This window comes from Heterodontus francisci, chromosome 27 (genome assembly GCF_036365525.1).
Source record: "Heterodontus francisci isolate sHetFra1 chromosome 27, sHetFra1.hap1, whole genome shotgun sequence".
Lineage (NCBI taxonomy): Eukaryota > Metazoa > Chordata > Chondrichthyes > Heterodontiformes > Heterodontidae > Heterodontus > Heterodontus francisci.
In genome coordinates this window covers 16,340,769-16,407,992 of record NC_090397.1, presented here as the reverse complement: position 1 = coordinate 16,407,992, position 67,224 = coordinate 16,340,769, and the positions used below count along the sequence as shown (strand labels likewise).

Below are 67,224 nucleotides of genomic sequence, written 5' to 3'. Positions count from 1 at the left end.
CCCTCTATATCTATTTCTGCATGTGCTTCTCTCGTATGCATGCAAGCATGATCGCGTCGCGTATTTTAGTCATTTTAACTGAGTTAGGGTGATAAAGCTTATAAACTTACATCTTTCTTGTTTAAACCTAAGAAAACCTGTCTGTTTGGTTCATTTGCAATTACAATTAGAGTGCAGTGAGCAAAGGACACACTGAGGTGGTTCACTAAAAATCACTGTGTTTTAAAAGATAAACCCTGTTGCTGCCAAACCAGGAAAGGGGCAAGATACCCCTTACCTGGTTGTAACATTTATCTCAAATCTCTTGTATCTAATCATGTATCTACATCCTCTCGTTGTAGATCCCTCAACCACGGGATAGAGTCCCTATTTCTATATACTCGGTTCCATCTCTTCATAACTTTAAATGCCTCTATCAAAACACTTGTTAAGCTCCTCAGTTCTAATGAAAAAAGGCGCCAAATGCTTTTTCTGTACAGTCACCAATGCATATAGCAGAAGCGTAACGTGGTGGTGCTATTACAGTACTGTAGAACAAGAATGTTATTGATCAGGAATAAACTATTAACTGCATGTAATGCTTTATTTAAACTGCAGTCAGTGCTGTAAGCCCACATCACTTATAGGGATTGAAAGGGCTGATGTACACAAAAGGTAATTGAATATTAGTACAAAAGCAAAATGCTGTGAATGCTGGAAATCTGAAATTCCAGCAGAAATGCTAGACATACTCAGCAGGTCTAGCAGCATCTGTGGAGAGAGAAGCAGTTTTGATGATAGGTTAGAGACCTGATATGTTAACTCTTTTCTCACACCAAAGATGCTGCTAGACCTCCTGAATATTTCCAGCATGTTGTGTTTTTAATTCAATATTAACACGGTGTAATTTACTTATTTTTTTTTTTGCATTCAGTTCACCTTAACAAGCTGGACTTTATACAGTCTATCTGCAACATTGAGTTTAAATTTTAATCGCCACTCCGATGTTGTGTTGGATATTCTGGAATCATTTACACCTCTTCTGGACCCATATTTTGTTTCCAAGTTTGTCTATTATCGCTTTCTTGCACCATCATTTCTTTTGTCATTTATTCACTCCTGCCCTCCAACCTATCATTGGCCTTTCCTATTTATTCTTTCCCTGCCCCACTCCTCCAATCCCACCTTTTCCCGGGGCTTTGTATTTCCTCAAAATATGGTCATCTCTAAAATTATCCCATTCTGATGAAATAACATCAGCCTGAAACGTTAAGTCTGTTTCTCTCTCTCTCCCCACAGATGCTGCCTGACTTGTCGAGTGTTTCCAGCATTTTGTGTTTTTATTTCCAATTTCTCGCATCTGCAGTATTTTGCTTTTGCTATTTGCATTTTGTTTCTCTGTCTTCAATGCACCATAAGAACTGGTAAGTAAGCACAACTGTTTATGCCCAAAATGGATGGACAATTTAATACACTATAACTGGCAGCTTTGAAATTGATGTTTGTTCAAATGGCGAGTGGTTAACAGTTTAACGTTGATCTAACTGGCTGCCCATTTCTGATGAGGATATTCTGAATGGCAGGAACTGTACTTGTATTCCTTCACACCAGGCAGCATCCTAGTATATCTATACCATACCCTCTATTACCTCCACATCTTTCTGATTGTGTCAAGGCTAAAAACAGTCTGTTCCATCCAATAATGGCTGCAGCCTACATGCATCATCAACCCATTCCCCCAGTCACACAATCTCATAGGAGAGGCAAGAAACAGATAAAGCTTTAGGTCAACCGAGGAAAAGATCTCTAGGAAATTCTTCTCTGATCATCAGAAACAATCTACGAAATTGCAGTAGCTGCTAAGATGAATTACAGCTAATTTTCACCTACTTTTATAACTAATGATGTCTTCAAATTCCAGGAACTCATCCTATTCCCTTTCGAAAAACTGTCTGCTGTTTTAGTGTAGGTGTTAATCCATTTATTTTAAATGGGTGTAAGTAGTAGATGGAAGAGTGCTTGCCCATTAATAGCAGACATTTCTAGGTCGTTCGGGTGTGTGTGTGGATGTGTGGATGTGTGCATTTCCACGCATGTACATGCACATGTTTGGGGTGTGTGTCCAGTTAAAACATTAAATTGAAACAGTGTATTTAAAAGGTTGTGAAATATAATACCAATTTGTTTAATTCTATTAAAACTGGTGTGTTGCAGTGTGGATTTTGAGGATGCTCTGTTCCTTCTATTTTAATAGGTAAGAATTGGCATTGAATGCTGTTTTTTGGTTAAGCTCAAAGTTTTATTTCCACAATCACATGTACATGAAAGTTTATATATATAGTCTGATTCATGGGTAGATTTCAATGGTTCTGATTGCTGGGATGAATGTACAAATGATTAATGCAGTTCACTGTTCACTAAAAGTATTCACTATTGTTGTAATTTATCATTTCCATTAAAAAAGTAGCATTTTTAACAGCCCTTTTAAAAATAAAAGGACTATATTCAGACAGTGAAGGGGCTCATTACTTAATGTAACTGAATAGGAATTGGGAGGTGGTTTGGAAGAATTGAATTCCCAGATGAATGAAGCCTTATGCAAATGAAAATTTAAAGTAGAATTGTACACAAAGGTTTGACTTTCAGCCTGTTGCATACAGCACATTGTTCATGTTCAGTGAAGGTTGTTGATGTCATGTTGCTCAATCACGTAGGTGGCCGTTGTGGGTTCAAAGCAGAGAAGAGCACAGAGCAGGTTAATGCAATGGGATGTTACGCACAGTAAGGGTTCTCAGAGTTAGTAACAGCTAACTGCCTCTCCTTCCTTTGATCAAGAATTATTTGTTTGACTCTAAACTAAGATGCAGAGCTTCAGAAGATCGATAGGGGCCAATTTTCCTCTGCGGTGGACCCAGGGAACACTTATTTCCTGTGTATAGAACAGGGTGAAAGGCATCTGTTTCACTGGGCAGTGCAACCAGGCTGATTTTTTTTCCCCTTCCTAACTGGTACTGAGGTCAGTTGCAGTCCCAACTCCCACCCAGCTGGGATCGGCTGAGTCGGCACAGGCTGGAGACATTACTGATCCAGATGGCTCAGTACTATATTGAACCATCCACAACACGTGTAGCATTATGTGGCAGTGACCAGCCCATTATTCCCAGATCAGGTCAGACTAAATGGAACCATTCACCAGCTGTTAGTAAAGGAATATTATGAGAGGGGGTAAAAGGGGATCTGTACAAGAGAGTGGGCGGGGGGGGGGATCTATATGAGAGGGTGGGGGGTCTCTCAAAGAGGTTAGGGGGGTATCTGTAGGTGAGGTTGGGGGTATCTGTCCGAGAAGTTGGGGGCATCTGCAGGAGAGGGTGGTGGGTATCTGTATGAGAGATTGGGGGATATCTGTTTGAGAGGTTGGGGGTTATATGTCCGAGAGGTTGGGGACATCTGTAGGAGAGGGTGTGGATATCTCCACAAGCGGGAAGGAGGTATCTGTATGAGAGATAAGGGGTATCTGTACGAGAGGGCAGGGGGGTTATCTGTATGAGAGGGCGGGGAGGTGTACCTGTATGAGAGGGCAGGGTATATCTCTAACTCTATTTGTACAATAGGGTACAGGGATATCTGTAGGAGAGGGTGTGGTATCTGTAGTAGAGAGTGGGGCTATCTGCATGAGAGGATAGGGGTTATCTGTACAAGAGGGCAGGTGGTATCTGTACGAGCGAACAGGGTGTATCTGTTCGAGAAGACAGAGTGTAGGGGGGTATATATACAAGAGGTTTTGGGGTATCCATAGGAGAGGATGGGGGTATCTGTACGAGAGGATGGGGGCTATTTTTATGAGGGGCTGGGGGTATCTGTATGATAGAGTGGGTTGCATCTGTATGAGAGGATAGGGGTATCTGTATGCAAGGGTGGGAGCAACTGTACCAGAGGGTGGGGGTATCTTATAGTAGAGGATGGGTATCTATATGCAATGATAGGAGTATCAGTACAGAGGATATGTTGGTATCTGTATGAGAGGGTAGGGAGAGGATAGGGAGGTATCTACATGAGGATGGGGCTATCTGTACGAGAGGTTGGGGGTTATCTTCATGGGGGGGGGGTGGTGGGGGGTGCCTGTATAAGATGTCAGGGGTATCTGTACAAGGGTAGAGAGTGTCTGTATGAGAGGGTGGGGTTGTATCTGTATGAGAGAGTAGGAGGTTATTTGTACAACAGGGTAGGGGTGTATCTGTACATGAAGGAGGGGGATATTTGTGCAAAAGGGTACAGGGTAATCTGTAGGAAAGAGTGTGGTACCTATATGAGAGGGTGGGCAGTGTCTGTAGGAGAAGGTAGAGGGTTATCTCCACAAGAGGGTTATAGACCTTGGACTGTATGGTCCATTTCAGGTACGGTACAATGCAAGTTGCTATTGCTTTGGTCTAGAGAATGCATCAGAATGAATGGTTTCTTGGGAGAAATGATAAAAGGTAGAAACTCAGCAACAATTTTATGCCATTGCTACATATTGAAAAATCCCAGGTACAAAGGGTGGAGCAGTAGTTAGCAACGCGGCCTCACAGCTCCAACAACCCAGGTTCAGTTCTGGATACTAAAATAAAAGCAAAATACTGCGGATGCTGGAAATCTGAAACAAAAACAAAAAATGCTGGATTCACTCAGCAGGTCTGGCAGCATCTGTGGAAAGAGAAGCAGAGTTAACGTTTCGGGTCAGTGACCCTTCTTCGGAACCTTCCGAAGAAGGGTCACTGACCCGAAACGTTAACTCTGCTTCTCTTTCCACAGATGCTGCCAGACCTGCTGAGTGAATCCAGCATTTCTTGTTTTTGTTTCAGTTCTGGATACTGCCTGTGTGGAATTTGCAAGTTCTCCCTATGACTGCATGGGTTTCTGCTGGGTGCTCCAGTTTCCTCCCAAAGCCAAAGACTTGCAGGTTGATAGGTAAATTGCCCGTAGTATAGGTAGGTGGTAGGAGAATGGTGGGGATGTAGTCGGGAATATGGGATTAATGTAGGATTAGTATAAATGGGTGGTTGTTAGTCAGCACAGGCTCGGTGGGCCGAAGGGTGTGTTTCAGTACTGTATCTCTAAATAAAAATTAAATAAGTAAAATGGCTGCATAAACAAATTGAAGTACTTTCACACAACAAAGAAGCTATTGTAAAATGTCTCATGACAGTTCTGTTACATCAGCTACAGTATTATTTTCATATTCCACCATAACCTTAAAATTCCAGTACATTTGTTCATTTGATATACAGTCCCTACTTTTCATAAGCTTAAAATTACTTTGAAATTGCAGTCTTTATTCTCATTGTTATCGGTTTTAGTCTCCTTCGTTTATGATAGATGCCAGTGTTCTTCCTTACACCAGCGGCTGAAAATTCAAGGACCTTCTTCAACCCAAACAGGATAATACAGGCTATTTTTCAACTTTATGATAATTGTGTCCCGATTTACACAATGGTATTGTTCAGAATGATTATTCCTGCTTAAATGATATGTCATTATCCCACAAGATCAGATTTTCCAATTCACCAGCACAGAGCGTCTTTCAGTTCTGCTGTTTCACTGTGAGCACTATTGTTTTCCTGGTGCGGCTGTTTCACTGTGAGCTCTATTGTTTTCCGGTGCTGCTGTTTCACTGTGAGCTCTATTGTTTTCCAGTGCTGCTGTTTCACTGTGAGCTCTATCGTTTTCCGGTGCTGCTGTTTCACTGTGAGCTCTATTGTTTTCCAGGGCTGCTGTTTCACTGTGAGCTCTATTGTTTTCCAGTGCTGCTGTTTCACTGTGAGCTCTATCATTTTCCTGGTGCGGCTGGTTCACTGTGAGCTCTATTGTTTTCCAGTGCTGCTGTTTCACTGTGAGCTATATTGTTTTCCAGTGCTGCTGTTTCACTGTGAGCTGTATTGTTTCCTGGTGCTGCTGTTTCACTGTGAGCTGTATTGTTTCCTGGTGCTGCTGTTTCACTGTGAGCTCTATTGTTTCCTGGTGCTGCTTTTTCACTGTGAGCTCTATTGTTTTCCGGTGCTGCTGTTTCACTGTGAGCTCTATTGTTTTCCAGTGCTGCTGTTTCACTGTGAGCTCTATCGTTTTCCGGTGCTGCTGTTTCACTGTGAGCTCTATTGTTTTCCAGGGCTGCTGTTTCACTGTGAGCTCTATTGTTTTCCAGTGCTCCTGTTTCACTGTAAGCTCTATCATTTTCCTGGTGCGGCTGGTTCACTGTGAGCTCTATTGTTTTCCAGTGCTGCTGTTTCACTGTGAGCTATATTGTTTTCCAGTGCTGCTGTTTCACTGTGAGCTGTATTGTTTCCTGGTGCTGCTGTTTCACTGTGAGCTGTATTGTTTCCTGGTGCTGCTGTTTCACTGTGAGCTCTATTGTTTCCTGGTGCTGCTTTTTCACTGTGAGCTCTATTGTTTTCCGGTGCTGCTGTTTCACGGTGAGCTCTAATGTTTCCCAGTGCTGCTGTTTCACTGTAAGCTCTATCATTTTACTGGTGCGGCTGTTTCACCGTGAGCTATATTGTTTTCCAGTGCTGCTGTTTCACTGTGAGCTCTATTGTTTCCTCGTGTTGCTGTTTCACGGTGATCTCTATTGTTAACTGGTGCTGCTGTTTCACTGTGAGCTCTATTGTTTTCCAGGGCTGCTGTTTTACTGTGAGCTCTAATGTTTCCCAGTGCTGCTGTTTCACTGTGAGCTCTATTGTTTCCTGGTGCTGCTGTTTCACTGTGAGCTCTATTGTTTCCTGGTGCTGCTTTTTCACTGTGAGCTATATAGTTTTCCAGTGCTGCTGTTTTACTGTGAGCTCTAATGTTTCCCAGTGCTGCTGTTTCATTGTGAGCTCTATTGCTTCCTGGTGCTGCTGTTTCACTGTGAGTTCTATTGTTTTCTGGTGCTGCTGTTTCACTGTGAGCTCTATTGTTTTCTGGTGCTGCTGCTTCACTGTGAGCTCTATTGTTTCCTTTTGCTGCTGTTTCACTGTGAGCTCTATTGTTTCCCAGTGCTGCTGTTTCACTGTGAGCTCTATTGATTTCCAGTGCTGCGGTTTCACTGTGAACTCTATTGTTTCCTGGTGCAGCTGTTTCACTTTGAGCTCTATTGTTTTCCAGTGCTGCTGTTTCACTGTGAGCTCTGTTGTATTCCGGTGCTGCTGTTTCACTGTGAGCTCTATTGTTTTCTGGTGCTGCTATTTCACTGTGAGCTCTATTGTTTCCTGGTGCTGCTGTTTCACTGTAAGCTCTATTGTTTTCCAGTGCTGCTGTTTCACTGTGAGCTCTATTGTTTTCCAGTGCTGCTGTTTCACTGTGAGCTCTATTGATATCCAGTGCTGCTGTTTCACTGTGAGCTCTATTGTTTTCCAGTGCTGCTGTTTCACTGTGAGCTCGATTATTTCCTCGTGCTGCTTTTACATTGTGAGCTCGATTGTTTCCCGGTGCTGCTGTTTCACTGTGAGCTCTATTGTTTCCTGGTGCTGCTGTTTCACTGAGAGCTCGACTGTTATCCGCTGCTGCTGTTTCACTGTGAGCTCTATTGTTTCCTGGTGCTGCTGTTTCACTGCGAGCTCTATTGTTTTCCGGTGCTGCTGCTTCACTGTGAGCTCCACTGTTTTCCAGTGCTGCTGTTTCACTGTGAGCTGTATTGTTTCCTGTTGCTGCTGTTTCACTGCGAGCTCTATTGTTTTCCGGTGCCGCTGTTTCACTGAGAGCTCTAGTGTTGTCCAGTGCTGCTGATTCACTGAGCTGTATTGTTTTCTGGTGCTGCTGTTTCACTGAGAGGTCTATTGTTTTCCACTGCTGGTGTTGCACTGTGATCTCTATTGTTTTCCGCTGCTGCTGTTTCACTGTGAGCTCTATTGTTTTCCAGTGCTGCTGTTTCACTGTGAGCTTGATTGTTTCCTAATGCTGCTGTTTCACTTTGAGCTCTATTGTTTTCCAGTGCTGCTGTTTCACTGTGAGCTGTATTGTTTCCCGGTGCTGCTGTTTCACTGTGAGCTCGACTGTTTTCCACTGCTGCTGTTTCACTGTGTGCTCTATTCTTTTTCAGTGCTGCTGTTTCACTGTGAGCTCTATTGTTTCCTGGTGTTGCTGTTTCACTGTGAGCTCCATTGTTTTCCAGTGCTGCTGTTTCACTGTAAGCTGTATTGTTCCCTCGTGCTGCTGTTTCACTGTGAGCTCTATTGTATTCCGCTGCTGCTGTTTCACTGTGAGCTCTATTGTTTTCTGGTGCTGCTGTTTCACTGTGAGCTGTATTGTTTCCTGCTGCTGCTGTTTCACTGAGAGGTCTCTTGTTTTCCACTGCTGCTGTTTCACTGTGATCTCTATAGTTTTCCACTGCTGCTGTTTCACTGTGAGCTCAATTGTTTCCTGTTGCTGCTGTTTCACTGTGAGCTCGATTGCTTTCCAGTGCTGCTGTTTCACTGTGAGCTCTGTTGTCTTCCAGTGCTGGTCTTCACTGTGAGCTCTGTTGTTTCCTGGTGTTGCTGTTTCCCGGTGAGCTCTACAGTTTCCTGGTGCTGCTGTTTCACGGTGAGCTCTATTGTCTTCCAGTGCTGCTTTTTCACTGTGAGCTCTATTATCCTCCAGTGATGCTGTTTCACTGTGAGTTCTATTATTTCCTGGTGCTGCTGTTTCACGGTGAGCTCTATTGTATTCCAGTGCTGCTGTTTCACTGTGAGCTCTATTGTTTTCCAGTGCTGCTGTTTCACTATGAGCTCTATTGTCTTCCATTGCTGCTGTTTCACTGTGAGCTCTATTGATTCCTGGTTCTGCTGTTTCACTGTGAGCTCTATTGTCTTCCAGTGCTGCTGTTTCACTGTGAGCTCTATTGATTCCTGGTTCTGCTGTTTCACTGTGAGCTCGATTGTTTCCTGGTGCTGCTGTTTCACTGTGAGCTCTATTGTTTTCCCGTGCTGCTGTTTCACTGTGAGCTCGATGTTTTCCAGTGCTGCTGTTTCACAGTGAGCTCTACTGTTTTCCACTGCTGCTGTTTCACTGTGAGCTTGACTGTTTTAAATGTGCTGCTGTTTCACTGTGAGCTCTATTGTTTTTCGGTGCTGCTGTTTCACTTTGAGCTCTATTGTTTTCCACTGCTGCTGTTTCACTGTGAGCTCGATTGTTTCCTGTTGCTGCTCTTTCACTGTGATCTCTGTTGTTTCCTTGTGCTGCTGTTTCACTGTCAGCTCTATTGTTTTCCAGTGCTGCTGTTTCACTGTGTACTCTATTGTTTTCCAGTGCTGCTGTTAAACTGTGAGCTCTATTGTTTCTTGGTGCAGCTGTTTCACTTTGAGCTCGATTGTTTTCCAGTGCTGCTGTTTCACTGTGAGCTGCATTGTTTCCTTGTGCTGCTGTTTCACTGTGAGCTCTATTGTTTCCTGGTGCAACTGTTTCACTTTGAGCTGTATTAGTTTCCAGTGCTGCTGTTTCAATATGAGCTGTATTGTTTCCTGGTGCTGCTGTTTCACTGTGAGCTCCACTGTTTTCCAGTGCTGCTGTTTCACTGTGAGCTCTATTGATTTCCAGTGCTGCTGTTTCACTGTGAGCTCTATTGTTTTCCAGTGCTGCTGTTTCACTGTGAGCTCGATTATTTCCTTGTGCTGCTTTTACATTGTGAGCTCGATTGTTTCCCGGTGCTGCTGTTTCACTGTGAGCTCTATTGGTTCCTGGTGCTGCTGTTTCACTGAGAGCTCGACTGTTATCCGCTGCTGCTGTTTCACTGTGAGCTCTATTGTTTCCTGGTGCTGCTGTTTCACTGCGAGCTCTATTGTTTTCCGGTGCTGCTGCTTCACTGTGAGCTCCACTGTTTTCCAGTGCTGCTGTTTCACTGTGAGCTGTATTGTTTCCTGTTGCTGCTGTTTCACTGCGAGCTCTATTGTTTTCCGGTGCCGCTGTTTCACTGAGAGCTCTAGTGTTGTCCAGTGCTGCTGATTCACTGTGAGCTGTATTGTTTTCTGGTGCTGCTGTTTCACTGAGAGGTCTATTGTTTTCCACTGCTGGTGTTGCACTGTGATCTCTATTGTTTTCCGCTGCTGCTGTTTCACTGTGAGCTCTATTGTTTTCCAGTGCTGCTGTTTCACTGTGAGCTTGATTGTTTCCTAATGCTGCTGTTTCACTTTGAGCTCTATTGTTTTCCAGTGCTGCTGTTTCACTGTGAGCTGTATTGTTTCCCGGTGCTGCTGTTTCACTGTGAGCTCTATTGTTTCCTGGTGCTGCTTTTTCACTGTGAGCTCTATTGTTTTCCGGTGCTGCTGTTTCACGGTGAGCTCTAATGTTTCCCAGTGCTGCTGTTTCACTGTAAGCTCTATCATTTTACTGGTGCGGCTGTTTCACCGTGAGCTATATTGTTTTCCAGTGCTGCTGTTTCACTGTGAGCTCTATTGTTTCCTCGTGTTGCTGTTTCACGGGGATCTCTATTGTTAACTGGTGCTGCTGTTTCACTGTGAGCTCTATTGTTTTCCAGGGCTGCTGTTTTACTGTGAGCTCTAATGTTTCCCAGTGCTGCTGTTTCACTGTGAGCTCTATTGTTTCCTGGTGCTGCTGTTTCACTGTGAGCTCTATTGTTTCCTGGTGCTGCTTTTTCACTGTGAGCTATATAGTTTTCCAGTGCTGCTGTTTTACTGTGAGCTCTAATGTTTCCCAGTGCTGCTGTTTCATTGTGAGCTCTATTGCTTCCTGGTGCTGCTGTTTCACTGTGAGTTCTATTGTTTTCTGGTGCTGCTGTTTCACTGTGAGCTCTATTGTTTTCTGGTGCTGCTGCTTCACTGTGAGCTCTATTGTTTCCTGGTGCTGCTGTTTCACTGTGAGCTCTATTGTTTCCCAGTGCTGCTGTTTCACTGTGAGCTCTATTGATTTCCAGTGCTGCGGTTTCACTGTGAACTCTATTGTTTCCTGGTGCAGCTGTTTCACTTTGAGCTCTATTGTTTTCCAGTGCTGCTGTTTCACTGTGAGCTCTGTTGTATTCCGGTGCTGCTGTTTCACTGTGAGCTCTATTGCTTTCCAGTGCTGCGGTTTCACTGTGAACTCTATTGTTTCCTGGTGCTGCTGTTTCACTTTGAGCTCTATTGTTTTCCAGTGCTGCTGTTTCACTGTGAGCTCTATTGTATTCCGGTGCTGCTGTTTCACTGTGAGCTCTATTGTTTTCTGGTGCTGCTATTTCACTGTGAGCTCTATTGTTTCCTGGTGCTGCTGTTTCACTGTAAGCTCTATTGTTTTCCAGTGCTGCTGTTTCACTGTGAGCTCTATTGTTTTCCAGTGCTGCTGTTTCACTGTGAGCTCTATTGATATCCAGTGCTGCTGTTTCACTGTGAGCTCTATTGTTTTCCAGTGCTGCTGTTTCACTGTGAGCTCGATTATTTCCTCGTGCTGCTTTTACATTGTGAGCTCGATTGTTTCCCGGTGCTGCTGTTTCACTGTGAGCTCTATTGTTTCCTGGTGCTGCTGTTTCACTGAGAGCTCGACTGTTATCCGCTGCTGCTGTTTCACTGTGAGCTCTATTGTTTCCTGGTGCTGCTGTTTCACTGCGAGCTCTATTGTTTTCCGGTGCTGCTGCTTCACTGTGAGCTGCACTGTTTTCCAGTGCTGCTGTTTCACTGTGAGCTGTATTGTTTCCTGTTGCTGCTGTTTCACTGCGAGCTCTATTGTTTTCCGGTGCCGCTGTTTCACTGAGAGCTCTAGTGTTGTCCAGTGCTGCTGATTCACTGAGCTGTATTGTTTTCTGGTGCTGCTGTTTCACTGAGAGGTCTATTGTTTTCCACTGCTGGTGTTGCACTGTGATCTCTATTGTTTTCCGCTGCTGCTGTTTCACTGTGAGCTCTATTGTTTTCCAGTGCTGCTGTTTCACTGTGAGCTTGATTGTTTCCTAATGCTGCTGTTTCACTTTGAGCTCTATTGTTTTCCAGTGCTGCTGTTTCACTGTGAGCTGTATTGTTTCCCGGTGCTGCTGTTTCACTGTGAGCTCGACTGTTTTCCACTGCTGCTGTTTCACTGTGTGCTCTATTCTTTTTCAGTGCTGCTGTTTCCCTGTGAGCTCTATTGTTTCCTGGTGTTGCTGTTTCACTGTGAGCTCCATTGTTTTCCAGTGCTGCTGTTTCACTGTAAGCTGTATTGTTCCCTCGTGCTGCTGTTTCACTGTGAGCTCTATTGTATTCCGCTGCTGCTGTTTCACTGTGAGCTCTATTGTTTTCTGGTGCTGCTGTTTCACTGTGAGCTGTATTGTTTCCTGCTGCTGCTGTTTCACTGAGAGGTCTCTTGTTTTCCACTGCTGCTGTTTCACTGTGATCTCTATAGTTTTCCACTGCTGCTGTTTCACTGTGAGCTCAATTGTTTCCTGTTGCTGCTGTTTCACTGTGAGCTCGATTGCTTTCCAGTGCTGCTGTTTCACTGTGAGCTCTGTTGTCTTCCAGTGCTGGTCTTCACTGTGAGCTCTGTTGTTTCCTGGTGTTGCTGTTTCCCGGTGAGCTCTACAGTTTCCTGGTGCTGCTGTTTCACGGTGAGCTCTATTGTCTTCCAGTGCTGCTTTTTCACTGTGAGCTCTATTATCCTCCAGTGATGCTGTTTCACTGTGAGTTCTATTATTTCCTGGTGCTGCTGTTTCACGGTGAGCTCTATTGTATTCCAGTGCTGCTGTTTCACTGTGAGCTCTATTGTTTTCCAGTGCTGCTGTTTCACTATGAGCTCTATTGTCTTCCATTGCTGCTGTTTCACTGTGAGCTCTATTGATTCCTGGTTCTGCTGTTTCACTGTGAGCTCTATTGTCTTCCAGTGCTGCTGTTTCACTGTGAGCTCTATTGATTCCTGGTTCTGCTGTTTCACTGTGAGCTCGATTGTTTCCTGGTGCTGCTGTTTCACTGTGAGCTCTATTGTTTTCCCGTGCTGCTGTTTCACTGTGAGCTCGATGTTTTCCAGTGCTGCTGTTTCACAGTGAGCTCTACTGTTTTCCACTGCTGCTGTTTCACTGTGAGCTTGACTGTTTTAAATGCGCTGCTGTTTCACTGTGAGCTCTATTGTTTTTCGGTGCTGCTGTTTCACTTTGAGCTCTATTGTTTTCCACTGCTGCTGTTTCACTGTGAGCTCGATTGTTTCCTGTTGCTGCTCTTTCACTGTGATCTCTGTTGTTTCCTTGTGCTGCTGTTTCACTGTCAGCTCTATTGTTTTCCAGTGCTGCTGTTTCACTGTGTACTCTATTGTTTTCCAGTGCTGCTGTTAAACTGTGAGCTCTATTGTTTCTTGGTGCAGCTGTTTCACTTTGAGCTCGATTGTTTTCCAGTGCTGCTGTTTCACTGTGAGCTGCATTGTTTCCTTGTGCTGCTGTTTCACTGTGAGATCTATTGTTTCCTGGTGCAACTGTTTCACTTTGAGCTGTATTAGTTTCCAGTGCTGCTGTTTCAATATGAGCTGTATTGTTTCCTGGTGCTGCTGTTTCACTGTGAGCTCCACTGTTTTCCAGTGCTGCTGTTTCACGGTGAGCTCTATTGTTTCCTGGTGCTGCTGTTTCACTGTGAGCTCGATTGTTTTCCAGTGCTGCTGTTTCACTGTGAGCTCGATTGTTTTCCAGTGCTGCTGTTTCACAGTGAGCTTGATTGTTTTCCAGTGCTGCTGTTTCACTGTCAGCTCTGTTGTTTCCTGGTGCAGCTGTTTCACTGTGAGCTCTATTGTTTTCCAGTGCTGCTGTTTCACAGTGAGCTTGATTGTTTTCCACTGCTGCTGTTTCACTGTGAGCTCGATTATTTCCTCGTGCTGCTTTTACATTGTGAGCTCGATTGTTTCCCGGTGCTGCTGTTTCACTGTGAGCTCTATTGTTTCCTGGTGCTGCTGTTTCACTGAGAGCTCGACTGTTATCCGCTGCTGCTGTTTCACGCTGAGCTCTATTGTTTCCTGGTGCTGCTGTTTCACTGCGAGCTCTATTGTTTTCCGGTGCTGCTGCTTCACTGTGAGCTCCACTGTTTTCCAGTGCTGCTGTTTCACTGTGAGCTGTATTGTTTCCTGTTGCTGCTGTTTCACTGCGAGCTCTATTGTTTTCCGGTGCCGCTGTTTCACTGAGAGCTCTAGTGTTGTCCAGTGCTGCTGATTCACTGTGAGCTGTATTGTTTTCTGGTGCTGCTGTTTCACTGAGAGGTCTATTGTTTTCCACTGCTGGTGTTGCACTGTGATCTCTATTGTTTTCCGCTGCTGCTGTTTCACTGTGAGCTCTATTGTTTTCCAGTGCTGCTGTTTCACTGTGAGCTTGATTGTTTCCTAATGCTGCTGTTTCACTTTGAGCTCTATTGTTTTCCAGTGCTGCGGTTTCACTGTGAGCTGTATTGTTTCCCGGTGCTGCTGTTTCACTGTGAGCTCGACTGTTTTCCACTGCTGCTGTTTCACTGTGTGCTCTATTCTTTTTCAGTGCTGCTGTTTCACTGTGAGCTCTATTGTTTCCTGGTGTTGCTGTTTCACTGTGAGCTGTATTGTTTCCTGCTGCTGCTGTTTCACTGAGAGGTCTCTTGTTTTCCAGTGCTGCTGTTTCACTGTAAGCTGTATTGTTCCCTCGTGCTGCTGTTTCACTGTGAGCTCTATTGTATTCCGCTGCTGCTGTTTCACTGTGAGATCTATTGTTTTCTGGTGCTGCTGTTTCACTGTGAGCTGTATTGTTTCCTGCTGCTGCTGTTTCACTGAGAGGTCTCTTGTTTTCCACTGCTGCTGTTTCACTGTGATCTCTATAGTTTTCCACTGCTGCTGTTTCACTGTGAGCTCAATTGTTTCCTGTTGCTGCTGTTTCACTGTGAGCTCGATTGCTTTCCAGTGCTGCTGTTTCACTGTGAGCTCTGTTGTCTTCCAGTGCTGGTCTTCACTGTGAGCTCTGTTGTTTCCTGGTGTTGCTGTTTCCCGGTGAGCTCTACAGTTTCCTGGTGCTGCTGTTTCACGGTGAGCTCTATTGTCTTCCAGTGCTGCTTTTTCACTGTGAGCTCTATTATCCTCCAGTGATGCTGTTTCACTGTGAGTTCTATTATTTCCTGGTGCTGCTGTTTCACGGTGAGCTCTATTGTATTCCAGTGCTGCTGTTTCACTGTGAGCTCTATTGTTTTCCAGTGCTGCTGTTTCACTATGAGCTCTATTGTCTTCCAGTGCTGCTGTTTCACTGTGAGCTCTATTGATTCCTGGTTCTGCTGTTTCACTGTGAGCTCTATTGTCTTCCAGTGCTGCTGTTTCACTGTGAGCTCTATTGATTCCTGGTTCTGCTGTTTCACTGTGAGCTCTGTTGTCTTCAAGTGCTGCTGTTTCACTGTGAGCTCGATTGTTTCCTGGTGCTGCTGTTTCACTGTGAGCTCTATTGTTTTCCCGTGCTGCTGTTTCACTGTGAGCTCGATGTTTTCCAGTGCTGCTGTTTCACAGTGAGCTCTACTGTTTTCCACTGCTGCTGTTTCACTGTGAGCTTGACTGTTTTAAATGTGCTGCTGTTTCACTGTGAGCTCTATTGTTTTTCGGTGCTGCTGTTTCACTTTGAGCTCTATTGTTTTCCACTGCTGCTGTTTCACTGTGAGCTCGATTGTTTCCTGTTGCTGCTCTTTCACTGTGATCTCTGTTGTTTCCTTGTGCTGCTGTTTCACTGTCAGCTCTATTGTTTTCCAGTGCTGCTGTTTCACTGTGTACTCTATTGTTTTCCAGTGCTGCTGTTAAACTGTGAGCTCTTTTGTTTCTTGGTGCAGCTGTTTCACTTTGAGCTCGATTGTTTTCCAGTGCTGCTGTTTCACTGTGAGCTGCATTGTTTCCTTGTGCTGCTGTTTCACTGTGAGCTCTATTGTTTCCTGGTGCAACTGTTTCACTTTGAGCTGTATTAGTTTCCAGAGCTGCTGTTTCAATATGAGCTGTATTGTTTCCTGGTGCTGCTGTTTCACTGTGAGCTCCACTGTTTTCCAGTGCTGCTGTTTCACTGTGAGCTCTATTGTTTTCTGGTGCCGCTGTTTCACTGAGAGCTCTATTGTTGTCCAGTGCTGCTGTTTCACTGTGAGCTGTATTGTTTTCTGGTGCTGCTGTTTCACTGAGAGGTCTATTGTGTTCCACTGCTGGTGTTGCACTGTGATCTCTATTGTTTTCCGCTGCTGCTGTTTCACTGTGAACTCTATTGTATTCCGCTGCTGCTGTTTCACTGTGAGCTCTATTGTTTCCTGCTGCTGCTGTTTCACTGAGAGGTCTCTTGTTTTCCACTGCTGCTGTTTCACTGTGATCTCTATAGTTTTCCACTGCTGCTGTTTCACTGTGAGCTCAATTGTTTCCTGTTGCTGCTGTTTCACTGTGAGCTCGATTGCTTTCCAGTGCTGCTGTTTCACTGTGAGCTGTATTGTTTCCCGGTGCTGCTGTTTCACTGTGAGCTCGACTGTTTGCCGCTGCTGCTGTTTCACTGTGTGCTCTATTCTTTTTCAGTGCTGCTGTTTCACTGTGAGCTCTATTGTTTTCAGGTGCTGCTGTTTCACTGTGAGCCGTATTGTTTCCTGCTGCTGCTGTTTCACTGTGAGCTCCATTGTTTCCTGCTGCTGCTGTTTCACTGTGAGCTCCATTGTTTCCTGCTGCTGCTGTTTCACTGTGAGCTCCATTGTTTCCTGCTGCTGCTGTTTCACTGAGAGGTCTCTTGCTTTCCACTGCTGCTGTTTCACTGTGATCTCTATTGTTTTCCAGTGCCGCTGTTTCACTGTGAGCTCCATTGTTTCCTGCTGCTGCTGTTTCACTGTGAGCTCCATTGTTTCCTGCTGCTGCTGTTTCACTGTGAGCTCTATAGTTTTCCACTGCTGCTGTTTCACTGTGATCTCTATTGTTTTCTGCTGCCGCTGTTTCACTGTGAGCTCGATTGCTTTCCAGTTCTGCTGTTTCACTCTGAGCTCTGTTGTCTTCCAGTGCTGCTCTTCACTGTGAGCTCTGTTGTTTCCTGGTGGTGCTGTTTCACGGTGAGCTCTATTGTCTTCCAGTGCTGCTTTTTCACTGTGAGCTCTATTATCCTCCAGTGATGCTGTTTCACTGTGAGTTCTATTATTTCCTGGTGCTGCTGTTTCACGGTGAGCTCTATTGTATTCCAGTGCTGCTGTTTCACGGTGAGCTCTATTGTATTCCAGTGCTGCTGTTTCACTGTGAGCTGCATTGTTTCCTTGTGCTGCTGTTTCACTTTGAGCTCTATTGTCTTCCAGTGCTGCTGTTTCACTGTGAGCTCTATTGATTCCTGGTTCTGCTGTTTCACTGTGAGCTCTATTGTCTTCCAGTGCTGCTGTTTCACTGTGAGCTCTATTGATTCCTGGTTCTGCTGTTTCACTGTGAGCTCTGTTGTCTTCAAGTGCTGCTGTTTCACTGTGAGCTCGATTGTTTTCCAGTGCTGCTGTTTCACTGTGAGCTCGATTGTTTTCCAGTGCTGCTGTTTCACAGTGAGCTTGATTGTTTTCCAGTGCTGCTGTTTCACTGTCAGCTCTGTTGTTTCCTGGTGCAGCTGTTTCACTGTGAGCTCTATTGTTTTCCAGTGCTGCTGTTTCACTGTGAGCTCTATTGTTTTCCACTGCTGCTGTTTCACTGTGAGCTCGATGTTTTCCAGTGCTGCTGTTTCACAGTGAGCTTGATTGTTTTCCAGTGCTGCTGTTTCACTGTCAGCTCTGTTGTTTCCTGGTGCAGCTGTTTCACTGTGAGCTCTATTGTTTTCCAGTGCTGCTGTTTCACTGTGAGCTCTACTGTTTTCCACTGCTGCTGTTTCACTGTGAGCTCGATGTTTTCCAGTGCTGCTGTTTCACTGTGAGCTTGATTGTTTTCCAGTGCTGCTGTTTCACTGTGAGCTCTGTTGTTTCCTGTTGCTGCTCTTTCACTGTGAGCTCTGTTGTTTCCTTGTGCTGCTGTTTCACTGTCAGCTCTATTGTTTTCCAGTGCTGCTGTTTCACTGTGAGCTCTACTGTTTTCCAGTGCTGCTGTTTCACTGTGAGCTCTACTGTTTTCCACTGCTGCTGTTTCACTTTGAGCTCGATTGTTTCCTGTTGCTGCTCTTTCACTGTGAGCTCTGTTGTTTCCTTGTGCTGCTGTTTCATTGTGAGCTCTATTGTTTTCCAGTGCTGCTGTTTCACTGTGAGCTCTACTGTTTTCCACTGCTGCTGTTTCACTTTGTGCTCGATTGTTTCCTGTTGCTGCTCTTTCACTGTGAGCTCTGTTGTTTCCTTGTGCTGCTGTTTCCCTGTCAGCTCTATTGTTTCCTTGTGCTGCTGTTTCACTGTGAGCTCTCTTGTTTCCCGCTGCTGCTGTTTCACTGTGAGCTCTATTGTTTTCCGCTGCTGCTATTTCACTGAGATCTCTATTGTTTCCTGGTGCTGCTGTTTCACGGTGAGCTCTATTGTTTTCCAGTGCTGCTGTTTCACTGTGCACGCTATTGTTTTCCAGTGCTGCTGTTAAACTGTGAGCTCTATTGTTTCCTGGTGCAGCTGTTTCACTTTGAGCTCGATTGTTTTCCAGTGCTGCTGTTTCACTTTGAGCTCTATTGTTTTCCAGTGCTGCTGTTTCACTTTGAGCTCTATTGTTTCCTGGTGCTGCTGTTTCACTGTGAGCTCTATTGTTTCCTGGTGCAGCTGTTTCACTTTGAGCTCGATTGTTTTCCAGTGCTGCTGTTTCACTGTGAGCTGCATTGTTTCCTTGTGCTGCTGTTGCACTGTGAACTCTATTGTTTTTCAGTGCTGCCGTTTCACTGTGAGCTCTGTTATTTCCTGGTGCTGCTGTTTCACTGTGAGCTCCATTGTTTTCCAGTGCTGCTATTTCACAGTGAGCTCTATTGTTTCCTGGTGCTGCTGTTTCACTGTGAGCTCTCTTGTTTCCCGCTGCTGCTGTTTCACTGTGAGCTCTATTGTTTTCCGCTGCTGCTATTTCACTGAGATCTCTATTGTTTCCTGGTGCTGCTGTTTCACTGTGAGCTCTATTGTTTTCTGGTGCTGCTGTTTCACGGTGAGCTCTATTGTTTTCCAGTGCTGCTGTTTCACTGTGAGCTCTATTGTTTTCCTGTGCTGCTGTTTCACGGTGAGCTCTATTGTTTCCTGGTGCTGCTGTTTCACTGTGAGCTCAATTGTTTTCCAGTGCTGCTGTTTCACTGTGAGCTCTATTGTTTCCTGGTGCTGCTGTTTCACTGTGAGCTCTATTGTTTCCTGGTGCTGCTGTTTCACTGTGAGTTCCATTGTTTTCTGGTGCTGCTGTTTCACTGTGAGCTCTATTGTTTTCTGGTGCTGCTGTTTCACTGAGAGCTCGACTGTTATCCGCTGCTGCTGTTTCACTGTGAGCTCTATTGTTTCCTGGTGCTGCTGTTTCACTGCGAGCTCTATTGTTTTCCGGTGCTGCTGCTTCACTGTGAGCTCCACTGTTTTCCAGTGCTGCTGTTTCACTGTGAGCTGTATTGTTTCCTGTTGCTGCTGTTTCACTGCGAGCTCTATTGTTTTCCGGTGCCGCTGTTTCACTGAGAGCTCTAGTGTTGTCCAGTGCTGCTGATTCACTGTGAGCTGTATTGTTTTCTGGTGCTGCTGTTTCACTGAGAGGTCTATTGTTTTCCACTGCTGGTGTTGCACTGTGATCTCTATTGTTTTCCGCTGCTGCTGTTTCACTGTGAGCTCTATTGTTTTCCAGTGCTGCTGTTTCACTGTGAGCTTGATTGTTTCCTAATGCTGCTGTTTCACTTTGAGCTCTATTGTTTTCCAGTGCTGCTGTTTCACTGTGAGCTGTATTGTTTCCCGGTGCTGCTGTTTCACTGTGAGCTCGACTGTTTTCCACTGCTGCTGTTTCACTGTGTGCTCTATTCTTTTTCAGTGCTGCTGTTTCACTGTGAGCTCTATTGTTTCCTGGTGTTGCTGTTTCACTGTGAGCTGTATTGTTTCCTGCTGCTGCTGTTTCACTGAGAGGTCTCTTGTTTTCCAGTGCTGCTGTTTCACTGTAAGCTGTATTGTTCCCTCGTGCTGCTGTTTCACTGTGAGCTCTATTGTATTCCGCTGCTGCTGTTTCACTGTGAGATCTATTGTTTTCTGGTGCTGCTGTTTCACTGTGAGCTGTATTGTTTCCTGCTGCTGCTGTTTCACTGAGAGGTCTCTTGTTTTCCACTGCTGCTGTTTCACTGTGATCTCTATAGTTTTCCACTGCTGCTGTTTCACTGTGAGCTCAATTGTTTCCTGTTGCTGCTGTTTCACTGTGAGCTCGATTGCTTTCCAGTGCTGCTGTTTCACTGTGAGCTCTGTTGTCTTCCAGTGCTGGTCTTCACTGTGAGCTCTGTTGTTTCCTGGTGTTGCTGTTTCCCGGTGAGCTCTACAGTTTCCTGGTGCTGCTGTTTCACGGTGAGCTCTATTGTCTTCCAGTGCTGCTTTTTCACTGTGAGCTCTATTATCCTCCAGTGATGCTGTTTCACTGTGAGTTCTATTATTTCCTGGTGCTGCTGTTTCACGGTGAGCTCTATTGTATTCCAGTGCTGCTGTTTCACTGTGAGCTCTATTGTTTTCCAGTGCTGCTGTTTCACTGTGAGCTCTATTGATTCCTGGTTCTGCTGTTTCACTGTGAGCTCTATTGTCTTCCAGTGCTGCTGTTTCACTGTGAGCTCTATTGATTCCTGGTTCTGCTGTTTCACTGTGAGCTCTGTTGTCTTCAAGTGCTGCTGTTTCACTGTGAGCTCGATTGTTTCCTGGTGCTGCTGTTTCACTGTGAGCTCTATTGTTTTCCCGTGCTGCTGTTTCACTGTGAGCTCGATGTTTTCCAGTGCTGCTGTTTCACAGTGAGCTCTACTGTTTTCCACTGCTGCTGTTTCACTGTGAGCTTGACTGTTTTAAATGTGCTGCTGTTTCACTGAGAGCTCTATTGTTTTTCGGTGCTGCTGTTTCACTTTGAGCTCTATTGTTTTCCACTGCTGCTGTTTCACTGTGAGCTCGATTGTTTCCTGTTGCTGCTCTTTCACTGTGATCTCTGTTGTTTCCTTGTGCTGCTGTTTCACTGTCAGCTCTATTGTTTTCCAGTGCTGCTGTTTCACTGTGTACTCTATTGTTTTCCAGTGCTGCTGTTAAACTGTGAGCTCTTTTGTTTCTTGGTGCAGCTGTTTCACTTTGAGCTCGATTGTTTTCCAGTGCTGCTGTTTCACTGTGAGCTGCATTGTTTCCTTGTGCTGCTGTTTCACTGTGAGCTCTATTGTTTCCTGGTGCAACTGTTTCACTTTGAGCTGTATTAGTTTCCAGAGCTGCTGTTTCAATATGAGCTGTATTGTTTCCTGGTGCTGCTGTTTCACTGTGAGCTCCACTGTTTTCCAGTGCTGCTGTTTCACTGTGAGCTCTATTGTTTTCTGGTGCCGCTGTTTCACTGAGAGCTCTATTGTTGTCCAGTGCTGCTGTTTCACTGTGAGCTGTATTGTTTTCTGGTGCTGCTGTTTCACTGAGAGGTCTATTGTGTTCCACTGCTGGTGTTGCACTGTGATCTCTATTGTTTTCCGCTGCTGCTGTTTCACTGTGAACTCTATTGTATTCCGCTGCTGCTGTTTCACTGTGAGCTCTATTGTTTCCTGCTGCTGCTGTTTCACTGAGAGGTCTCTTGTTTTCCACTGCTGCTGTTTCACTGTGATCTCTATAGTTTTCCACTGCTGCTGTTTCACTGTGAGCTCAATTGTTTCCTGTTGCTGCTGTTTCACTGTGAGCTCGATTGCTTTCCAGTGCTGCTGTTTCACTGTGAGCTGTATTGTTTCCCGGTGCTGCTGTTTCACTGTGAGCTCGACTGTTTGCCGCTGCTGCTGTTTCACTGTGTGCTCTATTCTTTTTCAGTGCTGCTGTTTCACTGTGAGCTCTATTGTTTTCAGGTGCTGCTGTTTCACTGTGAGCCGTATTGTTTCCTGCTGCTGCTGTTTCACTGTGAGCTCCATTGTTTCCTGCTGCTGCTGTTTCACTGTGAGCTCCATTGTTTCCTGCTGCTGCTGTTTCACTGTGAGCTCCATTGTTTCCTGCTGCTGCTGTTTCACTGAGAGGTCTCTTGCTTTCCACTGCTGCTGTTTCACTGTGATCTCTATTGTTTTCCAGTGCCGCTGTTTCACTGTGAGCTCCATTGTTTCCTGCTGCTGCTGTTTCACTGTGAGCTCCATTGTTTCCTGCTGCTGCTGTTTCACTGTGAGCTCTATAGTTTTCCACTGCTGCTGTTTCACTGTGATCTCTATTGTTTTCTGCTGCCGCTGTTTCACTGTGAGCTCGATTGCTTTCCAGTTCTGCTGTTTCACTCTGAGCTCTGTTGTCTTCCAGTGCTGCTCTTCACTGTGAGCTCTGTTGTTTCCTGGTGGTGCTGTTTCACGGTGAGCTCTATTGTCTTCCAGTGCTGCTTTTTCACTGTGAGCTCTATTATCCTCCAGTGATGCTGTTTCACTGTGAGTTCTATTATTTCCTGGTGCTGCTGTTTCACGGTGAGCTCTATTGTATTCCAGTGCTGCTGTTTCACGGTGAGCTCTATTGTATTCCAGTGCTGCTGTTTCACTGTGAGCTGCATTGTTTCCTTGTGCTGCTGTTTCACTTTGAGCTCTATTGTCTTCCAGTGCTGCTGTTTCACTGTGAGCTCTATTGATTCCTGGTTCTGCTGTTTCACTGTGAGCTCTATTGTCTTCCAGTGCTGCTGTTTCACTGTGAGCTCTATTGATTCCTGGTTCTGCTGTTTCACTGTGAGCTCTGTTGTCTTCAAGTGCTGCTGTTTCACTGTGAGCTCGATTGTTTTCCAGTGCTGCTGTTTCACTGTGAGCTCGATTGTTTTCCAGTGCTGCTGTTTCACAGTGAGCTTGATTGTTTTCCAGTGCTGCTGTTTCACTGTCAGCTCTGTTGTTTCCTGGTGCAGCTGTTTCACTGTGAGCTCTATTGTTTTCCAGTGCTGCTGTTTCACTGTGAGCTCTATTGTTTTCCACTGCTGCTGTTTCACTGTGAGCTCGATGTTTTCCAGTGCTGCTGTTTCACAGTGAGCTTGATTGTTTTCCAGTGCTGCTGTTTCACTGTGAGCTCTGTTGTTTCCTGGAGCAGCTGTTTCACTGTGAGCTCTATTGTTTTCCAGTGCTGCTGTTTCACTGTGAGCTCTACTGTTTTCCACTGCTGCTGTTTCACTGTGAGCTCGATGTTTTCCAGTGCTGCTGTTTCACTGTGAGCTTGATTGTTTTCCAGTGCTGCTGTTTCACTGTGAGCTCTGTTGTTTCCTGTTGCTGCTCTTTCACTGTGAGCTCTGTTGTTTCCTTGTGCTGCTGTTTCACTGTCAGCTCTATTGTTTTCCAGTGCTGCTGTTTCACTGTGAGCTCTACTGTTTTCCAGTGCTGCTGTTTCACTGTGAGCTCTACTGTTTTCCACTGCTGCTGTTTCACTTTGAGCTCGATTGTTTCCTGTTGCTGCTCTTTCACTGTGAGCTCTGTTGTTTCCTTGTGCTGCTGTTTCACTGTGAGCTCTATTGTTTTCCAGTGCTGCTGTTTCACTGTGAGCTCTACTGTTTTCCACTGCTGCTGTTTCACTTTGTGCTCGATTGTTTCCTGTTGCTGCTCTTTCACTGTGAGCTCTGTTGTTTCCTTGTGCTGCTGTTTCTCTGTCAGCTCTATTGTTTCCTTGTGCTGCTGTTTCACTGTGAGCTCTCTTGTTTCCCGCTGCTGCTGTTTCACTGTGAGCTCTATTGTTTTCCGCTGCTGCTATTTCACTGAGATCTCTATTGTTTCCTGGTGCTGCTGTTTCACGGTGAGCTCTATTGTTTTCCAGTGCTGCTGTTTCACTGTGCACGCTATTGTTTTCCAGTGCTGCTGTTAAACTGTGAGCTCTATTGTTTCCTGGTGCAGCTGTTTCACTTTGAGCTCGATTGTTTTCCAGTGCTGCTGTTTCACTTTGAGCTCTATTGTTTTCCAGTGCTGCTGTTTCACTTTGAGCTCTGTTGTTTCCTGGTGCTGCTGTTTCACTGTGAGCTCTATTGTTTCCTGGTGCAGCTGTTTCACTTTGAGCTCGATTGTTTTCCAGTGCTGCTGTTTCACTGTGAGGTGCATTGTTTCCTTGTGCTGCTGTTGCACTGTGAACTCTATTGTTTTTCAGTGCTGCCGTTTCACTGTGAGCTCTGTTATTTCCTGGTGCTGCTGTTTCACTGTGAGCTCCATTGTTTTCCAGTGCTGCTATTTCACAGTGAGCTCTATTGTTTCCTGGTGCTGCTGTTTCACTGTGAGCTCTCTTGTTTCCCGCTGCTGCTGTTTCACTGTGAGCTCTATTGTTTTCCGCTGCTGCTATTTCACTGAGATCTCTATTGTTTCCTGGTGCTGCTGTTTCACTGTGAGCTCTATTGTTTTCTGGTGCTGCTGTTTCACGGTGAGCTCTATTGTTTTCCAGTGCTGCTGTTTCACTGTGAGCTCTATTGTTTTCCTGTGCTGCTGTTTCACGGTGAGCTCTATTGTTTCCTGGTGCTGCTGTTTCACTGTGAGCTCAATTGTTTTCCAGTGCTGCTGTTTCACTGTGAGCTCTATTGTTTCCTGGTGCTGCTGTTTCACTGTGAGCTCTATTGTTTCCTGGTGCTGCTGTTTCACTGTGAGCTGTATTGTTTCCTGGTGCTGCTGTTGCACTGTAAGCTCTATTGTTTTCCAGTGCTGCTGTTAAACTGTGAGCTCTATTGTTTCTTGGTGCAGCTGTTTCACTTTGAGCTCGATTGTTTTCCAGTGCTGCTGTTTCACTGTGAGCTGCATTGTTTCCTTGTGCTGCTGTTTCACTGTGAGCTCTAGTGTTTCCTGGTGCAACTGTTTCACTTTGAGCTGTATTAGTTTCCAGTGCTGCTGTTTCAATATGAGCTGTATTGTTTCCTGGTGCTGCTGTTTCACTGTGAGCTCCACTGTTTTCCAGTGCTGCTGTTTCACTGTGAGCTCCACTGTTTTCCAGTGCTGCTGTTTCACTGAGAGCTCTATTGTTGTCCAGTGCTGCTGTTTCACTGTGAGCTGTATTGTTTTATGGTGCTGCTGTTTCACTGAGAGGTCTATTGTGTTCCACTGCTGGTGTTGCACTGTGATCTCTATTGTTTTCCGCTGCTGCTGTTTCACTGTGAGCTCTATTGTATTCCGCTGCTGCTGTTTCACTGTGAGCTCTATTGTTTCCTACTGCTGCTGTTTCACTGAGAGGTCTCTTGTTTTCCACTGCTGCTGTTTCACTGTGATCTCTATTGTTTTCCGCTGCTGCTGTTTCACTTTGAGCTCTATAGTTTTCCACTGCTGCTGTTTCACTGTGAGCTTAATTGTTTCCTGTTGCTGCTGTTTCACTGTGCGCTCGATTGCTTTCCAGTGCTGCTGTTTCACTGTGAGCTGTATTGTTTCCCGGTGCTGCTGTTTCACTGTGAGCTCGACTGTTTGCCGCTGCTGCTGTTTCACTGTGTGCTCTATTCTTTTTCAGTGCTGCTGTTTCACTGTGAGCTCTATTGTTTTCAGATGCTGCTGTTTCACTGTGAGCTGTATTGTTTCCTGCTGCTGCTGTTTCACTGTGAGCTCCATTGTTTCCTGCTGCTGCTGTTTCACTGAGAGGTCTCTTGCTTTCCACTGCTGCTGTTTCACTGTGATCTCTATTGTTTTCCAGTGCCGCTGTTTCACTGTGAGCTCCATTGTTTCCTGCTGCTGCTGTTTCACTGTGAGCTCCATTGTTTCCTGCTGCTGCTGTTTCACTGTGAGCTCTATAGTTTTCCACTGCTGCTGTTTCACTGTGATCTCTATTGTTTTCTGCTGCCGCTGTTTCACTGTGAGCTCGATTGCTTTCCAGTGCTGCTGTTTCACTCTGAGCTCTGTTGTCTTCCAGTGCTGCTCTTCACTTTGAGCTCTGTTGTTTCCTGGTGCTGCTGTTTCCCGGTGAGCTCTACTGTTTCCTGGTGGTGCTGTTTCACGGTGAGCTCTATTGTCTTCCAGTGCTGCTTTTTCACTGTGAGCTCTATTATCCTCCAGTGCTGCTGTTTCACTGTGAGTTCTATTATTTCCTGGTGCTGCTGTTTCACGGTGAGCTCTATTGTATTCCAGTGCTGCTGTTTCACGGTGAGCTCTATTGTATTCCAGTGCTGCTGTTTCACTGTGAGCTGCATTGTTTCCTTGTGCTGCTGTTTCACTTTGAGCTCTATTGTCTTCCAGTGCTGCTGTTTCACTGTGAGCTCTGTTGTTTCCTTGTGCTGCTGTTTCTCTGTCAGCTCTATTGTTTCCTTGTGCTGCTGTTTCACTGTGAGCTCTCTTGTTTCCCGCTGCTGCTGTTTCACTGTGAGCTCTATTGTTTTCCGCTGCTGCTATTTCACTGAGATCTCTATTGTTTCCTGGTGCTGCTGTTTCACGGTGAGCTCTATTGTTTTCCAGTGCTGCTGTTTCACTGTGCACGCTATTGTTTTCCAGTGCTGCTGTTAAACTGTGAGCTCTATTGTTTCCTGGTGCAGCTGTTTCACTTTGAGCTCGATTGTTTTCCAGTGCTGCTGTTTCACTTTGAGCTCTATTGTTTTCCAGTGCTGCTGTTTCACTTTGAGCTCTGTTGTTTCCTGGTGCTGCTGTTTCACTGTGAGCTCTATTGTTTCCTGGTGCAGCTGTTTCACTTTGAGCTCGATTGTTTTCCAGTGCTGCTGTTTCACTGTGAGCTGCATTGTTTCCTTGTGCTGCTGTTGCACTGTGAACTCTATTGTTTTTCAGTGCTGCCGTTTCACTGTGAGCTCTGTTATTTCCTGGTGCTGCTGTTTCACTGTGAGCTCCATTGTTTTCCAGTGCTGCTATTTCACAGTGAGCTCTATTGTTTCCTGGTGCTGCTGTTTCACTGTGAGCTCTCTTGTTTCCCGCTGCTGCTGTTTCACTGTGAGCTCTATTGTTTTCCGCTGCTGCTATTTCACTGAGATCTCTATTGTTTCCTGGTGCTGCTGTTTCACTGTGAGCTCTATTGTTTTCTGGTGCTGCTGTTTCACGGTGAGCTCTATTGTTTTCCAGTGCTGCTGTTTCACTGTGAGCTCTATTGTTTTCCTGTGCTGCTGTTTCACGGTGAGCTCTATTGTTTCCTGGTGCTGCTGTTTCACTGTGAGCTCAATTGTTTTCCAGTGCTGCTGTTTCACTGTGAGCTCTATTGTTTCCTGGTGCTGCTGTTTCACTGTGAGCTCTATTGTTTCCTGGTGCTGCTGTTTCACTGTGAGCTGTATTGTTTCCTGGTGCTGCTGTTGCACTGTAAGCTCTATTGTTTTCCAGTGCTGCTGTTAAACTGTGAGCTCTATTGTTTCTTGGTGCAGCTGTTTCACTTTGAGCTCGATTGTTTTCCAGTGCTGCTGTTTCACTGTGAGCTGCATTGTTTCCTTGTGCTGCTGTTTCACTGTGAGCTCTAGTGTTTCCTGGTGCAACTGTTTCACTTTGAGCTGTATTAGTTTCCAGTGCTGCTGTTTCAATATGAGCTGTATTGTTTCCTGGTGCTGCTGTTTCACTGTGAGCTCCACTGTTTTCCAGTGCTGCTGTTTCACTGTGAGCTCCACTGTTTTCCAGTGCTGCTGTTTCACTGAGAGCTCTATTGTTGTCCAGTGCTGCTGTTTCACTGTGAGCTGTATTGTTTTATGGTGCTGCTGTTTCACTGAGAGGTCTATTGTGTTCCACTGCTGGTGTTGCACTGTGATCTCTATTGTTTTCCGCTGCTGCTGTTTCACTGTGAGCTCTATTGTATTCCGCTGCTGCTGTTTCACTGTGAGCTCTATTGTTTCCTACTGCTGCTGTTTCACTGAGAGGTCTCTTGTTTTCCACTGCTGCTGTTTCACTGTGATCTCTATTGTTTTCCGCTGCTGCTGTTTCACTTTGAGCTCTATAGTTTTCCACTGCTGCTGTTTCACTGTGAGCTTAATTGTTTCCTGTTGCTGCTGTTTCACTGTGCGCTCGATTGCTTTCCAGTGCTGCTGTTTCACTGTGAGCTGTATTGTTTCCCGGTGCTGCTGTTTCACTGTGAGCTCGACTGTTTGCCGCTGCTGCTGTTTCACTGTGTGCTCTATTCTTTTTCAGTGCTGCTGTTTCACTGTGAGCTCTATTGTTTTCAGATGCTGCTGTTTCACTGTGAGCTGTATTGTTTCCTGCTGCTGCTGTTTCACTGTGAGCTCCATTGTTTCCTGCTGCTGCTGTTTCACTGAGAGGTCTCTTGCTTTCCACTGCTGCTGTTTCACTGTGATCTCTATTGTTTTCCAGTGCCGCTGTTTCACTGTGAGCTCCATTGTTTCCTGCTGCTGCTGTTTCACTGTGAGCTCCATTGTTTCCTGCTGCTGCTGTTTCACTGTGAGCTCTATAGTTTTCCACTGCTGCTGTTTCACTGTGATCTCTATTGTTTTCTGCTGCCGCTGTTTCACTGTGAGCTCGATTGCTTTCCAGTGCTGCTGTTTCACTCTGAGCTCTGTTGTCTTCCAGTGCTGCTCTTCACTTTGAGCTCTGTTGTTTCCTGGTGCTGCTGTTTCCCGGTGAGCTCTACTGTTTCCTGGTGGTGCTGTTTCACGGTGAGCTCTATTGTCTTCCAGTGCTGCTTTTTCACTGTGAGCTCTATTATCCTCCAGTGCTGCTGTTTCACTGTGAGTTCTATTATTTCCTGGTGCTGCTGTTTCACGGTGAGCTCTATTGTATTCCAGTGCTGCTGTTTCACGGTGAGCTCTATTGTATTCCAGTGCTGCTGTTTCACTGTGAGCTGCATTGTTTCCTTGTGCTGCTGTTTCACTTTGAGCTCTATTGTCTTCCAGTGCTGCTGTTTCACTGTGAGCTCTATTGATTCCTGGTTCTGCTGTTTCACTGTGAGCTCTATTGTCTTCCAGTGCTGCTGTTTCACTGTGAGCTCTATTGATTCCTGGTTCTGCTGTTTCACTGTGAGCTCTGTTGTCTTCAAGTGCTGCTGTTTCACTGTGAGCTCGATTGTTTTCCAGTGCTGCTGTTTCACTGTGAGCTCGATTGTTTTCCAGTGCTGCTGTTTCACAGTGAGCTTGATTGTTTTCCAGTGCTGCTGTTTCACTGTCAGCTCTGTTGTTTCCTGGTGCAGCTGTTTCACTGTGAGCTCTATTATTTTCCAGTGCTGCTGTTTCACTGTGAGCTCTATTGTTTTCCACTGCTGCTGTTTCACTGTGAGCTCGATGTTTTCCAGTGCTGCTGTTTCACAGTGAGATTGATTGTTTTCTAGTGCTGCTGTTTCACTGTGAGCTCTGTTGTTTCCTGGTGCAGCTGTTTCACTGTGAGCTCTATTGTTTTCCAGTGCTGCTGTTTCACTGTGAGCTCTACTGTTTTCCACTGCTGCTGTTTCACTGTGAGCTCGATGTTTTCCAGTGCTGCTGTTTCACTGTGAGCTCTGTTGTTTCCTGGTGCGGCTGTTTCACTGTGAGCTCTATTGTTTTCCGGTGCTGCTGTTTCACTGTGAGCTCTATTGTTTTCCAGGGCTGCTGTTTCACTGTGAGCTATATTGTTTTCCAGTGCTGCTGTTTCACTGTGAGCTCTATCGTTTTCCAGTGCTGCTGTTTCACTGTGAGCTCTATTGTTTCCTGGTGCTGCTGTTTCACTGTGAGCTGTATTGTTTCCTAGTGCTGCTGTTTCACTGTGAGCTCTATTGTTTCCTGGTGCTGCTTTTTCACTGTGAGCTATATTGTTTTCCAGTGCTGCTGTTTCACTGTGAGCTCTATTGTTTCCTCGTGTTGCTGTTTCACGGTGATCTCTATTGTTTCCTGGTGCTGCTGTTTCACTGTGAGCTCTATTGTTTTCCGGTGCTGCTGTTTCACTGTGAGCTCTAATGTTTCCCAGTGCTGCTGTTTCACTGTGAGCTCTATTGTTTCCTGGTGCTGCTGTTTCACTGTGAGCTCTATTGTTTCCTGGTGCTGCTTTTTCACTGTGAGCTCTATTGTTTTCCGGTGCTGCTGTTTCACTGTGAGCTCTAATGTTTCCCAGTGCTGCTGTTTCACTGTGAGCTCTATTGTTTCCTGGTGCTGCTGTTTCACTGTGAGTTCTATTGTTTTCTGGTGCTGCTGTTTCACTGTGAGCTCTATTGTTTTCTGGTGCTGCTGTTTCACTGTGAGCTCTATTGTTTCCTGGTGCTGCTGTTTCACTGTGAGCTCTATTGTTTTCTGGTGCTGCTGTTTGACGGTGAGCTCTTTTGTTTCCTGGTGCTGCTGTTTCACTGTGAGCTCTATTGTTTTCTGGTGCTGCTGTTTCACTGTGAGCTTGATTGTTTCCTGGTGCTGCTGTTTCACTGTGAGCTCTATTGTTTCCCAGTGCTGCTGTTTCACTGTGAGCTCTATTGATTTCCAGTGCTGCGGTTTCACTGTGAACTCTATTGTTTCCTGGTGCAGCTGTTTCACTTTGAGCTCTATTGTTTTCCAGTGCTGCTGTTTCACTGTGAGCTCTGTTGTATTCCGGTGCTGCGGTTTCACTGTGAACTCTATTGTTTCCTGGTGCTGCTGTTTCACTTTGAGCTCTATTGTTTTCCAGCGCTGCTGTTTCACTGTGAGCTCTATTGTATTCCGGTGCTGCTGTTTCACTGTGAGCTCTATTGTTTTCTGGTGCTGCTATTTCACTGTGAGCTCTATTGTTTCCTGGTGCTGCTGTTTCACTGTAAGCTCTATTGTTTTCCAGTGCTGCTGTTTCACTGTGAGCTCTATTGTTTTCCAGTGCTGCTGTTTCACTGTGTGCTCTATTGATTTCCAGTGCTGCTGTTTCACTGTGAGCTCTATTGTTTTCCAGTGCTGCTGTTTCACTGTGAGCTCGATTATTTCCTCGTGCTGCTTTTACATTGTGAGCTCGATTGTTTCCTGGTGCTGCTGTTTCACTGTGAGCTCTATTGTTTCCTGGTGCTGCTGTTTCACTGAGAGCTCGACTGTTATCCGCTGCTGCTGTTTCACTGTGAGCTCTATTGTTTCCTGGTGCTGCTGTTTCACTGCGAGCTCTATTGTTTTCCGGTGCTGCTGCTTCACTGTGAGCTCCACTGTTTTCCAGTGCTGCTGTTTCACTGTGAGCTGTGTTGTTTCCTATTGCTGCTGTTTCACTGCGAGCTCTATTGTTTTCCGGTGCCGCTGTTTCACTGAGAGCTCTAGTGTTGTCCAGTGCTGCTGATTCACTGTGAGCTGTATTGTTTTCTGGTGCTGCTGTTTCACTGAGAGGTCTATTGTTTTCCACTGCTGGTGTTGCACTGTGATCTCTATTGTTTTCCGCTGCTGCTGTTTCACTGTGAGCTCTATTGTTTTCCAGTGCTGCTGTTTCACTGTGAGCTTGATTGTTTCCTAATGCTGCTGTTTCACTTTGAGCTCTATTGCTTTCCAGTGCTGCTGTTTCACTGTGAGCTGTATTGTTTCCCGGTGCTGCTGTTTCACTGTGAGCTCGACTGTTTTCCACTGCTGCTGTTTCACTGTGTGCTCTATTCTTTTTCAGTGCTGCTGTTTCACTGTGAGCTCTATTGTTTCCTGGTGTTGCTGTTTCACTGTGAGCTCCATTGTTTTCCAGTGCTGCTGTTTCACTGTGAGCTGTATTGTTCCCTCGTGCTGCTGTTTCACTGTGAGCTCTATTGTATTCCGCTGCTGCTGTTTCACTGTGAGCTCTATTGTTTTCTGGTGCTGCTGTTTCACTGTGAGCTGTATTGTTTCCTGCTGCTGCTGTTTCACTGAGAGGTCTCTTGTTTTCCTCTGCTGCTGTTTCACTGTGATATCTATAGTTTTTCACTGCTGCTGTTTCACATGTGAGCTCAATTGCTTCCTGTTGCTGCTGTTTCACTGTGAGCTCGATTGCTTTCCAGTGCTGCTGTTTCACTGTGAGCTCTGTTGTCTTCCAGTGCTGGTCTTCACTGTGAACTCTGTTGTTTCCTGGTGTTGCTGTTTCCCGGTGAGCTCTACAGTTTCCTGGTGCTGCTGTTTCACGGTGAGCTCTATTGTCTTCCAGTGCTGCTTTTTCACTGTGAGCTCTATTATCCTCCTGTGCTGCTGTTTCACTGTGAGTTCTATTATTTCCTGGTGCTGCTGTTTCACGGTGAGCTCTATTGTATTCCAGTGCTGCTGTTTCACTGTGAGCTCTATTGTTTTCCAGTGCTGCTGTTTCACTATGAGCTCTATTGTCTTCCAGTGCTGCTGTTTCACTGTGAGCTCTATTGATTCCTGGTTCTGCTGTTTCACTGTGAGCTCTATTGTCTTCCAGTGCTGATGTTTCACTGTGAGCTCTATTGATTCCTGGTTCTGCTGTTTCACTGTGAGCTCTATTGTCTTCAAGTGCTGCTGTTTCACTGTGAGCTCGATTGTTTCCTGGTGCTGCTGTTTCACTGTGAGCTCTATTGTTTTCCCGTGCTGCTGTTTCACTGTGAGCTCGATGTTTTCCAGTGCTGCTGTTTCACAGTGAGCTCCACTGTTTTCCACTGCTGCTGTTTCACTGTGAGCTTGACTGTTTTAAATGTGCTGCTGTTTCACTGTGAGCACTATTGTTTTCCGGTGCTGCTGTTTCACTTTGAGCTCTATTGTTTTCCACTGCTGCTGTTTTACTGTGAGCTCGATTATCCTCCAGTGATGCTGTTTCACTGTGAGCTCTATTGTTTTCCTGTGCTGCTGTTTCACGGTGAGCTCTATTGTTTCCTGGTGCTGCTGTTTCACTGTGAGCTCTTTTGTTTTCTGGTGCTGCTGTTTCACTGTGAGCTCAATTGTTTTCCAGTGCTGCTGTTTCACTGTGAGCTCTATTGTTTCCTGGTGCTGCTGTTTCACTGTGAGCTCTATTGTTTCCTGGTGCTGCTGTTTCACTGTGAGCTGTATTGTTTCCTGGTGCTGCTGTTTCACTTTGAGCTCTATTGTTTTCCAGTGCTGCTGTTTCACTGTGAGCTCTGTTGTATTCCGGTGCTGCGGTTTCACTGTGAACTCTATTGTTTCCTGGTGCTGCTGTTTCACTTTGAGCTCTATTGTTTTCCAGCGCTGCTGTTTCACTGTGAGCTCTATTGTATTCCGGTGCTGCTGTTTCACTGTGAGCTCTATTGTTTTCTGGTGCTGCTATTTCACTGTGAGCTCTATTGTTTCCTGGTGCTGCTGTTTCACTGTAAGCTCTATTGTTTTCCAGTGCTGCTGTTTCACTGTGAGCTCTATTGTTTTCCAGTGCTGCTGTTTCACTGTGTGCTCTATTGATTTCCAGTGCTGCTGTTTCACTGTGAGCTCTATTGTTTTCCAGTGCTGCTGTTTCACTGTGAGCTCGATTATTTCCTCGTGCTGCTTTTACATTGTGAGCTCGATTGTTTCCCGGTGCTGCTGTTTCACTGTGAGCTCTATTGTTTCCTGGTGCTGCTGTTTCACTGAGAGCTCGACTGTTATCCGCTGCTGCTGTTTCACTGTGAGCTCTATTGTTTCCTGGTGCTGCTGTTTCACTGCGAGCTCTATTGTTTTCCGGTGCTGCTGCTTCACTGTGAGCTCCACTGTTTTCCAGTGCTGCTGTTTCACTGTGAGCTGTATTGTTTCCTATTGCTGCTGTTTCACTGCGAGCTCTATTGTTTTCCGGTGCCGCTGTTTCACTGAGAGCTCTAGTGTTGTCCAGTGCTGCTGATTCACTGTGAGCTGTATTGTTTTCTGGTGCTGCTGTTTCACTGAGAGGTCTATTGTTTTCCACTGCTGGTGTTGCACTGTGATCTCTATTGTTTTCCGCTGCTGCTGTTTCACTGTGAGCTCTATTGTTTTCCAGTGCTGCTGTTTCACTGTGAGCTTGATTGTTTCCTAATGCTGCTGTTTCACTTTGAGCTCTATTGCTTTCCAGTGCTGCTGTTTCACTGTGAGCTGTATTGTTTCCCGGTGCTGCTGTTTCACTGTGAGCTCGACTGTTTTCCACTGCTGCTGTTTCACTGTGTGCTCTATTCTTTTTCAGTGCTGCTGTTTCACTGTGAGCTCTATTGTTTCCTGGTGTTGCTGTTTCACTGTGAGCTCCATTGTTTTCCAGTGCTGCTGTTTCACTGTGAGCTGTATTGTTCCCTCGTGCTGCTGTTTCACTGTGAGCTCTATTGTATTCCGCTGCTGCTGTTTCACTGTGAGCTCTATTGTTTTCTGGTGCTGCTGTTTCACTGTGAGCTGTATTGTTTCCTGCTGCTGCTGTTTCACTGAGAGGTCTCTTGTTTTCCTCTGCTGCTGTTTCACTGTGATATCTATAGTTTTTCACTGCTGCTGTTTCACATGTGAGCTCAATTGCTTCCTGTTGCTGCTGTTTCACTGTGAGCTCGATTGCTTTCCAGTGCTGCTGTTTCACTGTGAGCTCTGTTGTCTTCCAGTGCTGGTCTTCACTGTGAACTCTGTTGTTTCCTGGTGTTGCTGTTTCCCGGTGAGCTCTACAGTTTCCTGGTGCTGCTGTTTCACGGTGAGCTCTATTGTCTTCCAGTGCTGCTTTTTCACTGTGAGCTCTATTATCCTCCTGTGCTGCTGTTTCACTGTGAGTTCTATTATTTCCTGGTGCTGCTGTTTCACGGTGAGCTCTATTGTATTCCAGTGCTGCTGTTTCACTGTGAGCTCTATTGTTTTCCAGTGCTGCTGTTTCACTATGAGCTCTATTGTCTTCCAGTGCTGCTGTTTCACTGTGAGCTCTATTGATTCCTGGTTCTGCTGTTTCACTGTGAGCTCTATTGTCTTCCAGTGCTGCTGTTTCACTGTGAGCTCCATTGATTCCTGGTTCTGCTGTTTCACTGTGAGCTCTATTGTCTTCAAGTGCTGCTGTTTCACTGTGAGCTCGATTGTTTCCTGGTGCTGCTGTTTCACTGTGAGCTCTATTGTTTTCCCGTGCTGCTGTTTCACTGTGAGCTCGATGTTTTCCAGTGCTGCTGTTTCACAGTGAGCTCCACTGTTTTCCACTGCTGCTGTTTCACTGTGAGCTTGACTGTTTTAAATGTGCTGCTGTTTCACTGTGAGCACTATTGTTTTCCGGTGCTGCTGTTTCACATTGAGCTCTATTGTTTTCCACTGCTGCTGTTTTACTGTGAGCTCGATTATCCTCCAGTGATGCTGTTTCACTGTGAGCTCTATTGTTTTCCTGTGCTGCTGTTTCACGGTGAGCTCTATTGTTTCCTGGTGCTGCTGTTTCACTGTGAGCTCTTTTGTTTTCTGGTGCTGCTGTTTCACTGTGAGCTCAATTGTTTTCCAGTGCTGCTGTTTCACTGTGAGCTCTATTGTTTCCTGGTGCTGCTGTTTCACTGTGAGCTGTATTGTTTCCTGGTGCTGCTGTTTCACTGTGAGCTCGATTGTTTCCTGGTGCTGCTGTTGCACTGTAAGCTCTATTGTTTTCCAGTGCTGCTGTTAAACTGTGAGCTCTATTGTTTCTTGGTGCAGCTGTTTCACTTTGAGCTCGATTGTTTTCCAGTGCTGCTGTTTCACTGTGAGCTGCATTGTTTCCTTGTGCTGCTGTTTCACTGTGAGCTCTAGTGTTTCCTGGTGCAACTGTTTCACTTTGAGCTGTATTAGTTTCCAGTGCTGCTGTTTCAATATGAGCTGTATTGTTTCCTGGTGCTGCTGTTTCACTGTGAGCTCCACTGTTTTCCAGTGCTGCTGTTTCACTGTGAGCTCCACTGTTTTCCAGTGCTGCTGTTTCACTGAGAGCTCTATTGTTGTCCAGTGCTGCTGTTTCACTGAGCTGTATTGTTTTCTGGTGCTGCTGTTTCACTGAGAGGTCTATTGTGTTCCACTGCTGGTGTTGCACTGTGATCTCTATTGTTTTCCGCTGCTGCTGTTTCACTGTGAGCTCTATTGTATTCCGCTGCTGCTGTTTCACTGTGAGCTCTATTGTTTCCTGCTGCTGCTGTTTCACTGAGAGGTCTCTTGTTTTCCACTGCTGCTGTTTCACTGTGATCTCTATTGTTTTCCGCTGCTGCTGTTTCACTTTGAGCTCTATAGTTTTCCACTGCTGCTGTTTCACTGTGAGCTCAATTGTTTCCTGTTGCTGCTGTTTCACTGTGAGCTCGATTGCTTTCCAGTGCTGCTGTTTCACTGTGAGCTGTATTGTTTCCCGGTGCTGCTGTTTCACTGTGAGCTCGACTGTTTACCGCTGCTGCTGTTTCACTGTGTGCTCTATTCTTTTATCAGTGCTGCTGTTTCACTGTGAGCTCTATTGTTTTCAGATGCTGCTGTTTCACTGTGAGATGTATTGTTTCCTGCTGCTGCTGTTTCACTGTGAGCTCCATTGTTTCCTGCTGCTGCTGTTTCACTGAGAGGTCTCTTGCTTTCCACTGCTGCTGTTTCACTGTGATCTCTATTGTTTTCCAGTGCCGCTGTTTCACTGTGAGCTCCATTGTTTCCTGCTGCTGCTGTTTCACTGTGAGCTCCATTGTTTCCTGCTGCTGCTGTTTCACTGTGAGCTCTATAGTTTTCCACTGCTGCTGTTTCACTGTGATCTCTATTGTTTTCTGCTGCCGCTGTTTCACTGTGAGCTCGATTGCTTTCCAGTGCTGCTGTTTCACTCTGAGCTCTGTTGTCTTCCAGTGCTGCTCTTCACTGTGAGCTCTGTTGTTTCCTGGTGCTGCTGTTTCCCGGTGAGCTCTACTGTTTCCTGGTGGTGCTGTTTCACGGTGAGCTCTATTGTCTTCCAGTGCTGCTTTTTCACTGTGAGCTCTATTATCCTCCAGTGCTGCTGTTTCACTGTGAGTTCTATTATTTCCTGGTGCTGCTGTTTCACGGTGAGCTCTATTGTATTCCAGTGCTGCTGTTTCACGGTGAGCTCTATTGTATTCCAGTGCTGCTGTTTCACTGTGAGCTGCATTGTTTCCTTGTGCTGCTGTTTCACTTTGAGCTCTATTGTCTTCCAGTGCTGCTGTTTCACTGTGAGCTCTATTGATTCCTGGTTCTGCTGTTTCACTGTGAGCTCTATTGTCTTCCAGTGCTGCTGTTTCACTGTGAGCTCTATTGATTCCTGCTTCTGCTGTTTCACTGTGAGCTCTGTTGTCTTCAAGTGCTGCTGTTTCACTGTGAGCTCGATTGTTTTCCAGTGCTGCTGTTTCACTGTGAGCTCGATTGTTTTCCAGTGCTGCTGTTTCACAGTGAGCTTGATTGTTTTCCAGTGCTGCTGTTTCACTGTCAGCTCTGTTGTTTCCTGGTGCAGCTGTTTCACTGTGAGCTCTATTATTTTCCAGTGCTGCTGTTTCACTGTGAGCTCTATTGTTTTCCACTGCTGCTGTTTCACTGTGAGCTCGATGTTTTCCAGTGCTGCTGTTTCACAGTGAGCTTGATTGTTTTCCAGTGCTGCTGTTTCACTGTGAGCTCTGTTGTTTCCTGGTGCAGCTGTTTCACTGTGAGCTCTATTGTTTTCCAGTGCTGCTGTTTCACTGTGAGCTCTACTGTTTTCCACTGCTGCTGTTTCACTGTGAGCTCGATGTTTTCCAGTGCTGCTGTTTCACTGTGAGCTTGATTGTTTTCCAGTGCTGCTGTTTCACTGTGAGGTCTGTTGTTTCCTGGTGCGGCTGTTTCACTGTGAGCTCTATTGTTTTCCGGTGCTGCTGTTTCACTGTGAGCTCTATTGTTTTCCAGGGCTGCTGTTTCACTGTGAGCTCTATTGTTTTCCAGGGCTGCTGTTTCACTGTGAGCTATATTGTTTTCCAGTGCTGCTGTTTCACTGTGAGCTCTATCGTTTTCCAGTGCTGCTGTTTCACTGTGAGCTCTATTGTTTCCTGGTGCTGCTGTTTCACTGTGAGCTGTATTGTTTCCTAGTGCTGCTGTTTCACTGTGAGCTCTATTGTTTCCTGGTGCTGCTTTTTCACTGTGAGCTATATTGTTTTCCAGTGCTGCTGTTTCACTGTGAGCTCTATTGTTTCCTCGTGTTGCTGTTTCACGGTGATCTCTATTGTTTCCTGGTGCTGCTGTTTCACTGTGAGCTCTATTGTTTCCTGGTGCTGCTGTTTCACTGTGAGCTCTATTGTTTCCTGGTGCTGCTTTTTCACTGTGAGCTCTATTGTTTTCCGGTGCTGCTGTTTCGCTGTGAGCTCTAATGTTTCCCAGTGCTGCTGTTTCACTGTGAGCTCTATTGTTTCCTGGTGCTGCTGTTTCACTGTGAGTTCCATTGTTTTCTGGTGCTGCTGTTTCACTGTGAGCTCTATTGTTTTCTGGTGCTGCTGTTTCACTGTGAGCTCTATTGTTTCCTGGTGCTGCTGTTTCACTGTGAGCTCTATTGTTTTCTGGTGCTGCTGTTTGACGGTGAGCTCTTTTGTTTCCTGGTGCTGCTGTTTCACTGTGAGCTCTATTGTTTTCTGGTGCTGCTGTTTCACTGTGAGCTTGATTGTTTCCTGGTGCTGCTGTTTCACTGTGAGCTCTATTGTTTCCCAGTGCTGCTGTTTCACTGTGAGCTCTATTGATTTCCAGTGCTGCGGTTTCACTGTGAACTCTATTGTTTCCTGGTGCAGCTGTTTCACTTTGAGCTCTATTGTTTTCCAGTGCTGCTGTTTCACTGTGAGCTCTGTTGTATTCCGGTGCTGCGGTTTCACTGTGAACTCTATTGTTTCCTGGTGCTGCTGTTTCACTTTGAGCTCTATTGTTTTCCAGCGCTGCTGTTTCACTGTGAGCTCTATTGTATTCCGGTGCTGCTGTTTCACTGTGAGCTCTATTGTTTTCTGGTGCTGCTATTTCACTGTGAGCTCTATTGTTTCCTGGTGCTGCTGTTTCACTGTAAGCTCTATTGTTTTCCAGTGCTGCTGTTTCACTGTGAGCTCAATTGTTTTCCAGTGCTGCTGTTTCACTGTGTGCTCTATTGATTTCCAGTGCTGCTGTTTCACTGTGAGCTCTATTGTTTTCCAGTGCTGCTGTTTCACTGTGAGCTCGATTATTTCCTCGTGCTGCTTTTACATTGTGAGCTCGATTGTTTCCCGGTGCTGCTGTTTCACTGTGAGCTCTATTGTTTCCTGGTGCTGCTGTTTCACTGAGAGCTCGACTGTTATCCGCTGCTGCTGTTTCACTGTGAGCTCTATTGTTTCCTGGTGCTGCTGTTTCACTGCGAGCTCTATTGTTTTCCGGTGCTGCTGCTTCACTGTGAGCTCCACTGTTTTCCAGTGCTGCTGTTTCACTGTGAGCTGTATTGTTTCCTGTTGCTGCTGTTTCACTGCGAGCTCTATTGTTTTCCGGTGCCGCTGTTTCACTGAGAGCTCTAGTGTTGTCCAGTGCTGCTGATTCACTGTGAGCTGTATTGTTTTCTGGTGCTGCTGTTTCACTGAGAGGTCTATTGTTTTCCACTGCTGGTGTTGCACTGTGATCTCTATTGTTTTCCGCTGCTGCTGTTTCACTGTGAGCTCTATTGTTTTCCAGTGCTGCTGTTTCACTGTGAGCTTGATTGTTTCCTAATGCTGCTGTTTCACTTTGAGCTCTATTGTTTTCCAGTGCTGCTGTTTCACTGTGAGCTGTATTGTTTCCCGGTGCTGCTGTTTCACTGTGAGCTCGACTGTTTTCCACTGCTGCTGTTTCACTGTGTGCTCTATTCTTTTTCAGTGCTGCTGTTTCACTGTGAGCTCCATTGTTTCCTGGTGTTGCTGTTTCACTGTGAGCTCCATTGTTTTCCAGTGCTGCTGTTTCACTGTGAGCTGTATTGTTCCCTCGTGCTGCTGTTTCACTGTGAGCTCTATTGTATTCCGCTGCTGCTGTTTCACTGTGAGCTCTATTGTTTTCTGGTGCTGCTGTTTCACTGTGAGCTGTATTGTTTCCTGCTGCTGCTGTTTCACTGTGAGGTCTCTTGTTTTCCACTGCTGCTGTTTCACTGTGATATCTATAGTTTTCCACTGCTGCTGTTTCACATGTGAGCTCAATTGCTTCCTGTTGCTGCTGTTTCACTGTGAGCTCGATTGCTTTCCAGTGCTGCTGTTTCACTGTGAGCTCTGTTGTCTTCCAGTGCTGGTCTTCACTGTGAACTCTGTTGTTTCCTGGTGTTGCTGTTTCCCGGTGAGCTCTACAGTTTCCTGGTGCTGCTGTTTCACGGTGAGCTCTATTGTCTTCCAGTGCTGCTTTTTCACTGTGAGCTCTATTATCCTCCTGTGCTGCTGTTTCACTGTGAGTTCTATTATTTACTGCTGCTGCTGTTTCACGGTGAGCTCTATTGTATTCCAGTGCTGCTGTTTCACTGTGTGCTCTATTGTTTTCCAGTGCTGCTGTTTCACTATGAGCTCTATTGTCTTCCAGTGCTGCTGTTTCACTGTGAGCTCTATTGATTCCTGGTTCTGCTGTTTCACTGTGAGCTCTATTGTCTTCCAGTGCTGCTGTTTCACTGTGAGCTCTATTGATTCCTGGTTCTGCTGTTTCACTGTGAGCTCTATTGTCTTCAAGTGCTGCTGTTTCACTGTGAGCTCTATTGTTTTCCCGTGCTGCTGTTTCACTGTGAGCTCGATGTTTTCCAGTGCTGCTGTTTCACAGTGAGCTCTACTGTTATCCACTGCTGCTGTTTCACTGTGAGCTCTATTGTTTTTCGGTGCTGCTGTTTCACTTTGAGCTCTATTGTTTTCCACTGCTGCTGTTTCACTGTGAGCTCGATTGTTTCCTGTTGCTGCTCTTTCACTGTGATCTCTGTTGTTTCCTTGTGCTGCTGTTTCACTGTCAGCTCTATTGTTTTCCAGTGCTGCTGTTTCACTGTGTACTCTATTGTTTTCCAGTGCTGCTGTTAAACTGTGAGCTCTATTGTTTCTTGGTGCATCTGTTTCACTTTGAGCTCGATTGTTTTCCAGTGCTGCTGTTTCACTGTGAGCTGCATTGTTTCCTTGTGCTGATGTTTCACTGTGAGCTCTATTGATTCCTGGTTCTGCTGTTTCACTGTGAGCTCTATTGTCTTCAAGTGCTGCTGTTTCACTGTGAGCTCGATTGTTTCCTGGTGCTGCTGTTTCACTGTGAGCTCTATTGTTTTCCCGTGCTGCTGTTTCACTGTGAGCTCGATGTTTTCCAGTGCTGCTGTTTCACAGTGAGCTCCACTGTTTTCCACTGCTGCTGTTTCACTGTGAGCTTGACTGTTTTAAATGTGCTGCTGTTTCACTGTGAGCTCTATTGTTTTCCGGGGCTGCTGTTTCACTTTGAGCTCTATTGTTTTCCACTGCTGCTGTTTTACTGTGAGCTCGATTATCCTCCAGTGATGTTGTTTCACTGTGAGTTCTATTATTTCCTGGTGCTGCTGTTTCATGGTGAGCTCTATTGTATTCCAGTGCTGCTGTTTCACTGTGAGCTCTATTGTTTTCCAGTGCTGCTGTTTCACTATGAGCTCTATTGTCTTCCAGTGCTGCTGTTTCACTGTGAGCTCTATTGATTCCTGGTTCTGCTGTTTCACTGTGAGCTCTATTGTCTTCCAGTGCTGATGTTTCACTGTGAGCTCTATTGATTCCTGGTTCTGCTGTTTCTCTGTGAGCTCTATTGTCTTCAAGTGCTGCTGTTTCACTGTGAGCTCGATTGTTTCCTGGTGCTGCTGTTTCACTGTGAGCTCTATTGTTTTCCCGTGCTGCTGTTTCACTGTGAGCTCGATGTTTTCCAGTGCTGCTGTTTCACAGTGAGCTCCACTGTTTTCCACTGCTGCTGTTTCACTGTGAGCTTGACTGTTTTAAATGTGCTGCTGTTTCACTGTGAGCTCTATTGTTTTCCGGTGCTGCTGTTTCACTTTGAGCTCTATTGTTTTCCACTGCTGCTGTTTTACTGTGAGCTCGATTATCCTCCAGTGATGCTGTTTCACTGTGAGTTCTATTATTTCCTGGTGCTGCTGTTTCATGGTGAGCTCTATTGTATTCCAGTGCTGCTGTTTCACTGTGAGCTCTATTGTTTTCCAGTGCTGCTGTTTCACTATGAGCTCTATTGTCTTCCAGTGCTGCTGTTTCACTGTGAGCTCTATTGATTCCTGGTTCTGCTGTTTCACTGTGAGCTCTATTGTCTTCCAGTGCTGCTGTTTCACTGTGAGCTCTATTGATTCCTGGTTCTGCTGTTTCACTGTGAGCTCTATTGTCTTCAAGTGCTGCTGTTTCACTGTGAGCTCGATTGTTTCCTGGTGCTGCTGTTTCACTGTGAGCTCTATTGTTTTCCCGTGCTGCTGTTTCACTGTGAGCTCGATGTTTTCCAGTGCTGCTGTTTCACAGTGAGCTCTACTGTTTTCCACTGCTGCTGTTTCACTGTGAGCTTGACTGTTTTAAATGTGCTGCTGTTTCACTGTGAGCTCTATTGTTTTTCGGTGCTGCTGTTTCACTTTGAGCTCTATTGTTTTCCACTGCTGCTGTTTCACTGTGAGCTCGATTGTTTCCTGTTGCTGCTCTTTCACTGTGATCTCTGTTGTTTCCTTGTGCTGCTGTTTCACTGTCAGCTCTATTGTTTTCCAGTGCTGCTGTTTCACTGTGTACTCTATTGTTTTCCAGTGCTGCTGTTAAACTGTGAGCTCTATTGTTTCGTGGTGCATCTGTTTCACTTTGAGCTCGATTGTTTTCCAGTGCTGCTGTTTCACTGTGAGCTGCATTGTTTCCTTGTGCTGCTGTTTCACTGTGAGCTCTATTGTTTCCTGGTGCAACTGTTTCACTTTGAGCTGTATTAGTTTCCAGTGCTGCTGTTTCAATATGAGCTGTATTGTTTCCTGGTGCTGCTGTTTCACTGTGAGCTCCACTGTTTTCCCGTGCTGCTGTTTCACTGTGAGCTGTATTGTTTTCTGGTGCTGCTGTTTCACTGAGAGGTCTATTGTGTTCCACTGCTGGTGTTGCACTGTGATCTCTATTGTTTACCGCTGCTGCTGTTTCACTGTGAGCTCTATTGTATTCCGCTGCTGCTGTTTCACTGTGAGCTCTATTGTTTCCTGCTGCTGCTGTTTCACTGAGAGGTCTCTTGTTTTCCACTGCTGCTGTTTCACTGTGATCTCTATTGTTTTCCGCTGCTGCTGTTTCACTTTGAGCTCTATAGTTTTCCACTGCTGCTGTTTCACTGTGAGCTCAATTGTTTCCTGTTGCTGCTGTTTCACTGTGAGCTCGATTGCTTTCCAGTGCTGCTGTTTCACTGTGAGCTGTATTGTTTCCCGGTGCTGCTGTTTCACTGTGAGCTCGACTGTTTGCCGCTGCTGCTGTTTCACTGTGTGCTCTATTCTTTTTCAGTGCTGCTGTTTCACTGTGAGCTCTATTGTTTTCAGGTGCTGCTGTTTCACTGTGAGCTGTATTGTTTCCTGCTGCTGCTGTTTCACTGTGAGCTCCATTGTTTCCTGCTGCTGCTGTTTCACTGTGAGCTCCATTGTTTCCTGCTGCTGCTGTTTCACTGTGAGCTCCATTGTTTCCTGCTGCTGCTGTTTCACTGAGAGGTCTCTTGCTTTCCACTGCTGCTGTTTCACTGTGATCTCTATTGTTTTCCAGTGCCGCTGTTTCACTGTGAGCTCCATTGTTTCCTGCTGCTGCTGTTTCACTGTGAGCTCCATTGTTTCCTGCTGCTGCTGTTTCACTGTGAGCTCTATAGTTTTCCACTGCTGCTGTTTCACTGTGATCTCTATTGTTTTCTGCTGCCACTGTTTCACTGTGAGCTCGATTGCTTTCCAGTGCTGCTGTTTCACTCTGAGCTCTGTTGTCTTCCAGTGCTGCTCTTCACTGTGAGCTCTGTTGTTTCCTGGTGCTGCTGTTTCCCGGTGAGCTCTACGGTTTCCTAGTGGTGCTGTTTCACGGTGAGCTCTATTGTCTTCCAGTGCTGCTTTTTCACTGTGAGCTCTATTACCCTCCAGTGATGCTGTTTCACTGTGAGTTCTATTATTTCCTGGTGCTACTGTTTCACGGTGAGCTCTATTGTATTCCAGTGCTGCTGTTTCACGGTGAGCTCTATTGTATTCCAGCGCTGCTGTTTCACTGTGAGCTGCATTGTTTCCTTGTGCTGCTGTTTCACTTTGAGCTCTATTGTCTTCCAGTGCTGCTGTTTCACTGTGAGCTCTATTGATTCCTGGTTCTGCTGTTTCACTGTGAGCTCTATTGTCTTCCAGTGCTGCTGTTTCACTGTGAGCTCTATTGATTCCTGGTTCTGCTGTTTCACTGTGAGCTCTGTTGTCTTCAAGTGCTGCTGTTTCACTGTGAGCTCGATTGTTTTCCAGTGCTGCTGTTTCACTGTGAGCTCGATTGTTTTCCAGTGCTGCTGTTTCACAGTGAGCTTGATTGTTTTCCAGTGCTGCTGTTTCACTGTCAGCTCTGTTGTTTCCTGATGCAGCTGTTTCACTGTGAGCTCTATTGTTTTCCAGTGCTGCTGTTTCACTGTGAGCTCTATTGTTTTCCACTGCTGCTGTTTCACTATGAGCTCGATGTTTTCCAGTGCTGCTGTTTCACAGTGAGCTTGATTGTTTTCCAGTGCTGCTGTTTCACTGTGAGCTCTGTTGTTTCCTGGTGCAGCTGTTTCACTGTGAGCTCTATTGTTTTCCAGTGCTGCTGTTTCACTGTGAGCTCTACTGTTTTCCACTGCTGCTGTTTCACTGTGAGCTCGATGTTTTCCAGTGCTGCTGTTTCACTGTGAGCTTGATTGTTTTCCAGTGCTGCTGTTTCACTGTGAGCTCTGTTGTTTCCTGTTGCTGCTCTTTCACTGTGAGCTCTATTGTTTCCTTGTGCTGCTGTTTCACTGTCAGCTCTATTGTTTTCCAGTGCTGCTGTTTCACTGTGAGCTCTACTGTTTTCCAGTGCTGCTGTTTCACTGTGAGCTCTACTGTTTTCCACTGCTGCTGTTTCACTTTGAGCTCGATTGTTTCCTGTTGCTGCTCTTTCACTGTGAGCTCTGTTGTTTCCTTGTGCTGCTGTTTCACTGTGAGCTCTATTGTCTTCCAGTGCTGATGTTTCACTGTGAGCTCTATTGATTCCTGGTTCTGCTGTTTCTCTGTGAGCTCTATTGTCTTCAAGTGCTGCTGTTTCACTGTGAGCTCGATTGTTTCCTGGTGCTGCTGTTTCACTGTGAGCTCTATTGTTTTCCCGTGCTGCTGTTTCACTGTGAGCTCGATGTTTTCCAGTCCTGCTGTTTCACAGTGAGCTCCACTGTTTTCCACTGCTGCTGTTTCACTGTGAGCTTGACTGTTTTAAATGTGCTGCTGTTTCACTGTGAGCTCTATTGTTTTCCGGTGCTGCTGTTTCACTTTGAGCTCTATTGTTTTCCACTGCTGCTGTTTTACTGTGAGCTCGATTATCCTCCAGTGATGCTGTTTCACTGTGAGTTCTATTATTTCCTGGTGCTGCTGTTTCATGGTGAGCTCTATTGTATTCCAGTGCTGCTGTTTCACTGTGAGCTCTATTGTTTTCCAGTGCTGCTGTTTCACTATGAGCTCTATTGTCTTCCAGTGCTGCTGTTTCACTGTGAGCTCTATTGATTCCTGGTTCTGCTGTTTCACTGTGAGCTCTATTGTCTTCCAGTGCTGTTGTTTCACTGTGAGCTCTATTGATTCCTGGTTCTGCTGTTTCACTGTGAGCTCTATTGTCTTCAAGTGCTGCTGTTTCACTGTGAGCTCGATTGTTTCCTGGTGCTGCTGTTTCACTGTGAGCTCTATTGTTTTCCCGTGCTGCTGTTTCACTGTGAGCTCGATGTTTTCCAGTGCTGCTGTTTCACAGTGAGCTCTACTGTTTTCCACTGCTGCTGTTTCACTGTGAGCTTGACTGTTTTAAATGTGCTGCTGTTTCACTGTGAGCTCTATTGTTTTTCGGTGCTGCTGTTTCACTTTGAGCTCTATTGTTTTCCACTGCTGCTGTTTCACTGTGAGCTCGATTGTTTCCTGTTGCTGCTCTTTCACTGTGATCTCTGTTGTTTCCTTGTGCTGCTGTTTCACTGTCAGCTCTATTGTTTTCCAGTGCTGCTGTTTCACTGTGTACTCTATTGTTTTCCAGTGCTGCTGTTAAACTGTGAGCTCTATTGTTTCTTGGTGCATCTGTTTCACTTTGAGCTCGATTGTTTTCCAGTGCTGCTGTTTCACTGTGAGCTGCATTGTTTCCTTGTGCTGCTGTTTCACTGTGAGCTCTATTGTTTCCTGGTGCAACTGTTTCACTTTGAGCTGTATTAGTTTCCAGTGCTGCTGTTTCAATATGAGCTGTATTGTTTTCTGGTGCTGCTGTTTCACTGAGAGGTCTATTGTGTTCCACTGCTGGTGTTGCACTGTGATCTCTATTGTTTACCGCTGCTGCTGTTTCACTGTGAGCTCTATTGTATTCCGCTGCTGCTGTTTCACTGTGAGCTCTATTGTTTCCTGCTGCTGCTGTTTCACTGAGAGGTCTCTTGTTTTCCACTGCTGCTGTTTCACTGTGATCTCTATTGTTTTCCGCTGCTGCTGTTTCACTTTGAGCTCTATAGTTTTCCACTGCTGCTGTTTCACTGTGAGCTCAATTGTTTCCTGTTGCTGCTGTTTCACTGTGAGCTCGATTGCTTTCCAGTGCTGCTGTTTCACTGTGAGCTGTATTGTTTCCCGGTGCTGCTGTTTCACTGTGAGCTCGACTGTTTGCCGCTGCTGCTGTTTCACTGTGTGCTCTATTCTTTTTCAGTGCTGCTGTTTCACTGTGAGCTCTATTGTTTTCAGGTGCTGCTGTTTCACTGTGAGCTGTATTGTTTCCTGCTGCTGCTGTTTCACTGTGAGCTCCATTGTTTCCTGCTGCTGCTGTTTCACTGTGAGCTCCATTGTTTCCTGCTGCTGCTGTTTCACTGTGAGCTCCATTGTTTCCTGCTGCTGCTGTTTCACTGAGAGGTCTCTTGCTTTCCACTGCTGCTGTTTCACTGTGATCTCTATTGTTTTCCAGTGCCGCTGTTTCACTGTGAGCTCCATTGTTTCCTGCTGCTGCTGTTTCACTGTGAGCTCCATTGTTTCCTGCTGCTGCTGTTTCACTGTGAGCTCTATAGTTTTCCACTGCTGCTGTTTCACTGTGATCTCTATTGTTTTCTGCTGCCACTGTTTCACTGTGAGCTCGATTGCTTTCCAGTGCTGCTGTTTCACTCTGAGCTCTGTTGTCTTCCAGTGCTGCTCTTCACTGTGAGCTCTGTTGTTTCCTGGTGCTGCTGTTTCCCGGTGAGCTCTACAGTTTCCTAGTGGTGCTGTTTCACGGTGAGCTCTATTGTCTTCCAGTGCTGCTTTTTCACTGTGAGCTCTATTATCCTCCAGTGATGCTGTTTCACTGTGAGTTCTATTATTTCCTGGTGCTACTGTTTCACGGTGAGCTCTATTGTATTCCAGTGCTGCTGTTTCACGGTGAGCTCTATTGTATTCCAGCGCTGCTGTTTCACTGTGAGCTGCATTGTTTCCTTGTGCTGCTGTTTCACTTTGAGCTCTATTGTCTTCCAGTGCTGCTGTTTCACTGTGAGCTCTATTGATTCCTGGTTCTGCTGTTTCACTGTGAGCTCTATTGTCTTCCAGTGCTGCTGTTTCACTGTGAGCTCTATTGATTCCTGGTTCTGCTGTTTCACTGTGAGCTCTGTTGTCTTCAAGTGCTGCTGTTTCACTGTGAGCTCGATTGTTTTCCAGTGCTGCTGTTTCACTGTGAGCTCGATTGTTTTCCAGTGCTGCTGTTTCACAGTGAGCTTGATTGTTTTCCAGTGCTGCTGTTTCACTGTCAGCTCTGTTGTTTCCTGATGCAGCTGTTTCACTGTGAGCTCTATTGTTTTCCAGTGCTGCTGTTTCACTGTGAGCTCTATTGTTTTCCACTGCTGCTGTTTCACTATGAGCTCGATGTTTTCCAGTGCTGCTGTTTCACAGTGAGCTTGATTGTTTTCCAGTGCTGCTGTTTCACTGTGAGCTCTGTTGTTTCCTGGTGCAGCTGTTTCACTGTGAGCTCTATTGTTTTCCAGTGCTGCTGTTTCACTGTGAGCTCTACTGTTTTCCACTGCTGCTGTTTCACTGTGAGCTCGATGTTTTCCAGTGCTGCTGTTTCACTGTGAGCTTGATTGTTTTCCAGTGCTGCTGTTTCACTGTGAGCTCTGTTGTTTCCTGTTGCTGCTCTTTCACTGTGAGCTCTGTTGTTTCCTTGTGCTGCTGTTTCACTGTGAGCTCTACTGATTTCCAGTGCTGCTGTTTCACTGTGAGCTCTACTGTTTTCCACTGCTGCTGTTTCACTTTGAGCTCGATTGTTTCCTGTTGCTGCTCTTTCACTGTGAGCTCTGTTGTTTCCTTGTGCTGCTGTTTCACTGTGAGCTCTATTGTTTTCCAGTGCTGCTGTTTCACTGTGAGCTCTACTGTTTTCCACTGCTGCTGTTTCACTTTGAGCTCGATTGTTTCCTGTTGCTGCTCTTTCACTGTTAGCTCTGTTGTTTCCTTGTGCTGCTGTTTCACTGTCAGCTCTATTGTTTTCCACTGCTGCTGTTTCACTGTGAGCTCGATTGTTTCCTGTTGCTGCTCTTTCACTGTGAGGTCTGTTGTTTCCTTGTGCTGCTGTTTCACTGTCAGCTCTATTGTTTTCCAGTGCTGCTGTTTCACTGTGTACTCTATTGTTTTCCAGTGCTGCTGTTAAACTGTGAGCTCTATTGTTTCTTGGTGCAGCTGTTTCACTTTGAGCTCGATTGTTTTCCAGTGCTGCTGTTTCACTGTGAGCTGCATTGTTTCCTTGTGCTGCTGTTTCACTGTGAGCTCTATTGTTTCCTGGTGCAACTGTTTCACTGTGAGCTCTATTGTTTTCTGGTGCCGCTGTTTCACTGAGAGCTCTATTGTTGTCCAGTGCTGCTGTTTCATTGTGAGCTGTATTGTTTTCTGGTGCTGCTGTTTCACTGAGAGGTCTATTGTGTTCCACTGCTGGTGTTGCACTGTGATCTCTATTGTTTTCCGCTGCTGCTGTTTCACTGTGAGCTCTATTGTATTCCGCTGCTGCTGTTTCACTGTGAGCTCTATTGTTTCCTGCTGCTGCTGTTTCACTGAGAGGTCTCTTGTTTTCCACTGCTGCTGTTTCACTGTGATCTCTATAGTTTTCCACTGCTGCTGTTTCACATGTGAGCTCAATTGTTTCCTGTTGCTGCTGTTTCACTGTGAGCTCGATTGCTTTCCAGTGCTGCTGTTTCACTGTGAGCTCTGTTGTCTTCCAGTGCTGGTCTTCACTGTGAGCTCTGTTGTTTCCTGGTGTTGCTGTTTCCCGGTGAGCTCTACAGTTTCCTGGTGCTGCTGTTTCACGGTGAGCTCTATTGTCTTCCAGTGCTGCTTTTTCACTGTGAGCTCTATTATCCTCCTGTGCTGCTGTTTCACTGTGAGTTCTATTATTTCCTGGTGCTGCTGTTTCACGGTGAGCTCTATTGTATTCCAGTGCTGCTGTTTCACTGTGAGCTCGATGTTTTCCAGTGCTGCTGTTTCACAGTGAGCTCCACTGTTTTCCACTGCTGCTGTTTCACTGTGAGCTTGACTGTTTTAAATGTGCTGCTGTTTCACTGTGAGCTCTATTGTTTTCCGGTGCTGCTGTTTCACTTTGAGCTCTATTGTTTTCCACTGCTGCTGTTTCACTGTGAGCTCGATTATCCTCCAGTGATGCTGTTTCACTGTGAGTTCTATTATTTCCTGGTGCTGCTGTTTCATGGTGAGCTCTATTGTATTCCAGTGCTGCTGTTTCACTGTGAGCTCTATTGTTTTCCAGTGCTGCTGTTTCACTATGAGCTCTATTGTCTTCCAGTGCTGCTGTTTCACTGTGAGCTCTATTGATTCCTGGTTCTGCTGTTTCACTGTGAGCTCTATTGTCTTCCAGTGCTGCTGTTCCACTGTGAGCTCTATTGATTCCTGGTTCTGCTGTTTCACTGTGAGCTCTATTGTCTTCAAGTGCTGCTGTTTCACTGTGAGCTCGATTGTTTCCTGGTGCTGCTGTTTCACTGTGAGCTCTATTGTTTTCCCGTGCTGTTGTTTCACTGTGAGCTCGATGTTTTCCAGTGCTGCTGTTTCACAGTGAGCTCTACTGTTTTCCACTGCTGCTGTTTCACTGTGAGCTTGACTGTTTTAAATGTGCTGCTGTTTCACTGTGAGCTCTATTGTTTTTCGGTGCTGCTGTTTCACTTTGAGCTCTGTTGTTTTCCACTGCTGCTGTTTCACTGTGAGCTCGATTGTTTCCTGTTGCTGCTCTTTCACTGTGATCTCTGTTGTTTCCTTGTGCTGCTGTTTCACTGTCAGCTCTATTGTTTTCCAGTGCTGCTGTTTCACTGTGTACTCTATTGTTTTCCAGTGCTGCTGTTAAACTGTGAGCTCTATTGTTTCTTGGTGCAGCTGTTTCACTTTGAGCTCGATTGTTTTCCAGTGCTGCTGTTTCACTGTGAGCTGCATTGTTTCCTTGTGCTGCTGTTTCACTGTGAGCTCTATTGTTTCCTGGTGCAACTGTTTCACTTTGAGCTGTATTAGTTTCCAGTGCTGCTGTTTCAATATGAGCTGTATTGTTTCCTGGTGCTGCTGTTTCACTGTGAGCTCCACTGTTTTCCAGTGCTGCTGTTTCACTGTGAGCTCTATTGTTTTCTGGTGCCGCTGTTTCACTGAGAGCTCTATTGTTGTCCAGTGCTGCTGTTTCACTGTGAGCTGTATTGTGTTCTGGTGCTGCTGTTTCACTGAGAGGTCTATTGTGTTCCACTGCTGGTGTTGCACTGTGATCTCTATTGTTTTCCGCTGCTGCTGTTTCACTGTGAGCTCTATTGTATTCCGCTGCTGCTGTTTCACTGTGAGCTCTATTGTTTCCGGCTGCTGCTGTTTCACTGAGAGGTCTCTTGTTTTCCACTGCTGCTGTTTCACTGTGATCTCTATTGTTTTCCGCTGCTGCTGTTTCACTTTGAGCTCTATAGTTTTCCACTGCTGCTGTTTCACTGTGAGCTCAATTGTTTCCTGTTGCTGCTGTTTCACTGTGAGCTCGATTGCTTTCCAGTGCTGCTGTTTCACTGTGAGCTGTATTGTTTCCCGGTGCTGCTGTTTCACTGTGAGCTCGACTGTTTGCCGCTGCTGCTGTTTCATTGTGTGCTCTATTCTTTTTCAGTGCTGCTGTTTCACTGTGAGCTCTATTGTTTTCAGGTGCTGCTGTTTCACTGTGAGCTGTATTGTTTCCTGCTGCTGCTGTTTCACTGTGAGCTCCATTGTTTCCTGCTGCTGCTGTTTCACTGTGAGCTCCATTGTTTCCTGCTGCTGCTGTTTCACTGTGAGCTCCATTGTTTCCTGCTGCTGCTGTTTCACTGAGAGGTCTCTTGCTTTCCACTGCTGCTGTTTCACTGAGATCTCTATTGTTTTCCAGTGCCGCTGTTTCACTGTGAGCTCCATTGTTTCCTGCTGCTGCTGTTTCACTGTGAGCTCCATTGTTTCCTGCTGCTGCTGTTTCACTGTGAGCTCTATAGTTTTCCACTGCTGCTGTTTCACTGTGATCTCTATTGTTTTCTGCTGCCGCTGTTTCACTGTGAGCTCGATTGCTTTCCAGTGCTGCTGTTTCACTCTGAGCTCTGTTGTCTTCCAGTGCTGCTCTTCACTTTGAGCTCTGTTGTTTCCTGGTGCTGCTGTTTCCCGGTGAGCTCTACAGTTTCCTGGTGGTGCTGTTTCACGGTGAGCTCTATTGTCCTCCAGTGCTGCTTTTTCACTGTGAGCTCTATTATCCTCCAGTGATGCTGTTTCACTGTGAGTTCTATTATTTCCTGGTGCTGCTGTTTCACGGTGAGCTCTATTGTATTCCAGTGCTGCTGTTTCACGGTGAGCTCTATTGTATTCCAGTGCTGCTGTTTCACTGTGAGCTGCATTGTTTCCTTGTGCTGCTGTTTCACTTTGAGCTCTATTGTCTTCCAGTGCTGCTGTTTCACTGTGAGCTCTATTGATTCCTGGTTCTGCTGTTTCACTGTGAGCTCTATTGTCTTCCAATGCTGCTGTTTCACTGTGAGCTCTATTGATTCCTGGTTCTGCTGTTTCACTGTGAGCTCTGTTGTCTTCAAGTGCTGCTGTTTCACTGTGAGCTCGATTGTTTTCCAGTGCTGCTGTTTCACTGTGAGCTCGATTGTTTTCCAGTGCTGCTGTTTCACAGTGAGCTTGATTGTTTTCCAGTGCTGCTGTTTCACTGTCAGCTCTGTTGTTTCCTGGTGCAGCTGTTTCACTGTGAGCTCTATTGTTTTCCAGTGCTGCTGTTTCACTGTGAGCTCTATTGTTTTCCACTGCTGCTGTTTCACTATGAGCTCGATGTCTTCCAGTGCTGCTGTTTCACAGTGAGCTTGATTGTTTTCCAGTGCTGCTGTTTCACTGTGAGCTCTGTTGTTTCCTGGTGCAGCTGTTTCACTGTGAGCTCTATTGTTTTCCAGTGCTGCTGTTTCACTGTGAGCTCTACTGTTTTCCACTGCTGCTGTTTCACTGTGAGCTCGATGTTTTCCAGTGCTGCTGTTTCACTGTGAGCTTGATTGTTTTCCAGTGCTGCTGTTTCACTGTGAGCTCTATTGTTTCCTGTTGCTGCTCTTTCACTGTGTGCTCTGTTGTTTCCTTGTGCTGCTGTTTCACTGTCAGCTCTATTGTTTTCCAGTGCTGCTGTTTCACTGTGAGCTCTACTGTTTTCCAGTGCTGCTGTTTCACTGTGAGCTCCACTGTTTTCCACTGCTGCTGTTTCACTTTGAGCTCGATTGTTTCCTGTTGCTGCTCTTTCACTGTGAGCTCTGTTGTTTCCTTGTGCTGCTGTTTCACTGTGAGCTCTATTGTTTTCCAGTGCTGCTGTTTCACTGTGAGCTCGATTGTTTCCTGTTGCTGCTCTTTCACTGTGAGCTCTGTTGTTTCCTTGTGCTGCTGTTTCACTGTCAGCTCTATTGTTTTCCAGTGCTGCTGTTTCACTGTGTACTCTATTGTTTTCCAGTGCTGCTGTTAAACTGTGAGCTCTATTGTTTCTTTGTGCAGCTGTTTCACTTTGAGCTCGATTGTTTTCCAGTGCTGCTGTTTCACTGTGAGCTGCATTGGTTCCTTGTGCTGCTGTTTCACTGTGAGCTCTATTGTTTCCTGGTGCAACTGTTTCACTTTGAGCTGTATTAGTTTCCAGTGCTGCTGTTTCAATATGAGCTGTATTGTTTCCTGGTGCAGCTGTTTCACTGTGAGCTCCACTGTTTTCCAGTGCTGCTGTTTCACTGTGAGCTCGATTGTTTTCTGGTGCCGCTGTTTCACTGAGAGCTCTATTGTTGTCCAGGGCTGCTGTTTCACTGTGAGCTCTATTGTTTTCCAGGGCTGCTGTTTCACTGTGAGCTATATTGTTTTCCAGTGCTGCTGTTTCACTGTGAGCTCTATCGTTTTCCAGTGCTGCTGTTTCACTGTGAGCTCTATTGTTTTCCAGTGCCGCTGTTTCACTGTGAGCTCCATTGTTTCCTGCTGCTGCTGTTTCACTGTGAGCTCCATTGTTTCCTGCTGCTGCTGTTTCACTGTGAGCTCTATAGTTTTCCACTGCTGCTGTTTCACTGTGATCTCTATTGTTTTCTGCTGCCGCTGTTTCACTGTGAGCTCGATTGCTTTCCAGTGCTGCTGTTTCACTCTGAGCTCTGTTGTCTTCCAGTGCTGCTCTTCACTTTGAGCTCTGTTGTTTCCTGGTGCTGCTGTTTCCCGGTGAGCTCTACAGTTTCCTGGTGGTGCTGTTTCACGGTGAGCTCTATTGTATTCCAGTGCTGCTGTTTCACGGTGAGCTCTATTGTATTCCAGTGCTGCTGTTTCACTGTGAGCTGCATTGTTTCCTTGTGCTGCTGTTTCACTTTGAGCTCTATTGTCTTCCAGTGCTGCTGTTTCACTGTGAGCTCTATTGATTCCTTGTTCTGCTGTTTCACTGTGAGCTCTATTGTCTTCCAATGCTGCTGTTTCACTGTGAGCTCTATTGATTCCTGGTTCTGCTGTTTCACTGTGAGCTCTGTTGTCTTCAAGTGCTGCTGTTTCACTGTGAGCTCGATTGTTTTCCAGTGCTGCTGTTTCACTGTGAGCTCGATTGTTTTCCAGTGCTGCTGTTTCACAGTGAGCTTGATTGTTTTCCAGTGCTGCTGTTTCACTGTGAGCTCGATGTTTTCCAGTGCTGCTGTTTCACTGTGAGCTCTATTGTTTTCCACTGCTGCTGTTTCACTGTGAGCTCGATGTTTTGCAGTGCTGCTGTTTCACAGTGAGCTTGATTGTTTTCCAGTGCTGCTGTTTCACTGTGAGCTCTGTTGTTCCCTGGTGCAGCTGTTTCACTGTGAGCTCTATTGTTTTCCAGTGCTGCTGTTTCACTGTGAGCTCTACTGTTTTCCACTGCTGCTGTTTCACTGTAAGCTCGATGTTTTCCAGTGCTGCTGTTTCACTGTGAGCTTGATTGTTTTCCAGTGCTGCTGTTTCACTGTGAGCTCTGTTGTTTCCTGTTGCTGCTCTTTCACTGTGAGCTCTGTTGTTTCCTTGTGCTGCTGTTTCACTGTCAGCTCTATTGTTTTCCAGTGCTGCTGTTTCACTGTCAGCTCTATTGTTTTCCAGTGCTGCTGTTTCACTGTGAGCTCTACTGTTTTCCACTGCTGCTGTTTCACTTTGAGCTCGATTGTTTCCTGTTGCTGCTCTTTCACTGTGAGCTCTGTTGTTTCCTTGTGCTGCTGTTTCACTGTCAGCTCTATTGTTTCCTTGTGCTGCTGTTTCACTGTGAGCTCTGTTGTTTCCTTGTGCTGCTGTTTCACTGTCAGCTCTATTGTTTTCCACTGCTGCTGTTTCACTGTGAGCTCGATTGTTTCCTGTTGCTGCTCTTTCACTGTGAGCTCTGTTGTTTCCTTGTGCTGCTGTTTCACTGTCAGCTCTATTGTTTTCCAGTGCTGCTGTTTCACTGTGTACTCTATTGTTTTCCAGTGCTGCTGTTAAACTGTGAGCTCTATTGTTTCCTGGTGCAGCTGTTTCACTTTGAGCTCGATTGTTTTCCAGTGCTGCTGTTTCACTTTGAGCTCTATTGTTTTCCAGTGCTGCTGTTTCACTTTGAGCTCTATTGTTTCCTGTTGCTGCTGTTTCACTGTGAGCTCTATTGTTTCCTGGTGCAGCTGTTTCACTTTGAGCTCGATTGTTTTCCAGTGCTGCTGTTTCACTGTGAGCTACATTGTTTCCTTGTGCTGCTGTTGCACTGTGAACTCTATTGTTTTTCAGTGCTGCTGTTTCACTGTGAGCTCTGTTATTTCCTGGTGCTGCTGTTTCACTGTGAGCTCCATTGTTTTCCAGTGCTGCTATTTCACAGTGAGCTCTATTGTTTCCTGGTGCTGCTGTTTCACTGTGAGCTCTCTTGTTTCCCGCTGCTGCTGTTTCACTGTGAGCTCTATTGTTTTCCGCTGCTGCTATTTCACTGAGATCTCTATTGTTTCCTGGTGCTGCTGTTTCACTGTGAGCTCTATTGTTTTCTGGTGCTGCTGTTGCACGGTGAGCTCCATTGTTTCCTGGTGCTGCTGTTTCACTGTGAGCTCTATTGTTTTCTGGTGCTGCTGTTTCACGGTGAGCTCTATTGTTTTCCAGTGCTGCTGTTTCACTGTGAGCTCTATTGTTTTCCAGTGCTGCTGTTTCACGGTGAGCTCTATTGTTTCCTGGTGCTGCTGTTTCACTGTGAGCTCTATTGTTTTCTGGTGCTGCTGTTTTACTGTGAGCTCAATTGTTTTCCAGTGCTGCTGTTTCGCTGTGAGCTCTATTGTTTCCTGGTGCTGCTGTTTCACTGTGAGCTCTATTGTTTCCTGGTGCTGCTGTTTCACTGTGAGCTCTATTGTTTCCTGGTGCTGCTGTTTCACTGTGAGCTCGATTGTTTCCTGGTGCTGCTGTTGCACTGTAAGCTCTATTGTTTTCCAGTGCTGCTGTTAAACTGTGAGCTCGACTGTTTCCTGTTGGTGCTGTTTCACTGCGGTTTCTATTGTTTCCTGGTGCTGCTGTTTCACTGTGAGCTCTGTTGTTTTACGCTGCTGCTGTTTCACTGTGAGCTCTATTGTTTTCCAGTGCTGCTGTTTCACTGTGAGCTCGACTGTTTCCTGTTGGTGCTGTTTCACTGTGAGCTCTATTGTTTTCTGCTGCTGTTGTTTCCCTGTGAGCTCGACTGTTTTCTGCTGCTGTTGTTTCACTTTGAGCTCTATTGTTTTCCAGTGCTGCTGTTTCACTGTGAGCCCCATTGTTTACCAGTGCTGCTGTTTCACTGTGAGCTCTATTGTTTTCTGCTGCTGTTGTTTCACTGTGAGCTCTATTGTTTTCCAGTGCTGCTGTTTCACTGTGAGCTCTATTGTTTTCCAGTGCTGCTGTTTCACGGTGAGCTCTATTGTTTCCTGGTGCTGCTGTTTCACTGTGTGCTCTATTGTTTTCTGGTGCTGCTGTTTCACTGTGAGCTCTATTGTTTTCCAGTGCTGCTGTTTCACTGTGAGGTCCATTTTTTTCCATTGCTGCTGTTGCACTGTGAGCTCTATTGTTTTCCAGTGCTACTGTTTCACTGTGAGCTCTATTGTTTTCTGGTGCTGCTGTTTCACTGTGAGCTCTATTATTTACTGGTGCTGCTGTTTCACTGTGAGCTCCATTGTTTTACAGTGCTGCTATTTCACTGTGAACTCTATTGTTTCCTGGTGCTGCTGTTTCACTGTGAGTTCCATTGTTTTCCAGTGCTGCTATTTCACTGTGAACTCTATTGTTTCCTGGTGCTGCTATTTCACTGTGAGCTCCATTGTTTTCCAGTGCTGCTGTTTCACTGTGAGCTCTATTATTTCCTGGTGCTGCTGTTTCACTGTGAGCTCTCTTGTTTTCCGCTGCTGCTCTTTCACTGAGATCTCTATTGTTTCCTGGTGCTGCTGTTTCACTGTGAGCTCTATTGTTTCCTGGTGCTGCTGTTTCACTGTGAGCTCTATTGTTTTCTGGTGCTGCTGTTTCACGGTGAGCTCTATTGTTTTCCAGTGCTGCTGTTTCACTGTGAGCTCTATTGTTTTCCTGGTGCTGCTGTTTCACGGTGATCTCTATTGTTTCCTGGTGCTGCTGTTTCACTGTGAGCTCTATTGTTTTCTGGTGCTGCTGTTTCACTGTGAGCTCTATTGTTTCCTGGTGCTGCTGTTTCACTGTGAGCTCTATTGTTTTCTGGTGCTGCTGTTGCACTGTGAGCTCTTTTGTTTCCTGGTGCTGCTGTTTCACTGTGAGCTCTATTGTTTTCTGGTGCTGCTGTTTCACGGTGAGCTCTATTGTTTTCCAGTGCTGCTGTTTCACTGTGAGCTCTATTGTTTTCTGGTGCTGCTGTTTTACGGTGAGCTCTATTGTTTCCCAGTGCAGCTGTTTCACTGTGAGCTCTATTGTTTTCTGGTGCTGCTGTTTCACTGTGAGCTCTATTGTTTTCTGGTGCTGCTGTTTCACTGTGAGCTCTATTGTTTCCCAGTGCAGCTGTTTCACTGTGAGCTCTATTGTTTTCTGGTGCTGCTGTTTCACTGTGAGCTCTATTGTTTTCTGGTGCTGCTGTTTCACTGTGAGCTCTATTGTTTCCTGGTGCTGCTGTTTCACTGTGAGCTCAATTGTTTCCTGGTGCTGCTGTTTCACTGTGAGCTCGATTGTTTCCTGGTGCTGCTGTTGCACTGTAAGCTCTATTGTTTTCCAGTGCTGCTCTTTCACTGTGAGCTCGACTGTTTCGTGTTGGTGCTGTTTCACTGCGGGTTCTATTGTTTCCTGGTGCTGCTGTTTCACTGTGAGCTCTGTTGTTTTACGCTGCTGCTGTTTCACTGTGAGCTCTATTGTTTTCCAGTGCTGCTGTTTCACTGTGAGCCCCATTGTTTACCAGTGCTGGTGTTTCACTGTGAGCTCTATTGTTTTCTGCTGCTGTTGTTTCACTGTGATCTCTATTGTTTTGCAGTGCTGCTGTTTCACTGTGAGGTCCATTTTTTTCCAGTGCTGCTGTTTCATTGTGAACTCTATTGTTTTCCGGTGCTGCTGTTTCACTGTGAGCTCTATTGTTTTCCGGTGCTGCTGTTTCACTTTGAGCTCTACTGTTTCCTGGTGCTGCTGTTTAACTGTGAGCTCTATTGTTTTCCAGTGCTGCTGTTTCACTGTGAACTCTATTGTTTCCTGGTGCTGCCGTTTAACTGTGAGCTCTATTGTTTTCTGGTGCTGCTGTTTCACTGTGAGCTCTATTGTTTTCCAGTGCTGCTGTTTGATTGCGGGGGGTTCAGCGATGGTACTGCCGCTGAATCTCAAGGGGAGTTGGCTGGATTCTCTCTTGTTGATGGTCTTTGCCTGGCACGTGTGTGGCCAATGCCCTGGGGACACGGGTTCAAATCCCACCATGGCCGATGCTACCCAGCCCAATAAATATACTGTGATCTAATTGCTGCTCCCATGTAGAGTAGTGGACAAGCAGTGATCCATAGCAGCAATGCAGCTTTAGTGGGCATGGAAGAGAATGTAGCCTGTCATCCACTCAGTCTCTCTCAAATATTAGATGTGCCATGAAATGGCCATGACTGCACCAGTGGTTCTCAAATTCTTTTGGTTGCAGGACCCCTTTTCAAATGGACTAATAATCACAGACACAGATTTAAATTGCAGTGATATATACGACACATGATGTGAAAGTGCTGCATGTAAAGAGAGTTTTAATGATACTTTTAAGAAAACAGATATTTACTTACAGATATAGTGATCTTCCTGCCACTGTCAGTGCTCCTCGGTGTGTTCTCCCATCAGAGGTGAGCGAGGCAACTGACTCTGCACTGCACATGTGGTGGCCGTGCTCCGCTCCTGCTTTCTAGATTGCATCAAGCCTGCTTCCAGCTGCCCATGTAAGCACCTTCACAGTATTTTGCGGAGCGTCGTAAAATCTATGTGGACTCCCAAGTGTCTGGGAACCCAGTTTGAGAACCACTGGACTAGACAGGTAGAGGGTGTAACAGGAGCAGTTAAAGGGCCATCTTATAAGCCAACCCAAGGAGGTACAGGGCCACTTTAATCTAGGGTAACCAACCCTCCAGGATTGTCCTAGGGTCACCAAGAATTAGCAATAACAACAACTTGTACTTATATAGTGCCTTTAATGGAAAAGAAATTCCAAAGCGTTTCACAGGAGCATTATAAAATACAATTTGACACCGAAAGGCGATATTAGGGCAGATGGCCAAAAGCTTGGCTGAAGAGGTAGTTTTAAGAAGCATCTTAAACTAGGAAAGTGTGGTAATGAGGCAGAGAGGTTTAGGGAAGGAATTACAGAGCTTAGGGCCTAGATGGCTGAAGATATAGCCGCCAAAGGTGTGGTGAAGGAGAGGGGGTATGGACAAGAGGCAGAAGTCGGAGGACCTCTTAGATGCCTCCTTTCCAGGCTGAGAAGCCCTAGATAATTTTTTACTGAAATGATTTCACATGGAATCAAATACAATAGCCAGGTAATTCACTCTCCCAGGTCAGCGTCCACACAGTGAAGCTAAAGAATTACCCCTGCACCGGCACCCCTGAGTTTTTCTAGTTTTTCAAACTATTATCAATGCTGGATTTTGTAGTCTGGTCATGTTTTAAAAACGTGTTCTTTAATGCAGCGTAAAATGGACATGCAGAGGAAACATGTGACCTCACACAAAGTGACAAGCCAGGGGTCTTTGCTACCATGAGAACAGGGAAGCCAGTTCAAAAGCCCTCTTGAAAGCAGGGTGCAAGGTTGTAACAGCTGAAGGACAATGGGTTTCACTCTGCCAAATGCACAGATCATAAACAGGGAGCCAGGGGCTCTAAAATGCAAATTTGAGTTGCTAAACACCTGGAAACGAAGGAAGGCCCAGGTGGTTTTGCTCAAGTCAGACTTAGGTCTCTCAGAATTGTCAAAGGCAAACAACTATTGACTTCTGATCTGGATAAATTTGAGAGGCTTTCCTGGGTCTGGGGGTTGAAAGTAGAAACGGAGACCAGCAATCAGCTGTGCAGCTTAAAGAGAGAGAGAAAGAGAGAGAGACCAGTGGACTGGTTCTGGGGAAACTGCTGCTCTCAGATCACCAATACAGCAAAAATCTGCTAAGATTTGAACCCGGTTCAAAGGCTCAGGGTTTGTGGAGGAGAAAAGACCAACGGGGTCACCAGAGATTGCCTTATTATTGGAAGTCTAGATGAATGTGCTTGGAAGAAGTGAGTGAAGAGGATGTTACCTTTGGACCAGCCTCATGGTTCTTCTCTGCACTGCTTTCAGTCCTTGAATGCCTACTTGTTTTTCTTCACAATCTGAATTGAATACTATTGTCAACATGTGGTCTGACAGAACCCTGTACAGTTTGATCAAAACTTCCCCTGGTTTATAAAATAATCAAGGGACTTTTCTGTGTTTATGTGAACCAACTACTGAAATGGAGAGGTTATGGTGACTAGGGGTTAGGCTGGCAAGTTGTATTGCTTTTATTCATTCATGGGATGTGGGTGTTGTTAGCAAGGCCAGCATTTATTGCCCATCCCTAATTGCCCTGAACTGAGTGGCTTGCTAGGCCATTTCATATGGCATTTAAGATTCAATCACATTGCTGTGGGTCTGGAGTCACATGTAGGTCAGACCAGGTAAGGATGGCAGATTATAATAAAAGCAAAATACTGCAGATGCTGGAAATCTGAAATAAAAACAAGAAATGCTGGAAATACTCAGCAGGTCTGGCAGCATCTGTGGAGAGAGAAGCAGATTAACCTTTCAGGTCAGTGACCCTTCTTCAGAACTGACAGATATTAGAAATGTAAAAGGTTTTAAGCAAGTAAAGTGGGTGGTGGGGCAAGAGATAACAAAAGAGAAGGTGTTGATAGGACAGAGGGTCACAGAGAATAACTGACCAGAATGTCATGGAACAAAGGCAAATGGTATGTTAATGGCTTATTGAATGACAAAGCGTTAGTGCAGCGAGGGTGCTAATGGACAGAAAAATGAACAGCCCTGGCCCAAAGCACAATCATGAAAAAAAACAGTGGGCAGGCGCATGTTAAAAAAAATGAATGCTGAAGCAAACTAAAATAAAATAAAAAGAGCAAAGAAAAAAATAACTGAAAATAAAAAGGGGGGGCCCGTCATGCTCTGAAATTACTGAACTCAATGTTCAGTCTGGCAGGCTGTAGCGTGCCTAATTGGTAAATGAGATGCTGTTCCTCAAGCTTGCGTTGATGTTCACTGGAACACTGCAGCAAGCCCAGGACAGACATGTGGGCATGAGAGCAGGAAAGTGTGTTGAAATGGCCAGCAACCGGAAGCTTGGGGTCATGCTTTCGGACAGAGCCGAGGTGTTCCGCAAAGCGGTCACCCAATCTGCGTTTGGTCTCCCCAATGTAGAGGAGACCACGTTGTGAGCAGCGAATACAGTATACTACATTGAAAGAAGTACTAGTAAATCCTGCTTCACCTGAAAAGAGTGTTTGGGGCCTTGGATAGTGAGGAGAGAGGAGGTAAAAATTCAGATATTACACCACCTGCTATTGCACGGGAAGGTGCCGTGGGAAGGGGACGAGGTGGTAGGGGTGTCACAGAGGGAATGATCCATACGGAATGCTAACAGGGGAGGGGAGGGGAAGATGCGTTTGGTAGTGGCGTCACGCTGGACATGACGGAAATGGCGGAGGGTGATCCTTTGGATGTGGAGGCTGGTGGGGTGGAAAGTGAAGACAAGGGGAACCCTGTCGTGGTTCTGGGAGGGAGGGGAAGGTGTGAGGGTAGAGGTGCAGGAAATGGGACGGACACGGTTGAGGGCCCTGTCAACCACAGTGGGGGGGTGGGGGAGTCCTCGGTTGAGGAAAAAGGAAGACATATCAGAAGCGCTGTCCTGGAAGGTTGCATCATCAGAGCACATGCGTCGGAGACGGAGAAACTGGGATAATGGAATGGAGTCCTTACAGGAGGCAAGGTGTGAAGAAGTGTAGTCGAGGTAGCTGTGGGAGTCGGTGGGCTTATAATGAATATTAGTAGACAGCCTATCCCCAGACATGGAGACAGAGAAGTTGAGGAAGGGAAGAGAAGTGTCAGAAATGGACCATGTAAAGGTGAGAGAAGGGTGGAAATTAGAAGCAAAGTTGATAAAGTTTTCCAGTTCGGGGCAGGAGCAGGAAATGGCATTGATACAGTCATCAGTGTACCAGAAAAAGAGTTGGGGGAGGGGGTCTGACTAGGACTGGAACAAGAAATGCTTGATATATCCCACAAAAAGACAGGCATAACTAGGACCCATGCAGGTACCCATAGCAACCCCTTTTACTTGAAGGAAGTGAGTGGAGTTGAAGGAGAAGTTGTTCAATGTGAGAACAAGTTCAGCCAGGTGGAGGAGGGTGGTGGTGGATGGGGACTGGTTGGGCCTCTGTTGAAGGAAGAAGCGGAGAGCCCTCAAACCATCCTGGTGGTGGATGGAGGTGTAGAGAGATTGGCCGTCCATAGTGATGAGGAGGCGGTTGGGGCCAGGAAACTGGAAATTGTCAAAATGACATAGGGCATCAGAAGAGTCACAGATGTAGGTGGGAAGAGACTGGACCAGGGGAGAAAAGATAGAGTCAAGATAGGAAGAAATAAGTTCAGTGGGGCAGTAACAGGCAGACACAATGGGTCTGCCAGGACAGTCCTGTTTGTGGGTTTTGGGAAGGAGGTAGAAGCGGGCTGTCCGCGGTTGCAGGACTATGAGGTTGGAAGCTGTAGAGCGAAGATCTGCAGAGGAGATGAGGTCAGCGACAGTCCTGTGGACAGTAGCTTGATGTTCAGTGGTGAGGTCATGGTCCAGGGGGCAGTAGGAAGAAGTGACTCAGAGTTGGCACTGAGCCTCTGCAAGGTAGAGGTCAGTATGCCAGACAACAACAGCACCACCCTTGTCTGCTGGTTTGATGACAATGTTGGGATTCGACCTAAGAGAACGGAGTGCAGCAAGTTCAGAGGGAGACAGGTTAGAGCTGGTGAGAGGGGCAGAGAAATTGTGATGGTCAATGTCTCACCGACAGTTTTCAATGAAAACATCAAGTGTGGGTAATCGGCCAGAGGGAGGGGTCCAACAGGAGGGAGAATGCTGGAGGTGGGTGAATGGGTCTGCTGGTTGCGGGGAGGACTCCTGGTCAAGGAAATGAGCCTGGAGGTGAAGGCGACGGAAGAAGAGCTCAATGTCACGCCGGGCACAAAATTCATTGAGGTGGGGGCCTAAGATTTCCTTCCCTAAAGGGCATTAGTGAACTGGATGGGTTTTTACAACAATCGACAATGGTTTCATGGTCACCATTAGACTAGCTTTTAATTCCAGATTTATTAATTGAATTCAAACTTCACCATCTGCCATAGTGGGATTCAAACCCATGTCCCCAGAACCTGGGGCTTCTGGATTAGTAGTCCAATGACATTACAACTACACCACCATCTCCCCTCTCTATGGATTGAACTTGGTTGGTTGTTAAGCAGTTGTTCTTTTCTCAGAGAATAGTGAACATGTGGAGTGGCTGCTGGCTTGTGTGATGAATGCTTATTCACTGAATTCCGTTTAGAGAGAACTTGACCTGTTTCTGGCTTGGGCAGAAACCACCTTGTACAAGAGTTAGGTATCCTATAACATAAATCAGGGTCATGTGATCTCCTGGACCAGTTTCAATTGATTGAGGGGGTGGGAAAAGAATTTTCCAGATTTTATTTTCCCTGATTGGCCTTACTTTGTGTCTGGTTTTTCACCTCTCCCAACAGATTTCATGGCTTTGGGTAGGTAGGTTATGTCTATATTGTGATGCTGAGGGCATCATAACTATATGGGATAGATTGGATGGATCAGTGCTCTGCATGTTATCTCACAAGATTTGGCTGTAATCTCCAGACTAAAATTGGATAAAAGATAAGTGTCTGGGGTGGGGGGAGAGAGATTCCGTTCATGCCATAAACCAGATTTGTGCACATTAATGCTCCAAGTTCCAAATGTGGCTTAGGTCATATTCCCAGATTAAAAAGGGAATGACAGCAGTATAATCTGTAACCACTGCCATATGCAAATTATAATACCATATACTACAACTGGAGCAGCAAATGGGATCCATGCTCTCCTTGACCCCCGTCCGCTCCTTGGACACTCTTGGTCGCTCCATTTTTCTCCACTGCCTCCCCTCCGTAGCAGCACACATTGACTTGTCCTACTTGTCTCAATGCAGTCAATATAAGTTTTTTCTTGTCTCATGCTTGTACTCCATGACTTCTTTCTTTATCTTCTCCTATTCATCTCTATGATATCCTTTGGTGCTGTCCTCCAGATCTCTGCTCATGTTGGGCAACTTTACCATTACCCGTGACTCCAGGGCAGTTGCACTATTTGATTTCCTGTCCAATGTCCCATACTGGATGAATCGAAGCCTCTTTCTGTTCCACATTTGCAGTACTGTAAGCTTTCCTACTTGGCCTTTGCCAACACTGAGTAACTCTGACACCAATTCTATTAATCTCCAAAGTTATTCGCTGCATTCTGTTTCACCTTCTGTTTGTCTTGCAACCCCACATCTGATCTGTACCAAGACTACTGCCTTCCACCTCAGGGAAACTGCCCAATTACATTCTACATCATCCTCATCAACACCTTCATAATCCCAAGGATTGATTTCACTATATGCTTCTCACTGGCCTCTCTCCTACACAAACTTCAACTACTCCAGAATCTGTACCTTTTCTGGCACAAACTCCCATCAATCACAATGACCCAAAGGGAGCGTAGTTTAGAAGTAGGACTACAATGGCACATCGGACGTTTTCTGATCTGTGCTTCCTTCTGATGTGGCTCTCTGCAGGGAGCACGAAATTTACCTTGTGGAAGCAGGGTTCCCATTTTGAACAATGTCACTGCCTTGCCTCAAAAATGGGATTAAAGCATTTCACTGAGTCCAATGTTTTTGTTTCCACTGCATCAATACAATAGTTCTGATTGAAACTTAAAAAAGCAGTCACAAAAGGAGATCACGTGTTTACTAATTCAAATACTGCCATTCAATATACTTTGCTTTGGCAGAGGAAAGGATTATAATTTAGTCTCTTTGTGCTCTGAAATGAATCAAATTACAGTTCTTCAGTGTAACAAAAATAATCACATGTTTTTTCATTTGAATTTATTTAGTCTTTTAAATACTGAGCCAATCTAAACTGAGTACTGAAAAAAATATTGGAGAAGGGGGTCATATTTATTTGCAGGCAAACATTTTAAATGTCATTGCTGCTGACACATCTGCCTCTTTTATATCTGAAATGTCACCTGTAATGTTACTAAAACTGTCACCGGTCTAGCAACTCATTGAATTTAAAATACTGAATCTTGTGTTCAACTCCCTCCATGGCCTCATTTCTCCTCACTCTGTAACTTCCTCCAGCCCCATAACCTCTGTGCTTCTCCAATTATGGCCTCTTGCGCATCCCCGGTTCAATAACCCAACATTGGTGGCCATGGCTTCAACTGTATAGGCCCTAAGCTCTGAAATTCCCTCCCTAAATTTCTCTGCCTCTCTCTTCTCCTTGGAAACACCTGTTTAAACCTACTTCTTTGAATGAGCTTTGGTCACCTGTTCTAATACATCCTTCTTTGTCTTGGAGTCAATTTTTGTCTGATTCTACTCCTGTGAAGTGACTTGGATGTTAAAGATGCTATATAAATGAATGTTGTGTTATTGTTGCTCTTTAAAATGCAGGCAATCTACTTCACCAGATTACCATCCAAGTAGTAATAGTAGTAACCTTGTTGCCTCCATTGTTAGCTCCTGGCAACAATCCCCGGGCCCGGGGACCACGATTGCCACTTATGCAGTGAACTGGGTGGGACGTGTAGTATGCAGTCCGACCAGTACCAGCTGAAGTTGGTCCTGAGGAGAGTTCTGTTATATTTCTGTGGGGCCAGGAGGAGCAGGATAAATCCAGCCTGGGCCACTGCTACCACAGTCTGAGGTCTCCAAATTTCACCCCCTTCCGCACCCTTCCCTACCCTCCACATCACATAACAGACTTATCAGGGGAAAAATTGGATTAGTAATTAGGCAGGGATCTTGAGTAACCAGTGCCCATTCATTGCAATGCAGGAAACATACGAAGTTTGTGCATTTATTGCCCATCCCTGATTGCCCCAGTGAAGCTGGTGATGTGCCACCTCTTGAACCACTGCAGTGCGTGTGGTGCGGGTACTCCCACAGTGCTGTTAAGAAGGAAGTTCCAGGATTTTGACCCAGCGACGGAGAGCAACGGTGATAGATTTCCAAGTCAGGATAGTTTCGCTTGGAGGGGAACTTGCATTTTGTGGTGTTCCCATGCGTCTGCTGCCCTTGTTCTTCGAGGTAGTAGAGGTCGCGGGTTTGAAAGGTACTGTCGAAGAAGCCTTGGTGAGTTGCTGCAGTGCATCTTATAGATGGTACACACTGCTGCCGCTGTGCACTGATGGTGGAGGGAGTGAATGTTTAGGGTGATGGAAGGGCTGCTGATCAAGCGGGCTGCTTTGTCCTGGAGGGCGGTAAGCTTGTTGAGAATTGTTAGAACTGCACTCATCCAGACAAGTGGAGTGTGACCCCCAGGATGATGATGGTGTGAAATTCAGCAATGGTAATCATGGGAACAATCAAGGGGGTGAGGGCTGGTTGGATTCTCTCTTGTTGGCGATGGCCATTACCAAACACTTCTGTGGCACAAGTATTATTTGCCACTTATCAGGCTCTCAAGTTACACAAGGGCAGAACTAGGTGGACTTTTCCAGTTGGCAGGAAATAAAAGCCATTTACCTCATCAGCCCAAGGCTTACAGGTTCTGCTGGACACTTTCCCACAGCTACTGCATTGTTTAGAAAGCTTTTCATTTCATTTCCAATTTCAGAAATGTTAGCTTTTTAAGATAAGCACCCAGCTGATTAAACTGTTAATAAAAAAAAATCGCAATGATACCAAGAGATCAAACTGTGGAAGTATTACGAATAAGTACACAACAGTCTATACCATTCTAATAGAATGAAATAAAAACTCCCTGGGCATGAAACTTTTAAAGTCTATTATCTAATAAAAGTTAAAATGACTACAAAACAGTCCTGGTGGCACAACTCTGTTTCAATATCCAATAGTGTGAACGTGGAAATTCTGTGTGTTTTAAAAATGAGTGTCACAAGTACAAACTGGCCCACTTTAAGCACTTTAGGATGAATGAATCTGCTGTCATATGTTTCTCCCACCAAGTGAATTCCAGGAAATGCGACATTGTCCTTATGAATGTAACATTTCTATTTTATAAAACAATTGGAACATCTGTGGCTCTATTGAAATATCCCATCAGTAGAGAACACAATTATTGAATTCTGCAAAGGTGATGAATTATGTTTCATTTTACTTCAGGCATAAAAATATCAAATAGAAATATCATGTTATTCATACTAGTGGCATTTTAAATTTAAAGGTCCTAGTTTATTCCTCCCCTCGACTCGCGCCCCCACAGTCTCACCCCACCCCAACATTCACAGTTTAAGGTGATTCAGAAAAACACACGAATTTTGTCACTCTTTCAGAAGATTAAATATGAATGTTACTGACTCCCTGCCCAGGTAAGGCAGAAGAGTTTTGACAGCTTGGTGCTATAGCTCCGATTTTTC

The 67,224-nt window shown here is 45.7% G+C and overlaps 4 protein-coding genes across 4 annotated transcripts; all 4 read right to left on the bottom strand.

Annotated features, from left to right (window-relative positions):
* Nucleotides 1–7,391: 7,391 nt before the first annotated feature.
* LOC137384920 (protein FAM186A-like) lies at nucleotides 7,392–25,540 on the bottom strand. The gene is made up of 11 exons (XM_068059629.1): nucleotides 25,349–25,540; nucleotides 25,047–25,246; nucleotides 22,471–22,981; nucleotides 21,068–21,490; nucleotides 20,169–20,623; nucleotides 17,111–17,621; nucleotides 15,708–16,130; nucleotides 13,727–14,202; nucleotides 12,649–12,946; nucleotides 9,589–10,064; nucleotides 7,392–7,725 (listed from the first exon to the last, which is right to left on the bottom strand). Exons 1-11 carry the CDS (start codon nucleotides 25,538–25,540, stop codon nucleotides 7,392–7,394), a joined length of 4,299 nt encoding a protein of 1,432 aa, XP_067915730.1.
* Nucleotides 25,541–27,141: 1,601 nt separating this feature from the next.
* Nucleotides 27,142–36,155, bottom strand: LOC137384919 (protein FAM186A-like). The gene is made up of 6 exons (XM_068059628.1): nucleotides 35,964–36,155; nucleotides 35,209–35,770; nucleotides 33,949–34,227; nucleotides 31,501–31,779; nucleotides 28,623–29,044; nucleotides 27,142–27,633 (listed from the first exon to the last, which is right to left on the bottom strand). Exons 1-6 carry the CDS (start codon nucleotides 36,153–36,155, stop codon nucleotides 27,142–27,144), a joined length of 2,226 nt encoding a protein of 741 aa, XP_067915729.1.
* A 10,804-nt stretch (nucleotides 36,156–46,959) lies between these two features.
* LOC137384918 (protein FAM186A-like) lies at nucleotides 46,960–48,481 on the bottom strand. Its single transcript, XM_068059627.1, has 3 exons — nucleotides 48,338–48,481; nucleotides 48,000–48,253; nucleotides 46,960–47,590 (listed from the first exon to the last, which is right to left on the bottom strand). Exons 1-3 carry the CDS (start codon nucleotides 48,479–48,481, stop codon nucleotides 46,960–46,962), a joined length of 1,029 nt encoding a protein of 342 aa, XP_067915728.1.
* A 663-nt stretch (nucleotides 48,482–49,144) lies between these two features.
* LOC137384917 (protein FAM186A-like) lies at nucleotides 49,145–55,110 on the bottom strand. The gene is made up of 5 exons (XM_068059625.1): nucleotides 55,027–55,110; nucleotides 53,231–53,688; nucleotides 51,505–52,015; nucleotides 50,174–50,557; nucleotides 49,145–49,585 (listed from the first exon to the last, which is right to left on the bottom strand). The coding sequence occupies exons 1-5, from the start codon at nucleotides 55,108–55,110 to the stop codon at nucleotides 49,145–49,147; spliced, it is 1,878 nt and encodes a 625-aa protein (XP_067915726.1).
* Nucleotides 55,111–67,224: the final 12,114 nt, after the last annotated feature.

Bases quoted from the DNA above. Each gene is read 5' to 3' on its own strand.
- LOC137384920 (XM_068059629.1), bottom strand. From the start codon at position 25,540: ATGGAGCTCACAGTGAAACAGCGGCACTGGAAAACAATAGAGATCACA. The intron at 22,982-25,046 runs GTAGGAAACAAT...GGAAAACAATAG, and splicing joins CTCTCAGTGAAACAGCAGCA to AGCTCACAGTGAAACAGCTG. The intron at 21,491-22,470 runs GTGAAACAGCAG...TCAGTGAAACAG, and splicing joins GGAAGACAATAGAGCTCAAA to CAGCAGCAGGAAACAATAGA.
- LOC137384919 (XM_068059628.1), bottom strand. From the start codon at position 36,155: ATGGAGCTCACAGTGAAACAGCGGCACTGGAAAACAATAGAGATCACA. The intron at 35,771-35,963 runs GTGAAACAGCAG...GTGAAACAGCAG, and splicing joins TGAAAACAATAGAGCTCACA to CAGTGGAAAACTATAGAGCT. The intron at 31,780-33,948 runs GTGAAACAGCAG...ACCGTGAAACAG, and splicing joins AGGAAACAATACAGCTCACA to CAGCACCAGGAAACTGTAGA.
- LOC137384918 (XM_068059627.1), bottom strand. From the start codon at position 48,481: ATGAAACAGCAGCACTGGACAACAATAGAGCTCTCAGTGAAACAGCGG. The intron at 48,254-48,337 runs GTGAAACAGCAG...GTTTAACAGCAG, and splicing joins AGGAAACAATGCAGCTCACA to CACTGGAAAACAATAGAGTA. The intron at 47,591-47,999 runs GTGGAAAACAGT...GGAAAACAATAG, and splicing joins CTCAAAGTGAAACAGCAGCA to AGCTCACAGTGAAACAGCTG.
- LOC137384917 (XM_068059625.1), bottom strand. From the start codon at position 55,110: ATGGAGCTCACCGTGCAACAGCAGCACCAGAAAACAATAGAGCTCACA. The intron at 53,689-55,026 runs GTGAAATAGCAG...ACTGTGAAACAG, and splicing joins AGGAAACAATAGAGATCTCA to CAGCACTGGAAAACAATCGA. The intron at 52,016-53,230 runs GTGAAACAGCAG...GGAAAACAATAG, and splicing joins GGAAGACAACAGAGCTCAGA to AGCTCACAGTGAAACAGCTG.